The sequence below is a fragment of a genome, unplaced genomic scaffold (assembly GCF_019419815.1).
Source record: "Pyrus x bretschneideri cultivar Hongxiangsu unplaced genomic scaffold, Pyrus_bretschneideri_v1 Contig97, whole genome shotgun sequence".
NCBI classification, from domain to species: Eukaryota; Viridiplantae; Streptophyta; class Magnoliopsida; order Rosales; family Rosaceae; genus Pyrus; species Pyrus x bretschneideri.
In genome coordinates, this window is record NW_025999839.1 from 865,627 (window position 1) to 937,715 (window position 72,089).

At 36.3% G+C, this 72,089-nt stretch overlaps 2 protein-coding genes across 2 annotated transcripts; both read right to left on the minus strand.

The window, feature by feature from the left end:
* Positions 1–5,120: 5,120 nt before the first annotated feature.
* LOC103960594 (WD repeat-containing protein 75) lies at positions 5,121–13,435 on the minus strand. Its single transcript, XM_009373079.3, has 16 exons — positions 13,299–13,435; positions 13,027–13,200; positions 12,744–12,932; positions 11,651–12,059; positions 11,427–11,545; positions 11,242–11,319; positions 9,781–9,921; positions 9,536–9,580; positions 9,264–9,430; positions 8,930–9,008; positions 8,766–8,851; positions 7,976–8,105; positions 7,237–7,369; positions 6,719–6,840; positions 5,956–6,154; positions 5,121–5,325 (listed from the first exon to the last, which is right to left on the minus strand). Exons 1-16 carry the CDS (start codon positions 13,416–13,418, stop codon positions 5,123–5,125), a joined length of 2,394 nt encoding a protein of 797 aa, XP_009371354.2. The 5' UTR covers positions 13,419–13,435; the 3' UTR covers positions 5,121–5,122.
* A 16,673-nt stretch (positions 13,436–30,108) lies between these two features.
* On the minus strand, positions 30,109–41,903 carry LOC103960595 (U3 small nucleolar RNA-associated protein 25; the record flags this gene model as incomplete). The annotated part of the gene is made up of 19 exons (XM_048577089.1): positions 30,109–30,496; positions 30,840–30,911; positions 31,083–31,145; positions 31,308–31,413; positions 31,495–31,599; positions 31,720–31,739; positions 32,573–32,644; positions 34,154–34,213; positions 34,536–34,582; positions 34,732–34,796; positions 35,423–35,511; positions 35,596–35,634; positions 35,756–35,815; positions 36,314–36,386; positions 38,354–38,571; positions 39,844–39,924; positions 40,328–40,459; positions 40,553–40,653; positions 41,762–41,903. Coding segments are annotated over 19 exons (1,620 nt in total), but the record flags the coding sequence as incomplete, so codon positions are not given.
* Between the last annotated feature and the right edge of the window lie 30,186 nt (positions 41,904–72,089).

Genomic DNA, 72,089 nt, shown 5'->3' on the forward strand with positions numbered 1-72,089 from the left:
TATGATATCGGCGCCATTGCACTTAGTTAAGTTATTCCCACCATGCTTAGTTCATGAAGGGGTTCAAGAATAGCCTCACAATGATATGATATTGGCCATCCTCGTTGCCTACACTCACCTCATCATATGCGTATAGACTCCTCCTGAGTGTAAGCATGCACTTTGTACTCCCCCATGATAGAGTGAAGCCGGTGTACAAGTCACAAACGATTGGAGCCTACCACGGTGGAAGGCCACGAAGAGATATTCAAAGCATCTCTCGCTTATCAACTTAATAATGGTTTGGTTGAGGGTTTTAGGTCTCATCACATAAATATACATTTTAATCCAATTAAAACATTTTGGTCCTATTACAACTATTGGTCCATATGATTGATTTAGTAGTATATAATACTCCCACTATGCTTTTAAAACGGTTTTTAAAGCAAGACTATATGGTACTACTAACATAAGATTTGCATTCATTGATGGACTATATAGTTGCCTTAGGGCCTTAGGATGACTATGAACCTTTGATTCGATTCAACACGAGCCTAGTGTTAAATCTCGGTCTAGGGATGGTAATTGATTTTAGTTACGCGTTTAATCACATTAAGGCGTGTTGTCTTATTGGGCGTTGGACCCAACTACTCCAATTTCATGCATATCGAATAAAACAAGAAAGGAGTACTTCAAAGTAAATAAGAGCTTATGCTCTTTTACAACAATTGATCAAATCAAATTACTTTAAAGTAAAGAAGAGCTTATGCTCTTTTACAACAATTGATCATATCAAATTACAACCAAAATTTAATCTACACGTGTGTTTTTTTATACAGGACAATGTAATAGGAATGATATTGTACCAAGACAAAAGTAGAGGAAAGCTATACGAGATCTATGTGAATGTGTTTCCAGGAAGATTTGGTGTTGGTTCAAATAAAGTCGTTGCATTGCTCGAGAAGGCTGTGAAAGTTTCAACTTGGCACAAGAGACTAGGACACCCATCTGAAGAAGTACTTGCTGTTATGCTCAGAAATGCAGGACAGTTACCTAGTGAGGATTCATCACCTTCAGTTTGTTCTTCCTATTTCTCTGGGAAAATGTGTAGGCAACCCTTTTCTGTAAAAGACACTAGGATTAACTCTATTTTTGAAAAAGTACATTTTGATATATGGGGACCTGCTCCAACCAAGTCTTTAGAAGGATTTAGGTACTATGTGAGTTTTATTGATGAATTTTCAAGATTTGTAGGGATCTTCCCACTTATCAATAAATCAGATATTTTTCAAATATTCATCAATTTTTCAGCATTTGTTACAAATCAATTTAATACTACAATTAAGTGCCTACAAATAGATGGTTGTTCTGAGTATATGAGTAATAAGTTTCAGTCATTCTTCGCAACTAAAAGGATTGTACATTCCATATCATGTCCATATAGCCCTCAGCAAAATGGTCTTGCTGAGAGGAAACATAGACACCTAGTAGAAACTGCAATTACACTTCTTGGTGAAGCTAGGATTCCATTACAGTTTTGGAATTATGCTTGCCATCATGTTGCATTTCTGATAAACAGAATGCCATGTAAGATTTTGGGAATGAAGTCTCCATATTAGTTACTGTGTCATCAAGAACCAATGTTGAATACTTCGAAAATATTTGGTTCTGCAGTCTATCCATTCTTAGGGCCATACAATCAGAACAAACTGCAATCTAGATCTAAACAGTGTGTTTTTCTCGGTTTTACTGCTGGATACAAGGGGGTAGTGTGTTTTGATATATCTAGTAATAAACTAGTGTTGTCCAGACATGTCATTCATGATGAGAATACATTTCCATTCAAAAGTAAAATGCAATTGTCTTCAATAAGTTCAAACAAGCCATATGGTACACAAATGTCTCCAATTATTATTCAATTGTTTTCATCTCGTACAAGGATAGATCCTACAACTCCTCATATTCATGAAGATTCATATGCAAACCCTGAAATTGTTGAAGACAGGTCAAGAGACAGTTTGCAGGATCTTAGTTCATCTACTCAAGACTCACAGGATCTCAGTAATCATGATAATAGCTCTTCTCCCTTTACTCTAGCAGCTTCAAATCAAAGTACAATGTCACTGCTGCCTATCCATTGTCCTTCACAATTAGAGGTAATACTACCAATCTCTTCTCCTTTGGTTGAACCTAATGAACAACCAGTTCATTCTATGGTCACATGATTGAAGTCAAGTACAATTCCAAGGAAATCATACATTGGATTCATTGCTTCATTTCTAGTGTTACAAACGTTATAGATAGATGATGAGTATGACTTTGTTGGTGGATTTTCTTTTATTGTTGCAATTAAGGATATGGATGAACCCTCTACATTCAGGAAAGCCTCTACAATTCCTCAATGGAAAAATGCAATGCAAAAAGAGTTTAATGCACTAAAAGCTTAGGGGACATGGGAATTGGTTTCTCCTCCACAAAACAGAACAGTTATTGGAAGCAAGTGGGTTTACAAGATTAAGAAAAAACCTGATGAAAGTGTAGCTAGATATAAAGCACTTATGGCTCAGGGATTCTCACAAGAACAAGGTTTGGACTATTCAAAAACTTTTAGTCCAGTAGTAAGACACACTATTGCGAGGTTGATTTTGTCTTTAGCAGCAATACACAAATGGGAATTAAGGCAATTTGACATCAAAAATGCATTTGTACATGGTGAGTTATAAGAAGAGGTGTATATGAAACATCATCACGGGTTTGTTGATCAAACCAAACCCAATTATGTTTGTAAGTTGGTTAAATCATTGTATTGGTTGAAACAGACTCCTCGAGCATAGAACTCAAAGTTCACAAGCTATTTAACAACTTTGGGATTTGTTGCTTTTGCATCTGATACTAGTCTTTTGTGAAAAATGATGACAAGGATGTGGTGGTTTTCTTACTATATGTGGATGACATTATTTTAATAGGATCAAATGCTACTAAAGTCCAACAAGTTATTGAAGATTTGGCATGTGTGTTTGACTTGAAGGATATGGGCAAACTTACATATTTCTTGGGTCTCCAAATTCAGTACAAAAAGAATAGGGACATCTTTGTGAATCAATCGAAGTATGTTAAAGATTTGATTCACAAAGCTAGAATGGAGTCATGCAAACTAGCATATACTCCATGCAAACCACATAGTTAGATGCTACTAAATGAAGGTAAACCATTGCAGGTGTTAGATCCCACATCGTCCAGGGGAGATGATCCTCTATGCCTTATATGTACATGCCCACCTCTATATAGCACGAGGCCTTTTGGGAGCTTACTGGCTTCGGATTCCATAGGAACTCCGAAATTAAGCGAGATCACAAGAGAGCAAACCCAGGATGGGTGACCCACTAGAAAGTTCTCGTGTGAGTTCCCAGAAACAAAACTGTGAAGGCGTGGTCGAGGCCCAAAGCGGACAATATCGTGTTACAGCAGAGGCGAGGCCGGGATGTGACAATTTGGTATCAGAGCCAATCCCTGGCCGGAAGTGTGCCAACAAGAGTGTCGGGCCCCTAAGGGGGTGGATTGTTAGATCCCACATCATCCAGGGGAAAGGATCCTCTATGCCTTAGATGTACATGCCCACCTCCATATAGCACGAGGCCTTTTGAAAGCTCATTGGCTTCAGATTCCATAAGAACTCCAACGTTAAGCGAGATCATGCAAAAGCAATCCCAAGATGGGTGACCCACTGGGAAGTTCTCGTGTGAGTTCCCAGAAACAAAACAGTGAGGGCATGGTCGGGGCCCAAAGCGGACAATATTGTGCTACGGCTGAGGCGAGGCTGGGATGTGACAGTAGGATTCTACATTGTATCAAAGTTTGGTTGGCTCACTACAATATCTCACATTCACACGCCCAAACATAATTTATGCTATGAATTCAGTATGTCAATTCATGGCTGCTCCAATAGATATACATTTAATCTCTATAAAAAGGATCATTAGGTATCTTCAAGGTACTATAAAGTGTGGAATCACATATTCAGCTGACACTGCCATGCATTTAACAGCATTTTCAAATGCTAGTTGGGCTGCTGATTTGAATACAAGAAGGTCCGTGATGGGATACGTGGTTTATCTTGGAGGGAATCTGATCTCTTGGCAATCAAAGAAGCAAACATCAGTTTCTAGAAGCTTTACAAAAGCAGAATACAAGGCACTGGCTCATACTGCAGCCGATGTAGCATGGATTTGACTAATCTTGAAAGACTTGGGAGTGGTCTTATCTGTTCAACCTACCATCTATTGTGATAATATGTCAACAATCGCACTTAGTGCAAATCCTGTATATCATTGAAGGATAAAACATCTTGATACGGATTACCATTTTGTCAGAGAGAGGGTGCATCAAGGTGATCTGTTGGTCGAATATCTCTCCACTGATGAACAGACAACCGATATTCTTACTAAAGGTCTACATAGTCCAACATTCACTCGACATTGTTTCAAGCTTCTCAAGCATGTTTACATGAAAGCATTAAAGAGAGCACTACCTACATACATGCACTAGATTTTAAAAATTGGGTGTCTTTCTTTTTTTCAACGTTACATCTAGAAAATTGACGTACTCCACTAGTAATTCTTTGATCATCTAAGTCCCAATTACCCCCTCCAATTGCATATGTATAAAAATAACGAACATTGTAAAACAAGCTCCAAAAAGCAAGGAAGCTAAGCCATAATACAATCTAGACAAAGGCCAAAATCTCATTCCACTTAAAAGTAGCTAACAATAGAGTTTAAAATCCAATACAAACTCATGAAATGTACAAAATCTTCTTCAAAAAAATAAGAAAACAAAATTTTGCAGTAACCATGCACTCCGAATTACAAACTTTCCCATGCCACTGAACTTCCCTCAGTTGGCCGTTTTGGTTCCCCTACGGGCTAGAATTTTGTCCAGCGAGATTCAAGAGATAAAGATCATCATAACGCGAGCCACAACTACTATATTCGCAAATTTAAAGACATTGTTCATTTAATCTAACTTGGCGTTGACCTCATTTACATCGCATCCACAAAATGCGTGATGCTGAGCATATCAACGCATCTAGTTTTCTTCATACCTTCACTTGATCAAGAATGGCAGTGGAAGCCACCGAAACAAGTTATTCTACCATTGCAGTCCTCCTTTCTAGCAGTGATTCCATAAAATCTGAACACAGTTTGGTTAGGGGTGGAAGTTCATGAGATGACCCACTAAATATGGTCTCCCAAGGCCTCTGTGATGGAGCAGATGGGGCCACGGTCTGGTCTCTCTTTATATCAAACTTCGGTAGCTCCCCGTAGATAGATGAATATCCAAATTGCCCTGGTATATGAAAAATAAATTAATAACAAGATACAATACTGTAATACAGGTAATTCATACACACATCATGTAGAAACCCAAATATCATCATTCTTCGGCTCTCAACAAATTAAATAACGACATCAACGTGGTTTTGCTGGAAAGGATATATCTGTATATGGTTTAATTGATAAAAAGCTTACATACCAACATATAAATCAACTTTTCGTCATCAGTTCTCCTAAACAATTATCTAATGTACTTACATATATATGTATGCTTGCATGCATATATGCATGAGGATAAAATATGCTAATTCTAAACTGAGCTTGAAACCGATGGTGACTAAGGGCATCCATATGGGGGAGTCTCATTTTCCATTAGAAAGTCTGTCTGAATAAGAGGGCTTCTACTCAAAGTTCAAACAGAGCATTTGAATTTCCTAACCTTGCATATTTTCCTTTCCCAAATATTATACGACAAATTTACAATGAGTAGATTAAGGATTTATAAATATAATAGCATATTATGTCATGTGTATGCTATTTTAAAATTAACAATATAATATATGGGCCCCTTGTTCACACATCATGCTGATCTTTTGTTGCTACAGACAATAAGCAACACAACTAATGCAAAAGGAAACTCTACCTGTTTCATCAGGGGCAACACGACTCCCCGGCCTGGTTAGACTAAGTTCTTTTGCTTCAATGTTATATGGGTCAAAGATGACGTATTCATGGTCACCATTTACATAGACAAGCAAAGCTTGTGGACGGTTCCTATCTAAAATATTTTGTTGGTTAGAAAGTTGGTCGAGGTTGAGAAAAGCAAGCCCGCCTCCCTGAGCCTGCAATAAAAGCATAAAGGAATAAAATACAATTCATTCTTTTGTAATACTATGAAGCAACAGCAGTTGCAACACGAATTCGTGCTTCAACTGTATAAGCTTTAGAGTTATAATGTACATCACAAAATGGTTTAGATTTTTCCTTGTTTCTTTATCTTGTCATTTTTCTGTGGCTTGAGAAAGTTGGAACTTCTTAAACAAAGTGAGGTCTTCTTCATTTTCTTTGGGGAAAATGTGATTAATAAATAAATACATAAGGAACACAAATGTGAATGTAACCTGAAAGCAAGCTACTATTTATGGATTCATAGGTCTTAAAACACATCCAAATTCCAGCCCTCAGATTTTTACGGCAGTGCTGTCCCCACCAAATTATACAGTTTATATCTTTGTTCATAGAAAAATAAATCAATCAATTGAGTCCTAATGCGAATGAAAGTTAAAGGCGAAATTAACACTTACAAATTTCTTATATTTTATTAGAAGAGTAACAAGAAAATGGGGATGGATATACCAGAAAGACTTTCAACAAAAAGCACTAAAGCAGAGATTTTAAGTATATACCTTCCTTACAGACCACATAGCCAATGGAACAGGATCTGTTGCATTGAATAATAAGATTACCCCATCTTTTCCTAGTAAAGATAGAACTGCAAATGATGACGAATCTACCGCACAGGTAACAGCTGAAAATTTTAGAAATAGCAGATGTTAAATCGATGTACAACACTAGTGACATGACTGTCACAATTAGTAAATATACAGGAACGTTCAGCTTGATGTCACTAAACTATAAATGGGACAATGTTCAATGTTATCAGTGCCACTCTGAGCCCTTCGAAAGTTATAAACGTGAATGGCTGGTTTAAATTATTGAGGGGCTTCCTTAGCCCTTAGCGTATGCATTAAACTGAGTTGTACACCAGGATAAAGATAAAACCACAAGTCACTTCAATTGCATTTATTACACAAACAATATTGATGTGATTAGGAAAACCTTAAGCAGAGAAAAAGTACACAGAACACAATTTACAAAGTGTTTTGCACAGTGGGTGAGGAGAGGGAGAGACAAAGGTTCAAACCTTCTACGTGTAGCTTATATGACCAAGATTCAGATAGTTCTGACATGCTCCACACCGATAGTTGTGGTTTTGAACCTTTAGTGACAGACACGAGATACTCTGATTTCCCAGCAAAAGATAGGGTCGCAATTGGCTGAGGAAAAACAAAATTATATAAGCAGCGTTTGAGTTACATTTCAATATATGCCAGCAACTCTATTGAGTGTACCAGCCTCAAAATGATGCAGTAAGCATAATTAAAAAGGGTGTAAATTCTAAAGATGCTCCCAACTTCAGGCATTTGAAGATCACCCATACCATACCCCAACAAACTTACAACCGCCCATACCCAGAAAAACTTAAGACCACCACGCTCAACTGGAAGCAGCAGAGACGTCTGAAGTTCTTAATATATCTTTTATACTAGGTAATCTAGTATCCTTATGCATGAAGATAATCAATGAAAGATCAGAACCCAGTGTAAAGATTTTAGAAGTAGAAAGGCCCCGACTCGAATTTTTTCACACATTTGAAGACCACCCGTACCCTAAAAAATTTAAGACTACCCATAACCAGAAAAACTTAAGATCACCATGCTCAACCAGGCCGAGACATCCCTGATTTAGAACCCAGTGTAAAGACTAGACGTAGAAAGGGCATGACTCGCATTTTTCCAAGCACTGATATGATGATTCACATGAATAACATATGTTTCTAAAGAAAGATTAGTCCAAAGATGATTGGGATCTGAAAAAATCACCATCTGCATCTCTCCAATGACAGCTACAAGTGCATTGTTGTCGGGGTCCCATAGAGTGATTACGTTTTCAGCTGCAACCGCCAGAACAGAACCATCGCCAGAAAATGCAGCAGCTGTCATTGGCTTATTCCTGAGAAGGAAATGATTTTCCATAAGACAGTTATCAAAGCAGTTCATATGTGTTACGAAGACAGCCAAAAACCAAAAGTTTCAAACACCAGGTTATGTATATGTGCAAAAACATCTAATGTGTACACTCCCTTTTCCTTTTTACCCTGGTACTCTATCCCCCGCCCATTTTTTCATGAGCTATATCTGCAACTGAGGTGTCCACTTTTTGAAAGAAAACAAATTTTCATAAAAGGAAAATGAAGGACTGCAAAAGAGATGACAAGGTTTCTTCTTGCCTATAAGACCTGACACGCAATCTGTAAGAAATAATAAACAGATACCAAGAACAGTACTTTAAAACACTACAACATCAAAAGCTTTATGGAACGACACAAGAACAAGAAATTCACACAGCAGAGTTAGCTACTACAACTAACCAATATTCAGTTAGAAATATCATGATTAAGATCTGACTCGAATCCAAAATAAATTGGGTTCGTAATTCACTCCCCAAAAATTTTGGCTATTCATGACTTAACCATCTCTTTATACTTAGATTTAATCACTCTTTATAGTTAGTAAATTCTTTTTCAACAAATGTTGGGTATTCAACTCTCAGCAAGAACAGTGACAATATCTACATGAAAGTTTTTCCTTACTAAAAAGGGAAGGAACATACTTGTATGAACCTATTGCATGACACATCCACCCAGAATGTTGCAGCGCCTCATGCTTCTGCTGAATCTCATCACTGCAAACCCAAATCTGAGACAGTGCAACAAAACTGTAAACTACACAGGAAACAGAATCCTCAACAGTAATTATCAAAATCATTCAAATTACCTTGAAATCCCCACCATATGATGAGCTAGCAACCATTTGACGAGTAGGATGGAACGCAAGGGAAGAAATTCTAGCATCCCTATACAACACAAAAGATTAACAGTTACCACGAGTGTATATCATTTATACAAACGACAATGCAACCTAACTAATAAATATAATTATCATCACGACTTTGAAGCACATAAGAGACTGTAAATTAACAAGATACCAGTTTTTCCTTGTCTTTAACAAGTTCAATAGCAGTCACTACTTTATAACAGGACTACCAACAAGTATTATAACAACAGATAGACATCAGATTCCATCCACAATAGATCAGTCAGGCCCATACCTGTGAGGTTCATAAACAACAGTGGACAGGCTGAAATTTTTGTTCTGTGGCCCTGATGCCCAAAATTTAAGACAAACAAGACTACCTAACCCCTCCTCGGGAAGCTTAACTTCAACAGTGCTCATCATAGAGCCATCTTTAGATAAAGACACCAAAGTCACTGTTACCTGTGACCAAAATAACCCAAGACATGGTCAAATTAGTGATCATGTGTTTTAAAAGAATGAAAACCAAATATAATTTCAAGCTAGAAACTAAAACAAGCAACTTACTCTGACTTCATCCCCTGGTTGATGGTTTCTTTCACATATTTGAACCTGCAAATTACCGAGTGAGAAAAATTTCACTTACACATCATCACTTATATGACCCTAAAAAAAAAAGCCTCGCCCTAGAAAATCAACAATTAATTATCTAACCATAGATCACCGCAAATAAAATAAAAAAAAGGCTCGCCCTAGAAAATTCAACAATTAATTATCCATTGAAATATCAATTAAACAAGAAACATAATCACCTCAGACATTTCGCGGTCATCAAACAAGCTGTAGAATTGGATGCGATAATTCACGGTACGCAAGGCAACGAACCCATCAGTGTGATCAAAGGCAAACTTGCTGCATATTCCATCATATATCTCTGGACATGAATAAGGAAGCTGAAAAGTAAAGAAAGCTATTTAGAAGCTGAAACTATTTTACTCACCGAAAGCTGCTGAAACCAATTTCAAAGAATGTGTACAAAAAGGTGAAGGAATCCATCAATCAGGTATCCAGGCACATTCATGAAAGGAAAGGAAAAAATAGCTTAAGAACCAGCTCACTTTTATCTCACAGATGCACAAATTTTTTTTCTCTGCATCAGGGTGAAAGAAATTTAAGGCCAATCACAAGGCAATTATAGGCAGAAATTTCATCAGCATATTCACTCCCAGCCGGGGTTGCACAGGTCGTGGATTGCTTTGGTACATGAAACAGGAACGGGTACAGGGTGCACAGTTTCATGGGTGCCCAGGACATTAGGGGTATACTTAGTAAGTACGATATTCCTGGTCGCAGTTCATTGTGAATTTTGTTTGGACCTTTTTCAGTAATAACACATGAAAAAATATACAAAATGTATTTATTAACCTGGCCAAGTCAACCTTTATCTCAGGTTAACCTAAAACACTTAACGGTTTTATAACTTTAATAAGAAAATCTTAATAGATAATAGATATATATTATACTCTGTTTTTAATTAATAAAGCAAAACCAAAATGGTGTAATTTACTAAAGATATACACTTTTCCCATAAGCCGTCGCAGAGGCACGGAGAAGACATGGAACTGAACTGCTCAAGATCACAACTCGTGACTGAGACCTATCTATTTGGCTGCAATCAGCGACAGCAGTCAGTTCGTGAAGACCAGCGACCCAGATCGTGAATTGTCTGTTTGGGATCGTGCAATCTGGAATGCAGGTCGCAAGGTCAGTCAACGAACCATGAAACACTACTCCCAGAAAAGGTACAGGGACTTAATGATGTCCTTTTTGTATGCTTATGCAACAAACCACCGGGCCCAGACTCAATGTGACCAATTCTAAAGGTTCTTTGAGAGAAAATCATGAGTAGGATTTCATCACCTGGCTCACAACAAAAAGGTACAGTTGACCCTGAGTTTATTTTTATTTTTTAAATGAAACTTGACTCTGATTTATTTGCATGTTGTTTGCCTCCAAAATTGAGGCCTATACTCAATGTTTTGGTATTCTTAGTAGCATTCTATATGGCACGTACATCCAATGATGTGCACTGTGAATACTATAACCTACTAATAGTGGTTCTTATAAAAGAACATAACATTTCTTACTAATTACTATTAACTCAACCTATTAAATGTTTATGATGAGTCAATACCATGCAAAAGTATGGCCTTGAAAAGAAGCCTCTTATGTATCCCAGGAAAGAAAAATCCGAATTTTCAATTGAAACATACCTTGATCCCTGAAATAGACTTCACGATTTCCATGGAGGGCATCTTTAGTATATGAATTTGATTATCTGCACAAGATATCTAAAATCCATATATCAGTGAAAACAGTAGAATACATTAGTTCCTTATCACAAAGAATGCATGACTATGTTACAATACTCCCTCCCAGAAAATTGAAGTTTTCTTACAGAAGAAAGTGAAGGGTCGGGAGAATCAGTCAAATATAGAAGAGGAGAACCAATTCTGGGCAAGAACTTCTTTTTCCCTGTGTCTAGCTGCCAGACCACAAGAACTCCTTCCATTCCACCTGGATAAGACAGAATTCTCATAAATGTCACTTGACAATAAGAATCCATGCAAAGCAAGGCATAATCCAGGCGATTTTCACCTCAGTCGCTCAAAACCCACATACCTGAATATAAATAGGCACCGTCAGAAGAGAAAGAAAGTACACTTATTCCAGCCGCATGCCAATGCCAGGTGGAGGAAGCATCAGCATCGTCATCTCCCCTAACTCCATCTCTTTCTTCCTCATTATTCATTGATCTTCCTTTCATTAATTTATCACCATCGGAAAATGTACGTTTACCGAATCCTGTCCAGATTAGAATTCTCCCACTTGTATCACCTGCGGCAACAATTGCCTGAGTTGGATGAAATGCAAGAACGTTAAAGTTTCTTGTATGATGCAGAGTAATCTTCTTAGCAATCATGAGTTTCGAGTCTATAGCAGGGACTCTCCATATATGAAGCTTCCGTTTGTTCCGGATGCCAAAGAATTTTCCTGAGGGACTGATAGTTATAGCCTCTGGTTTTCGAGTCTGTCAAATTCAAACCCATTGTCAATTTGTCATGCCTCATAAATTGCAATAGGAGAAGAAATTTTGGAATTGAATAACAATAGGCGAAGAAATATTGGAATTGGAGTCCACTTTCAACAAATTTAACGTAGTTCAGAAAAAGCTATTCCTATATAATTTCTGGAAGGTGTTAAAGGGCTGAGGAGTGAATGGAATTATCCTCATGTATCTCTTAAAGGAAGTTTCATCTCAAAAAAGTTAATATGAATTCTTGAGAGGGAATGAAATAATTCTTTCGGTCTTGGATAGTGTAAAGGAAATTGGTCTGAACAAATATTAGCTCTTAATCAGTACATTATGGAAAAGTTCATACAGACACATGTTTGCATCAATGTTAAGGACTTCAACTGTTATATCCTTCAACTTCTGATCATGAGTAACATGCACCGGCATCAAATTGGGTATGAGAACATTACTACATTGGCAGGCAATACAAAACAACACATGATAACACATAGCTATCAACGTATACGAAAAAGCACTAAACACGTAAATGTAACTTTCATGCAATAAAGCATATCATAGCACTTGTTCCCTTCATATATTCATTTCCACACATGCCAGAAGTAAACCGCATGAATATCACATATAATGTGTAGGAACAATGTATAAAGTCAAAGAACTTCTAGTTCACTATTGCTGCACCTCAGAGAGAGCACCGCCAGCCAAACGAGATTCAGTCAAATTACACTTCCGAATCCGTCCACGCAACGGCTTTGGTGTGTTTGGTTGCACTTGGGTATTTTCAACAGACAAATAAGCAAAAACATGAGCTGCATTAGAATCATCCTCTCGTGTTCCTTTCCCGGGTTGGCCCATTATGGACGGAATAACCTGAAAATAAAAACCATATTGCTCACGCCGTCAAAAATTTCTGGGCTTCCAAACAGAAATTGAAAAACTAGAATAAAGCAGCAAAGCTACATACCATAGAGAAAATGGGCATTTTGATATCAATGGTCTTCATCAACTCAGGAACAGCAAAGTCCCAATAGCGAATGGTGCCGTCGACGGAGGCGGTCCAGCAGAAGCTCAGAGCCTTGTTGCCCGGAACTACTATGACGGAGGTGACCAAGCCATTGTGACCCTCCAAGGACGATATCTAATCAAAAGAAAGAAACAAAAAAATCGAATATTTTCAGGCAGGAGGGGGTATGAGAGTGTAAATTGAGGAGCAAGAGGAGGGTAAAGTTGGAAAACCTGCAAACCGGTGGAGGTGCTAAAGATGGAGACGGCGGTGCCTGTGCAGACGAGGAGGCGCTTGGCATCGGCGGAGAAGGCAGGATGTGCTGACACGAAGCTCTTGCCGCCCCTAATCATCTCTGTCTCTCTCAGCAACCGCTTTCGTGGCCGCTGGAAGGTTTTTGGGGTTTAAGCGCGGTGGCTGCTGAAAATCAAAAACCAAAAGGAAATACAAGAGCCCTCGACTTCGAGCATCCCTATAAATTCTTCTTTTTTATATTTTTAAATGTTAAACTTGTGGGCCCAACGGCTAACCTAGTGCATAATTTCTTTGTTAATGGGCGGGCCCAAGCCCAACAAAACATTGAAACTACAAAATAATGAATCTTGCCCTCACAACATGATTTTTTTTTTTTTTAATACAACAATTTTTTGTTCTAAATGCCGCATAGCACGAGTTTACTATTACATGGTGCCTCATGTCAATAATATAAGAACATAAGTTAGTTTTTTTCTACATGTCCTTATGTTATTGGCATGGGACGTCACCACGGCAGTGAATCTATATCATACAAGTTGTTCTCCTAAAAGAGGGAGAAAACTTATATGGTATGGGTTCACTACCATGTGGCGTCCCATGTAAATAATACAAAGACATATGTGACATTTTTCTACATATTCTTACATTATTAGCACAAGAAGTTACTGTAACAATTAACCTATGTCGTAGAACTTGTTCTCCTAAAGGAGACTAGGGGTGGGCACGGTGCGGCTTGATACAATTCTACCCCCAAACCGGAACTGAAATCGAAAAAATATCAACGGTTCTATTCAGTGTGGTTCCGCTTAAATTTATTATTAGAACCGTACGGTTCGGTCTACATCGGTTCCAATTTGGTTCTTGCCGGTTTACGGTTCCAAATACTAAATTATTTGAACACCAATCATCATGCATTCAAGTGAACAACAAGCAAAAAAAAAAATTCAAATCATCATGCATTCAAGTGAACACCATATCATTTTTAATGCAAATGTCTTTGGTCAGTGGCACCAAGTGAACAACAAGAGACAATTAAAAGAAATATGCATTGGTCAGTCAACAAACAAAAAAAATCAAGAACTCAAGCAACATTAGTCTTCTGATATTGGTAGTAGCAGCAAGCAAAAAGAAATATTCAAATAGCATTAAAGGAAATATGCATTGGTCTCTTGATATTGGCAGCAACAACTAGCAAAAACAAAAATCCAAATGTCCTTGGCAATGGCAGATTCTTTTTCAAACAGCAGCTCATGTACACAATCAAACAACATATAATCAAATTAAACAACTTATTTCAAAGAAGCAAAATCAGACTTCTTATTTCAGAGAGCAAGCAAACAATATACATCAAACAACAAGCTTACAATTCAAATTAGTAAGGAAGGTGCTAAAAAAACTAAAGTTATATACATACCATCAATAGTAAAAGGTGATAAGTTAGGACTGAATAGTTTCTGAAGCCCCAAAGCTAGATGTGCTACCATTCCTTTTTTCTGGAACATATAAAAATCAAGCACTCATTAAAAAATAAGAAAGTAAGCATACAACAAAACAAGAGAAAAAGCAAAAACAAAGTAATGAAAAATAAATAGTCATACATGTTTCAAGTGCTTCATAAAACTCTATATCTTCCAAGATTGTCTCGTAGTCTAAAATTGAGATGTTATCTGATATCAACCAATTTTGAGTACAAATTAACCTCTTTACCATTAGATGAGTCAATGAAGTACAATATGAGTTCACAATCCTTCATATTGTGCTAAAGGCAGATTCTGAAGCTATCGTTGAGATCAGAATTGCAAGAACTTCCTTTGCAATTAGTGCCAACACTGGGTTTTTAACACCATTCAATTTCCACCTATTTAAAATATCAAAATCTTGACCCACTTCCACTTTTTCATTGCGATATAACAAGTACCTATCAAACTCATGCTCCGAGAGGCCGTGAGTTAGTTGTCGGCTGAGTGAAAAAAAAAAAATGAAAGTCTAAAGGTGTGAAATGGGGGATGGGAGGCCGTGAGTGAGGTGAGGGTGAGGTGGGTGAGCCCTAATTGGGATGGGATCCATTACTTTGCAACTTGGTGAAACTAATTTTTCAACCTATTATACCATGACATGTATGTATATATAATTAATTTATTTATTATTAATAAAACGGTTCGGTTTGGTTCCTGCCAGTTCTTGTTCATTTGAAACCGGAACCGAAACAAGTTTGAACCGGTCCAATTCAGTTTTTTACTCAAAGTTCACTTTTCCGGTCAACATGGTTCTTTTTAGTTTTTTTTCATACGGTTCGATGCGGTTTGGTGGTTTTTATGCCCACCCAAGAGACACCAATCCTTTAATTAATTTGAACCATCATGCTGAAACTTTAGAAGCCTCTCTACACATATAAGGAGAGTTCATGGCTATAAAAGCACAACCTTGTCTTTAACCCTATTGAGGGATGATGATCCAAGTAGGCTTTTCCAAAGAACTAAAAAATTTAAACATCATTAAACAGTCCACGATTCATCCCACCTAATCTCTGCAACATCATTGGTATAAGAAACGACCATTCCACCATGTTGTAAGCCTTTGTCATATCAAGCTTAAAAGCCTCATTAACTTATGCTCAAGCTTCATTTTTTTTCGGTGTGTACATGGTCTTTGAGTACTTTTACAATAAGTTTTATGTCATAGCAAATTCAATCTCTTCCTCAATGATTTTGATAGATTCCATTTTTCTCAATTCTCTAATGTGTATTCCACCACCTATCCTAATGCAAGGGCTATCATTATCTCCATTTCCACCATCATGTCACCAACGTTACGTTTTCATGATCATCTCCTTCACACCCACCATCACCTCTGTCACCATCACTGCTACCTGTACACCATCATTTCCATGAGTATCATCACCACCCCTACTATTGTTGATTTGAGTCTTAAATTGTAAATGTTTTAGGAGTCCCTTTTAGGTAGGATTAGTATTTGTAATCCCTTGTATTTAGTTTCAGTATCCTTGTAATTACATTCCTTGTAGAATAAAGCTTATGTACCTATATATTGTAAACTTTGAAAGATGAATAAAGTAACAAAGTATTTTAATATATTTCTTCTTGGCATCAAGAGCTTGGTTTTAATCTGAATTCTAAATAGTAAATTGTGTACAACTAGTGTGTTTTTGCAACTATACCATAGGCGATCTTCTTGTTCTTTGGCTGCTACTTGGATTGTTGTATTGTGTCTGTAATTGTACCTATCTTGTGCTGCAGATCTGCACCAAGTTTGTAGTTGCACCTGTCTTGCGCTGCCACCTGTTGCCGTACCGTGTCTGGCTATTCTCCACGGAGTATCATTCTCTCCCTTCCTATTATCATCCCCCTCATTTCACACTCTTCTTTTTGTCTTATTATCTATATCAAAACTTCAAAATAAGATGTAGACGTAGCGTAATCGCAACTGTTTAAATAGGAGGAGATAGAAAAGGAGAGAGATTAGGAGGGGAAAGAATCTTACTCCATTCTCCACTTTTGTTTCCTCCAATTTTTTTACAGTTTGTGCAAGTGTTAGAATTTGCTACTGCGTGTGGGTATCTGGGACATATTCCTTGTGCCATATTCCTTAACCAAAGGAGTTCACATATTCCTTATCAAAATTGTCAAAAGTTTACGTAACTAAAGCAGTTCATGTATTCCTTATGCTATACCTCTATACTCAACTTTAGCAAAAGACCTTGACACCACTTAATTCCCAGAGTAGTACTAATAGGGGAAGGCCACCATGCATCAGAGTGTACTAGCACAAACAGAAAATACCTACTCACACTTAAAGAGAATGAAGCACGATGACATTTGGCTAAAGTACATACTTCACACTTCATTTCAGAGTCTTTAATCCCACTGAATAAACTAAGTAACATGTACTTCAAATAATCAAACAATGCATGTTCCAAACGATGATGCAATAACCATAACTGTTGTATATTACTATTATGCAAGACACGAACCACATTAGCTATTCCAAGAACCACGTCATCCACACCTATGAATGAGTAAACTTACAAGTTTATTAAGGGTGGAAGCTTCGCATACGTATGCAAGGGTGAAGCTTGGCACACCTTTGCCTACTACTAAAATCAACAAAGCCTCGAACACTCTTGCTCAAGAGTGTGTAAAGCAAAACCTATTTATGTGGTTTCTCCAAATGAAAACCTACAACTAAAAAGCCTTCACCTATTAAACTATTTTTCAAACCCAAATTACAATTTTCTCTACAACCCATGAAGACCAACCTGCAACCTCACTACCAAATTAGCTTCTGTGCATCTGTTCCCTCAAATTTTTCAATCCACAAATTCTAATCTCTCTCCCAGTCATTCAATCTGAGTCACTAAAACATTCACACGAGAAAATAAAAAGAAGGAAAAGAATGGAGTTTCATCTCCATCTCTACTTATGCCTTTCTCTTGGAAACTAGAATTGGGGTCTGCAATTCTTCACAAAGGCAATGGTCTCAGTCCCTTCTCCTCTAAAATGACATAGTTTTGCACCGAGACTCCATCTAGGCCAAAGACACAGACTTTATCAATCCAATTAATCACTTTAGGTGTCGTATGGCACCAGCCTCCTTCTTGTTCAATTCAAGCTCTGCAATCTACACTGCACTGCACAAATCAAATTTTAATACTTTTCCACTTTTGGGGAATCTCTGAATATGTAAGCCGGAAAGAGAATGGAGCATTCATAATCTAAAGACTACAAAAGCCATTTGGCTTAGGACACCTTATACTCAAAGCATGGCTATGGAGCTCACAGATTATAAAGACCATGGAAGAGAATGCCTTGTATAGGAAGCAAAATGTAGATTCCTTTACTTCTCCTAAAGGACCCTCCTCTTTAATTAACCAGAGTGACACCAAAACTCAAGGCTGTTGGCCTTCCTTTCCATAGTGGCTCTAATGATTTTGCTTTGCTCTGGCCAGTCTAGTGGCTTAAGATGAATCCCCGGTAGAGAGGGTTCTAATGCTTTGAGCTTCAAGCTCAAAAACTACATCGAAAAGTCAATGTTGCTGCCTTTGCTATTTCCGCTTTCTGGTATGTCAAAATGGAGAAATTTTTTTAAGTTTTTGACACCACAAAAAGGAAAAAAGACGATATGCACCAGGAAGGCTAGGTTCTTACACAATGGCAAGTGAGGACTTGCTCTTGCAAAAATGGCAGGTGATGACTTGCTTCTGTAAACGATACAGAAGAGAAAGGGTCGGACGGAGTTGGAGGTAAAGGTCGGTTAGGCTCGCATCGACACTGTCGGAAAGTCTAGAGGGGTGGTGTAGTGTGGTCGCATCCATTGGAGTGCTAGTGGGTTTGCGTGTGGTATGATGGAGTTGAAGGAAGAAGTGCTAGGACTCTAGTTTGGACTATCACTTATTATGATAAGGTAATCATAACCAATGTTTAAAATTTCTTTGATATGATGGATCCATAGAAATATCCAAAAAATCAAAGACAGATATGGAAATGGGTGGTGAAGTCTAAACTTCACCTTATATAGGAGAAACTCTTAAGTTTAGGCTAAAATCGACAATTATCATTGATATTTCTAACACATATGTTAACTGTAGTAGAAACTATTATTTCTCGTCCAAACCAATGTTTGAATTTCCATCATTTTCATCGAAAGAAACCGACATCGATATCGATATTCGATATATCCGTCGATATTTCCATAAATTTACATATCGATATTTTCAACGATACCGATATTTTAAACATTGATCATAACATTATAATTGGATTAATTAGAGTCAAGTTCAAGGTAACTAATATCCTATAAAGTAAGACATAAGGTTGCACATGATAGAGTAATGGATGGACTCAACTACTTCAGCTCAGGTTTTGTGGGTGTCAACGTGATCTTTTGATAGCTGGGATACAATTAAGACAATTGCCCATATAAGGAGATGTCTTTGCTTACCAAAGAATTTATTTCATGAGGCACAAGGTCTATCACTAGTTGGAGATACGGTTCTGAGTAAGTAGAAGGCTTTCCTTGTGAACTAGTGTTTCTGAAGAACCTTGCAGGCTCATCATCTTCACCAACTAGCATGTCTTCTTTAGGTAATCATGTGAACCATGATCTTCTCTATCATAGCCATGTTGGGTTCATATTGATGTATATGTATGTATTGATGACAGAGCCAATGTTTATTGGAACACACGTTTCATTCTTATACATTTCAATGCTTGTAATCCATGTATGAGCTAACCCTATTCTATTTAGTTATAACTATTGGTATTAGAGTAAGGTTAGTCTCACTTGGGTTTCGTGTTTAAATTACCTTATCATTTTTTTTTGTTCTCAATGGGTTATCAAGTGTTTGCAGATTCATGAGCAAAGGTTATCAAAAGTCATTCAATTCATAAACAATTGTTTGTAGAAATCCATCAAAATGGGTCACTGATGAATATCATTTTAGTGTTGCAACATTGTGACTCATTAATCATAATGTACATCTATTTCTTTAAAAAGGAAAAGGAATATCTTGAATGGTTCGACTAAAGAGTCAAATACATGGTGTTTGGTAGATCGTTTAATAGGCTTTAATTCTTGTCCAAAGGCCAAAACTAAGAAACTATTCAATATTACAAAGGATAACCATGTATTTGGAACTACATTATTTGCAGGTTTCTACAGTAAATGCTTCTTGCTCAAAAGTGTTGCATTAAACTGTGTTTTATATAAATCCTTGTTGTTGAAAACTTATTTGATTAAGTTATCTTCTTCAATGAATCCAATTGCCATGAACTTTTCCTCCATTGAACCTCTCAACGGAGAGAACTTCAAGAAATGGAGGCATGATGTGGAGATAATCCTGGGCCTCATGGACTATGATTTGGCTTTGAGAGAAGAGGAACTAGTGGCAATCATAGCTAATAGCACAGTGGACTATCGGCACAAACATGAAAGGTGGGAAAAGTCAAATAGAATGTGCATTTTGGTGATCAAAAGGACCATAAGTGAATTTGTGAGAAGAAGCATCCCAATTTGTGAAAAAACATAGGATTTCCTAGCAGTAGTCGATACAAAGTTCAAGGTCTCTAAAAGGACAGAAGTGGGAACCTGATGACAACCCTCAACACTTTGAAGTTTGATGAATGCTCCATTGTAAGGAAACATATATTGAGAATGGTTGAGGCTGCAGCACACTGAAGGATTTGGAGGTTGTGGTTGATAATAACTTTATGTTCATATGGCCCTAAACTCACTCCTTGAGAGTTATGAATGCCTAAAAACCTTCTACAACACCCAAAAGGAAACCTGGAGTCTGAATGAGTTGATTTCGATATGTGTTCAAGAGGAATGTAGAATGAAGAAAGGAAAAAATGGGGCAGTGAACCTAGTGAAGATTGACAATGTCAAGAAGGGAGCATTCAACTTTGGTAAGCCTTATAAACCCTCAAACTTCACTAACTATGCTGATCGTGATTCTCCATCCTCCTCTAAAGGATCTCAAGGTTATAAGGGAAACATAAAAAATGTCAAATGTTATTTTTGCGAAGGCTATGGTCATTTGAAACGAGATTGTGAAAAATGTAAAAGATGGCCAATTAAGAAAGGTAAATTTTTTGAAAGTGTTTTTGTTTGTGTTAATGTTAATCTTGTGGAAGTCTCTCTAAATTATTGGTGATTTGACATTGGTTGTTTAGTGCACATTACCAATTCCTTGCAAGGATTCACTAGAAAAATCACAACAAGAAATGAAATTTATCAAGTTCACGTAGGAAATGGGAGTAAAGTAGTTGTGGAAGAAATAGGCACCCTTAAGCTGAAGTTGTCGACTGGTTTTGTTTTAGAATTACTTGATGTTGTTTATGTACCTTCTTTAACAAGAAGTTTAATTTCTGCTTCTAAGCTTGTAAGGACTAGTTACACTTTTATCTATGATGATGAAAGTGTAAATATTTTCAAGAAAAATAATTTGAATCACATGGTTGGAGATTGTTTCTTGAATAATGATCTATAGTTATAATTGGAAGAATTGGAGTCAAATTCAAGGTAACAAATATCCCTATAAAGTAGGACATAAGGTTGCACGAAACTAATAATACTGATCAAACGAACGAAGTTGCTTTGATACGTTATTCCCAACAATCAGATTTTTTTCGAGACCCAATCAAAGGCTACATGACACACCCCGACTAGAGTCGAGGCATGCTGGGCGTCACCCGAAGGTGACATGACCAAAAGTGTAAGTGATGTAAAATGTGAATTAATTAAAACCGAAAATAGAACTTTTGTAAACTAATAAAGTGAGTGCGAAGTATTGGGTAGAAACCATAGAATACAAATATTTAGAGTATAGACGACAAAAGAGTGTGCAGTCAAACCTAGTTAAGTACTTAATACACAACAGGAACAGTTCCTGCATTTAAGTAAAGATATGTCAGAACCGTCAGAGATTTCTCGTATGCCACAGAGAGTTCAGCTATCTAAGACCTAGAGGGGCGAAAAAAAACAAAAGGGTGAGTGGGCAAAAACAAAGGTTTATAAAACACATTTATTTTCTGAACATACTAATCCCTCCCAGTAAAACATGTACAGTTTCCAGAAAATCATACTACGTATAAGTATGAAATCAAATGCAAATCAACAATAATTCCATAAATATGCCAATCACAATATCTCAATAGTAGCATAATAAAATCAGATGATCATCAATCCATGCTAGCACACAAGTCGAAGTCGCTTAATGCAACATGTACGACTGAATTGATGCTCATCAATCCATGATAGCACACAAGTCAGAGTTGCCTAATGCAACCTGTACGACAGGATTTGGTGTAATCATAATATACGCTATAAAGCTACAATCACGTGAAGACTGGCGTTATTCGCGATCACATACGAGTCGGCGTTGCCTATTGCAACATGTACGACAAGATGTTGGAGTTGCCTATTGCAACATGTATGACACGATTGGCACTTACTTGGATCTAAGGCAAGCGTGTGGTGCGGATGTGAACATACACCTGAAAGACTGGTTCTGGCCTTAGGCAAGCACTAACATTAGCTGCATCAATGATAAGCAAACTACATAAATATAAGCATGCCATAACGATTCAATAATTCTAGTCAACATAATAACCTTACTTACGCATCCCGTAGTATTATTTTAGCATTTCACAATTGCACAACATTTCTTATAACATTATTTAATCATGGCATAATAGGCATGAATCAATTCAAAAGCATTTGTGGAAACTATAAAACTTTATATATCATATTATAAAAACAAATGCCCACTCACTGGTACGTGGTTGGATCGTAGCTTCCTAGCCTCGCTTGTCCTCGTACCTCCTCAGGGTAATTTTCACCTAACGGCGTTAGAATATTCCGTTAACTTTAACAGAATATTCCCCTTCTTTTTTGGTCTTCCTTCGCCGTCCGTCGCCGTCATTTGGTTTCTCGAAAACTGGGGAAATCTCGTTGGTTTCTCTTAAATGTCCAAAAGATGGACGAAAGTGGATCAAAAATCCACTCAACACTCTCAGCCTTACTTTCGTTGTCTCAAACTCGAGGGTCTCCTCATCGACTCCATTTCAAGACTAGGCTACTGGCCTCAGGGAGTCACCTAGAAGCTTCCAAGACTTCTAAAACCATGCAGCATGATCGGAAACACATCGCAGTAAAACCCAACGAGTCGGAGCTTCCAAGTTGATGAGTCAAAACTCGATCATTTTCATATCAACTTGTACGACCGGATTTGTGGGTCCGAGTTGAGTGTGATGGTGGTGTTTTTGGGTTTGATCTACAAGTTTTGATGATGGTGTGTGTGCCTTACAGAAGGGAGAGAGTCACAAGCGAGGGAGAGAGAGAAGGAGAAGGTGAGAAAGAGAGGGAGACAGCTTTCTCATTAAGCAGGGAGGAGAGAAAGTGATATGATTAGTGGAAAAGAAAGAAAATCTGATTGGGTGAGGGAATTGAGGACATGAACTGATTGGTGAGGGAAATAAGTACACTGGTCAATTTTAAAGAAGAAAAACGATAAGGTTTTCAGATTTTGTACAGTAAGTCGTACACAAAAATCTGTCACCTTATCAAAAACAGTGTTTCCAACACTAATAAATTAACACACGCGTGTACAACTCTACCTGTTGTTAACGTACTTAACTGTGCATAACTTTTTCGTTACATATCCGATTTGGGTCTAATTCATGCTTACGCAATAATAACAATCAGTACTAATTAATTACAATAACAAGAAAAACAAATTAAAGCCAAATAACCACGTCCATATCACTTTGCCCGCAACGGCATAATTGTCAATTTACACACTCGGGGAGAAAATTGCATGGGGAAATTAGGGACGGGTCATCACAATTTACCCCCTTAAGAAAATTTCGTCCCCAAAATTTCAGCACTACTAAAGATCATAATTAAAGAACAAACGTGGATAAAGATCCTGCATACGCTCATTTGTTTCCCAGGTAGCTTTCTCAGCAGAGTGATTTCTCCATAAGACTTTCACCATGCGAACGGTCTTGTTCTTGAGAACTTTGTCTTTCCAGTCAAGAATCATCACTGGAACCTCATCATAAGTCAAATCTGGATTAATCTCTAAAGATCGAAGAGGAATCACATGTGACGGATTAGAGACATATCTCCGTCACATGGACACGTGGAACACATTATGCACTATTGACAACTCTGGAGGTAGATCCAGTCAGTAAGCAGTCAAGAATCATCACTGGAACCTCATCATAAGTCAAATCTGGATTAATCTCTAACGACTGAAGAGGAATCACATGTGACGGATTAGAGATATATCTCCGTCACATGGACACGTGGAACACATTATGCACTATCGACAACTCTGGAGGTAGATCCAGTCAGTAAGCAACTTCACCAATTTGCTTAATGATCTGGTATGACTCGATGTAACGATGGCTTAGCTTTCTTTTCTTCACGACTCGTACAACGCCTTTCCATGGCAATAGCTTTAAGAATACCTAATCTCCAACCTTATATACTATGTTGGTCGAATGTCTATCTGCTATAATCTTTTGCCGATCCTGAGTTGCTTTCAGGTTAACTTTTATCACCTGAATGTTCTGTGTCATCTCATCTACGATTTCATGACTAACTAAAATTCTTTCACTGACCTGGGACCAACATAAAGGTGTATGACATGGTTTCCCATAAAGCACCTCAAATGGCGACATACCAATGCTGGAGTGAAAGTTATTGTTGTGGGCGAATTCTATCAAAGGTAAGTGTTTGTGCCATGCATCTCCGAACTGCAAGACTGAAGATCTCAGCATGTCTTCCAACATCTGAATAGTTCTCTCTGATTGCCCATCGATTTAAGGATAATAGGCGGTGTTGTAGAGTAATTTTGATCCTTGTACTCTGGAGGTGTGAATCTAGCCTTAAATATACGCCTGAAAACATCCTAATTCATGGCATCTTGAGCAGACAACGGGTGTGACTCCTGAGCCCACCATGATCCAGCTCCCAGACGGAAGAACCAAGTCGCTGTCTCGACCCATCTTTCCTCTGAAAGATTCCCCTGTCGCTGCATAACTCGGAAAGTCTTCTCAACATGGTCGATCTAAACCTTGGATTTCTCAGGTCCCTCATTGCCAAAGAAATTATTTATCTAAAGATAGGATACGGTCTCTAGGGTAATCTTTTGGGGAGGATGAAGTGTGGACTAAATGACGCTGGTGGTCCTCATTAAGTTGCCCAAAATCGGGAAAGTTAGTCTTAGAAGGGACAGGTAGAGCTCCATGAGGGATGCAGGACTGCCAAAACCTATGCTCTGATACTAAACTGACACACCCCGACCGGAGTCGAGGTATACTGGCCGTCACCCGAAGGTGACATAACTAAAAATGTAAGTGATGTAAAAATATCGAAACTAGAACTTATGTAAACTAATAAAGTGAGTGCGCAATATTAGGTAGAACCCATAGAATACAAATATTCAGAGCACAGACGACAAAAGGGTGTGCAGCAGAAACTAGTTAAGTACTTCATACATAACAGGAATAGTTCCTACATTTCATTATAGATATGTCAGAACCGTCGGAGATTCCTCGTATGCCACAAAGAGTTCAGCTATCTAAGACCTAGAGGGGCGAAAAAAGCAGAAGGGTGAGTGGGCAAAAACAAGGGTTTATAAAACACATTTATTTTCTTAACATACTGACCCCTTGCTGTATAACATGTATAGTTTCTAGAAAATCATACTACATATAAGTATGAAATCAAATGCAAATCAACAATAATTCCATAAATATGCCAATCACAATATCTTAACAGTAGCATAACAGAGGTTGGAGTCGCCTAATGCAACTTGTACGACTGAACTGATGCTCATCAATCTATGCTAGCATACAAGTTGGAGTCGCCAAATGCAACCTGTACGATTGAACTGATGCTCATCAATCTATGCTAGCACACAAGTCGGAGTTACCTAATGCAACTTGTACTACAAGACTAGGTGTAATCATAATATACGCTTTAGTGCTACAATCATGTGAAGACTAGCGTTATTTGCGGTCATATACGAGTCGGAGTTGCCTATTGCAACTTGTACGACATGACAAACACCTACTTGGATCCAAGGCGAGCATGCGGTGCGGATGTGAACATGCACGTGAAAGACTGGCCCTAGCCCTGGGCGAGCACTAACACCTGGTGTAGCAATGATGAGCAGACTACATAAATATAAGCATGCCATAACAATTCAATAATTCTAGTCAACATAATAAACTTACATACGCATCCCGTAGTATTATTTTAGCATTTCACAATAGTACAACATTTCTTATAACATTATTTAATCATGGCATAATAGGCATGAATCAATTCAAAAGCATTTGTGGAAACTATAAAACTTTATATATCATATATATAAAAACAAATGCCCACTCACTGATACGTGGTCGGATCGTAATCTCCTAGCCTCGCTTGTCCTCGTACCTCCTCGGGGTAATTTGTACCTAACAGTGTTAGAATATTTCGTTAACTTTAACAGAATATTCCCCTTTTTCTCCGGTCTTCCTCTGCCGTCTGGTTCATCGAAAATTGGGGAAATCTCGCTGGTTTCTCTTAAAAGTCTAAAAGGTGGATGGAAGTGGATCAAAATCCACTCGACACTCTCGGCCTTACTTTCGTTGTCACAAACTCGAGGGTCTCCTCATTGGCTCCACTTCAAGACTAGGCTAATGGCCACGGGGAGTTAACTAGAAGCTTCCAACACTCCCAAAAATGTGCAACACGGCCTGAAACACATCGCAGTAAAACTTACTGAGTCGGAGCTTTCGAGTCGACGAGTCAAAACTCAATCATTTTCGAATCGGCTTGTACAACCGAGTTCGTGGGTTCTAGATGAGTGTGATGGTGGTGTTTTTGGGTTCGATCTGCAAGTTTTGATGATGGTGTGTGTGTGTGTTGCAGAGGGGAGAGAGTCACGAGCAATGGAGAGAGAGAAGGAGAAGGTGAGAGAAAGAGGGAGACAGCTTTCTAATTGGGCAGGGAGAAGAGGAAGTGATCTGATTGGTGGAAAAGAAAGAAAATCTGATTGGCTGAGGGAATTGAGGAAATGAACTGATTGGGGTACACGGGTCAATTTTAAAGAAGAAACACGGAAGGTTTTCAGATTTTGTATAGTAATTCGTATACAAAAATCCGTCACCTTATAAAAAATAGTGTTTCCAACACTGATAAATTAACACACGCGTGTACAACTCTACCCATTATTAACGTACTTTAACTGTGTGCAATTTTTTCGTTACAGATCCGATTCAGGTCTAATTCATACTCACACGATCGTAACAATGAGTAGTAATTAATTACGATAATAAGAAAAACAAATTAAAGCCGAATAACCATGTCCATGTCACTTTGCCCACAAGGGCATAAATGTCAATTTACACACTCGGGGAGAAAATTACATGGGAAAATTAGAAACAGGTTGTCACACTACATACGCGCTCAAAGACATTAAACAATTACTTGGAAACTCTTTGAAGCAAATGCGCATTCCCCTCTTTTTTTGGACCAAATAGACAAAACTTTTTTTTTTTTTTTTGATATTTCTGAACAGATGAAAATAATATTCATAAATTGGATGTGAAAAAACACAAAATTCACAATTTCGAATTATACAAAGAAAAAGAGAAAAGAAAGCGTGAAAAAAAAAAGATGAGGACGAAAAAGAAGAAGACAAAAGAAAGGAGAGAGTGTGTATACAAATAGCGGAAGCTTGGGATAGTATTTTACTTGCTCAAGTAATGAGAGGTTTTTTGTTAGCAACCCAATCAATTCTTAGAAAATATTATATTACCTTCAGTGATAATAGTTAAAAAATATTGTCGGTGTACTACTAATAATCTAATTCAACTCAAGTTTTGTGGGTGTCAACGTGATCTCCTGATAGCTGGGATACAGTTAGGATGATTGCCCATGTAAGGAGATGTCCCGCTTACTAGAGAATCCATTCCATAAAGCACTAGGGCTATCACTAGTTGGAGATATGGTTCTAAGTAAATAGAAGGCTTTCCTTGTGAACTAGGGTGTTATAAAGAACCTTGCAGGCACATCGTCTTCACCAACTAGCATGTCTTCTTCAGGTAATCTCATGAATTATGATCTTCTCTATCGTAGCAATGTTGGGTTCATATTGGTGTGTGTGTGTGTGTATATATATATTGTTGACAAACCCAATGTTTCTTGAAATACAAGTTCCATTTTTATACCATTTCAATGCATGTAATCCACGTACGAGCTAACCCTATTCTATCCAGTTATAACAAGAAGCACTACTGGGTTCTTTTTGTTCAGAAGGGGGAAAAGCCAAGGAAGGGGAGGCTGCGGAAAAGGTTAATCGTTGAGGGCTACTGAAGCTAATAATTTCTCTTTTGAAAGGTTAGGGTTATTGCTGCTAATGGCTGCGAAAAGAAAAAAAAAGAAATAATAAAAGAGAAGGCACTGAAACTTCTGGGGGAGGAGGATGAGTTTCAGTCAGCAGAAACTAAAAGCGGCTTGGGGTAGGTCACGGTCAGCACAAGGAAATATTTAAAAAAAAAAAACGACAAAAGGACTGGTTCAAAAAGGTGTGGGCCTTCGCCCCTCCTTTTAGGCTGGATCTTTTCTTTGTGCCCAATTCTTGATTTGACTTTGGGCCTAACAAAAAATGAGTGCCCAAGGCATGCGCTCTTTGTAATGGAGCTGTCCAAATTTTTGGGTTGATTACTTCCATCAAACAAAAAAGGCATGTGGGCCTAGCAGCCAAACAAAGAGAGTTTGGGCTGCCACTTAAAATAGAATAGGTGGAACTTCGGTCCTTCGGCACCTCGACAAAAATTAAGGCACCTCTTTCAACGACTTTCTTCACTCAGAGACTTGGAGGAACTCCCACTATAAACTACTACACTTCAGTACCCTGAAGTTTCGTGATTACTCAATGACGTAGGATTTTACAAATCCCCAACTGAGAAGCTTTTCTCACTCGAGAACTTATGGGAGCGCACTGTTTGTATCATACTTCACCAATCCTGAAACTACCGAGCATCGATCAACTTCATACCTTCAGGGACCCGCTGAAGGGTTCATGTTGTGGCACCCTTACTGAAGCACATGAGTTTCTTTCCAATCAAGAGACCAATCACCACATGGCACACGTCAACATTAGAATAAAGCTCCTAGAGTCCCATCTCGACTGCGGATAAAAGCATGCAACTCTTGTCGACTGTAAAAGAAGATTATTTTCCTACAGTTAATCCCTAATGTCATTATTGTACTAAAACTCATCATTAAAACTCACTAATGATGATTATGCTTGAACCTATGTATTGGTAAACTCCACTATTAATGAGAAGTCCTCTACCCTCGTGGTCGTAGCCCAACTTAGGGTGAATCATGTACATCATGAGTTTGCTTCCCTATCTTTATATTTCTACGTATTTACCTACACTTAGTGGCTAGAGCAACCATGCGAAGGTTACAAACTTGATACTTTAAATTGTTCTAAAGTCTCATCGATTTTGTGTATCAACAACATCCATCACCGAACTCATCTTCAGGGCGAGAATGCCCTTCAAGCCTTCGTCTCTCACAGTAGAAACACATTCAAAAGCTTTTCATAGCTAACCCATGATAGGGTTTCCATCATCTCCATTTACACCCCGCACCCTCTTCAGTGGGAACCTTAAATCAATCTCCAACAAGACCTTCACAAGCAACCTATTCAGACCATTCAAAGTAATCTCATCCACTTTCATAGAGACCCCCGATTGCTTGAGTGATACCCTTGATAATATCAACATCCTTGTATTGGATAGGAATTCGTGGGAGCCTAACCCAGAGATGGAATTCGCTGATGAGTTCTCATCCTCATCAGCGAAGTCCACCGCAAAACACCTATGCTCAAAGTGGTCAAAGGAGACAGTATTCTTCATACCATGTTTCCATATTAGGCCAAGCTTCCTCTTGATGACACGGGCATCGACTGGCCACTCAAACATATTCCCCGTTAGTACTCTACTTCTCATCTGATCAACGTTGATGGCTGAGAACAAGCCAGTTTGAACTCTAGTAATTCCCAAGTTTTTATTCGACTTCTGCAATCAAATCAACCTCCTCCGTGTCGTGTTTGATCTCTCCATTCGGATATCAAGAGAATGTTACAATGCTTTCGGGTGTAGAAAATCCATCATGCGTTTAGAGAAGCTAATTTGGTGGTGGATGTATTGAACAATCAAATCATTCTTCAATTATCGAAAGCTTAGCAGACAATTGAAAACAAAATCCGAAATTCCCAATTGCTCATTGTCAAAAATGATTCCTAGTACAACCTACACATATCAACCTGTCCTAAAGCTTCAAAAGCAGAGGCAAGAAGAAGAAAAAAAGTACGATGCACGATTTCTTTGAACACTATTGGGTGGAACAAAATGTTAACATGGGGTAAAAACAAAATCAAAATGACCTTGGCCGCGTGGTGATAGCTCCGGTCTTGAAAACCAGCATAGTTATCTTTCTTTGAGCAAGAGTTGCTAAACTGAAGTCACAGCTATGTCTCATCTCATGTTCCGCATTTCTAAAGTCTTCAAGAGAAAGAAAACATTTTCATTTTCGATGTCAACATTCTCTTCGCTGAAGCCAATCCTACAATTCTCTCGAGCTGAAATGCAATAAGAGAAAAACAAAAATATACTTAAATAATGGGTTTTTCCTTATTCACTGGCCCGAAACCAAACAAGCGAGCAAAATAGAGAATCTAATTCATGTTCACTACATCAGGGACGGTAGAAAAGGCAACAGGAGATTAACACAATTTCATCATATCGTTCAGACTCACATCATGATGTTAGGCAGTTTCTTTATTCAGTTGATGAACTGTGCCAGTTTCTAATATAACGGATCACTGAGAAGTTAAACATTCAAAACTCCTAGCAAGTTAAACAACTACCCTATCTCATCCTCACAATCAAAGAACGATCCAGCACACTTTTAAGAAATATTACCCGAAGGAGGTCAAATTGAGAAAAGAGCACCGTGCATGCCATGTCATTGGACCCATCAAGCATATTAACAACCTGCAATTAAATAAAAAGAGCGTTTTGGTTCAAGAAAAGAAGAATATGACTGTATCTCAAAATGAATTATATAAAGTATCAAAAGACAGACGCTTCATCATTATTATTTTTTAATTTGGTAGCTCTCCAGTTGAGCTTCTTAAAGAGGACGACTATTTGTATCGCGCTCACCTCAGGGTAAAATTCCTTTCTCTCAGGCAGAGAATATAGGATTAAATTCTGAATGCCACGAATCTACTCACAAGAGAATAATCGTATGTCAGCAAAGAGGCTCAAAATACTGATTTTAAACTTCAGCAAAATACTTTCCAAGTTAAACAACAATATCCAAAATGGAAGGACACAATATCATCAGCATTTGGACAAGAAAATTATGCTCAAAGCAGTCTAAAGAACCTTATATCTGTGGTAAAAATGTGATCTCTCAGTGTAAAGCATTATCTTCTGCTTTCCTTCAAAGAACCAAACCCGTGCACAAGAAATATCACTTTGCTCTGCATATCTAAGGAGCCATGGAAAATTTACTGCGTCACTGCATTTACGACCGCACAACCATCACAACATAAATAGGACAGGTTCTTACTCATGAAGTAAACAGAAGGACGCACTCTGTGACTTCAAAAAGTTCCGAACTCGAACATATTCAAAGTAAGAACTGATAAATATCATAATCCCACCCTGAACGAAAGTTTCAAAGGAAAGATATCATGAAATATTCCAAGGATCATTCAAGGACAATTTAAACAAAAATTTATTGAAATTTGCAATTTTAAAATTCTTAGGCCTCAAATAATTACCTCAACAGAATCTTTTTACCTTTGGGAAGACCTGAAAACAGAAAAACACCAAACATCTCAAAATCTGAATAAGAAGATGGAAAAAAAAATAAAGCTAAACTCAAACAGTCAAGCGCAGTGTTAATTTCAACTTATCAAGATGCAGCAAATTCAATGATGTGGGTAGGAAATGGGTTAAGATATGGGATTTTTTTTTTTCTTTCAAAAAAGACTAAATTTATATCAGCAACTTTTCATATTCTCTTCCAACTTCAAGTACAAGTTGTTATAGGTAATACAAACATTTGTCCCCGTCTTCCTAAAAGGCGAGGCACAAAATTATTTAGGGTAGTCCTTCCGCACACCCATCTTACTTCTCACACCCCTCTAATTTTCAGCCGTCGGATCAAATGAATTGAACAATATCAACGCCCAAAAATTAACAAGGGTGTGTGGGAGGTAAAAATGGGTGTGCGAATAGCACTATCCATTATTTATTTCCATAGATTTGAAAACACAAAAACTGCCGGAACTGTAACTTAAAAATTAAAACTTGATCTTTTCAAGAAATTAAGGGGTTGTTTGCTATCCTTCTTGAATTTTTTTGTTACTGAAACTAATGAGACCTTGAATTTAAGTAATTTAGCTACATTCATCATTTTTTGAAACAAAAATTGGATCCAAGGAGGATACCAAACAGGCCCTAACGAATTCTTCTACAAGATGGTTCTATCAAATTAATAACAAATTATCTAGCCACAAGTTATAGAGACCTTCTTTAATGAGTCTAACTATAGCAATTCAGAAATCAAATTATAATTGTTCAATAACAACAAACTATAAAGTCTCTTGCAATTAAGGAACCTCCTGGGGAACAGAAGAAACCTTCATAGTAAAATATTCAAAACGAGCATCATCAATATGTTGTATCGAATCTGCATCAAACCGCTGATAAATCTGTAAGGTCGAAAAGTAACAAAGTGAATTAGTTGATGAAGTTAATCCAGATCTGAAACAGAATTTAGGAATCAACCTAATTCCTTACACTTTAAGAAGAAACTAAGTACAGTGATACATATATTATATTTTTTTTCTCGGTAGCCCCATCCCCTAACATGATAAATATTCAAATCACACCAGGAAAAGAAAAGAACACTTCAGAGAGTCTCAATGTTGTGTGACCCATATTCCCAACAGGTTCTCAATGAATGAACCCAAAACATAAATCAATAAAGAACAAATCCACTGATTCCATGTTTTCATTTCAAATCCACCTTAACCACTTGGAAAGCCAATTATCAGTAACAAGAAAGAAAAAAGGAGCAGAACAGAAATTGACAATTTATTTAGACAGTACATTCAGCGTCCTATTTATGTGAAGAAAGGCAAATAAAGGATGACAAATGCCTCTAAGGAAATCAGAAGATAGATCGATAAGACCTCTAAATCAGAAAAGTTAATAGGTCCAAGAAACAAATAAACTCAACTTGAATGAGAACGGTCTTAAGTTTTGATGCTATTGTCATATGAGTCGAGAGAATAACTAGAATCTAGAAATTTCAAGTAATGAAATACAAACATGGAAACTAAATTAATCAGAACAAAACACCCCTTGGACATTAGTCACACGCAATGTTTTAAAAGACGCACCCCGAGGCGCGCCTAGACGGCTCTAGAGGTGGGGCGGGAGTGATAATGCCTCTGCCCAGTGGGAGTGGGCGAAAACTCACCGAGGCGTTGTTGAGGCGAGACTAGGCGGCTAAGGCGCTCCTAAAGGCGGTTGGCAAGCGTTCCCAGATCCATCCGCGACCCAAAATCGAAGTCAACTGCTCTGTTTTCAAGCTCTGCCATCTGGGTTTAGGGTTGCAGGCTGTGCGGCGTCTTCACGAGGAAGACGACCGCGAAGGAGAAAGATTTTTTGTTTTTTTTTAAAGACTTGGTCCAAAACGACGTCGTTTTGGCCAAGTCTTTAGTCGTTTTGGACCAAGTCTTTAATTTTTTTTAAATGACTTGGCCCAAAACGACGTTGTTTTGGCCAAGTCTGTTTTTCTTTTATTTTTAAAACCCCAAGAGTCTCTGTTTCCTCTGTTTTTCTCACCTGTTTCCTCTGTTTTTTTCAGCAATCCTCTATTATTTAAGGTCCCGTAAGGCTTCGCCTCATGCCTAGGCTGGGCTATCCCTCGGACGCCTCGCCCATGCCTCACGCTTTTAATACATTGGTCGCATGAGAGACAAAAGGTACACTATGAAATGCAATTGAAGGACGACATTCCAAATAAATGTGGGGGGATGCTCACAGAACCATATGCAGCTATTTTTCGTTTACCTTGTGTTATAATTCAAGTACAAACCACTTTGACCCATATATTTTCACTGGAAAAGAGTTGCATCAACACATCAGAGGGGGTAAAAGATACCACAAAACCATCCACAAATCAAGTGAAAAGAAAGTTTTATGAGGCATACCTGGCGGACTTGAAGTATCACTTTAGGAAGAATTCCTTCATGTTCATGTACCAGCTTCACCTATAGATATAACAAACTCAGTATTTTAGAATTTTTGCGTTCTGTGAACCATAAAATAAGCATTGCCAATCTGAATATTTTAAGGAAAACAGAAATTGAAGTTTTCCTTTTGCACTGTGTTGGCAAACAGCCATTTTATTTTAACTGATAGTTTTTTCATTAATTTCATGTTTTCTACTCATATCATTTAATCCATTGTACGACCAGTGGACAGCCCAGAATTATAGGAGGAGATATATAGCTATAATAGATTTCTTATAGTCCAAATCTATGCACTAACTAAATAGATAATTATGCTCTAAATATTTATTCTTAAACATACCTTCCCATGGTAATTATTACACTGCTTGCTGAACAAATTGTTAATATCTGCAGTAGAAAGCATAGGGTTAAAGGCTGATCAAGAACTGGAATATTGTCGATTATCTTATAAATTTGAATTTTTATCACGATTAACATCAATTTACAAGAAAGCAAAAGATTTCACAGTTACCATCAAAGAAAAGGAGAAATCTTACCCGGATTTGAATAATAACTCAAGAGTATTGTTTGCCTATAGAAATGTGCATATCCATCCAGGTACCTGACCATGAAAAACATTGTTGAGTTGGTCTTCATGACATGTGATATGGACCAGTATCTTCACAATCAAATTTCCAATCGGAATACAACGTTTGCATTGTGTATTCCACATCTTGAGATGTTCATATCAGTTTAGGTTGTATAGGAAGCACTTTGTTGTTGAATTATAAGCAGCGAGCTGATTAGTATTAGTGAATAAGCCATGTGTTTTTAATTGTGTATTCACTCGAGTGTAAGAATGCCAAGTGTAAGGCCATAAGATGTAAGGCTACGAATGCCATGTGTAATGATCCTAGTTATTAGCTAGATGAGTGGCTGAGATCACTTTGCAGAGAGAGAATGCAGCTGAAATTTTGTAACCATTATGTAGTGCTCATTTCGAGCATGGTTGGTACAAATACAATCAATGAGAGCATATTCCTCTGTGATTTGCAGAATGAAAGAAGGAACGACTTTCTGTTTTGTTATTTCTTTGATATTTTTTCTTCTTTGATTTCCATTCACTAAGCATAATTCGAATTACACTAACATTTGTTACTAATAGTGTGAGGGAGGAAACTAAGGATAAATTGCCACGCCTGGCACAAAACAGTGTTAATACTTGAAAAGATGGACAACAAAACATACCACGGTCTTATCCGCATGACATCAGTCCCATGCTGTTTAGATGGTATGCGGTTCAACTGTTCAACAGCAGACTTCAAAAAGTCCCAGTTCTGGATTTTTTTTAATCAGAAAATAGAAGATATAAATTTTGCAAGCACCACATATTTCAAGTAGATAATTGATCACACTATTACCTGCATCGTTACAACATCTGCATGATCAATAACTAGAACCTGCCACATCAAAGACATATACCTCCATCAATGGAAGGGAACCATTAAAGCATAGGAAAAAACCCCATGATAAGCATACAAGCATACTTCCAAACACTGACAGGTTGGTAAGATATATTACCTCTATGGAAGAAAGATAATCGACATCCTTTTCTTTGTTTAATTTAGCCTCATCAATTTTCTGCAAAAAATAGAGGTCTAGACTCATTATAATAGTTATAAAGGAAGTGTAAGCCAATCACAAACGTAAACAAATGACCAACCTCCAACCTTAGAATATATAGAGAAAGTCCACACGCCTTTATTTAGAAAAAAGTAATTCATTTTAAGATTCTTGCAAAGGAGTTGGTACCTTCAGTATGAAAGTTGGTTATACAAACTAGAGACAATTATATAATTATCAATTCTTTTTAGTTTCTTTCTTGGGAACCTTCTGTTTTCTAGTTGTTATTTAGAGGTGAGAAGGCTAAATGTGTCTTTTAACATATCTTAACTACTTTGATCTAAAAGAAAGTAATTTTCAGAAGACAAGCGTGTCTGCATATATTCAAATAATTATGGGAAATTAGGTAATCAACTGAAATATAAACGTGCAAGTAATACGTCTATTTCATAACAAGCCACCAGGGGAAAAATCAGACTAGGAACTTTGAAAGTGAAAACAAAGCTGATCACTTACTTTCAACAAACCAACTGAAGAAGCAACTATGATATCTGAGGTATAGAAATCACTGTACAACTTTATGCTCCTCCTACAAAGCAAAGATTAAAAATGAGTTGAAATTCCTATCTATGTCATCTCTTTTAAATGTCTGTCAATAAATTTTTTGAAAGAAAACAAAAATAGCATGAAATTGTAATACAAAAGTGAATATAACTTTTAGCCCTCTTTGATAACTCACTCTACATTCAACATAAGAACATCATAAAAGGATGCCTTCATAAGATTCTGGTATGATTCTTCGTTACTTTAACTAGTGATTCACAATTAAAAACTGATTAAAAAGACCTTTTCAGCCGTGAAGGGTTCATATGTAGCTAATGTTGCACTAGGGCCAAAAGATCCAAAACCTCAAAATTCCAATTACAGTTTTGCAAGATACAATGAAGCCATCCAAACCATTAATAGACAAATTGGTGCTCACAATATCACAATAGTTCGACATACACAGAAGAATGCTTCTAAAATGATTCAGTAAAATATTCAAGTGACGGGGGATAGACACTTGCATTGCTGGCCACTAATGTTGCACTAACTTAATAAGTACCCAAACCAGATTAAACAGATGACTTTTTGAACGGTTCATGTTGCGTAACCACTGTTCTAAAAGTCGGCCTAGGTGGCGCCTAGGCGGTGAGCGGTGGAGGGCCAATGTGATTTAGGCCAAAACGTTGATGGAAATCGTGGAGGGTTTAGGCAGCCACCTAGGTGCTCTAGGTGGTGGTAGGTGGTCACTGGCCAGACTAGGCGGTCCATGATTTTGAAAGAGTCAATTCTGCACTCTGTCGATTTTTACAGAATTGCAGACATAGCTTATCTTCATCTGCTCGCATTTGCATCTCTCGCCGTCACTGCATCGCCAGACTCATACCCCATCGCACCTGCACTACATCTTTGTGCCGTCTTGTGTTGCATCTCTCACAATCTCACCACACCAGGTTTGCATTTTTTTTTTTCTAATTATTTTTCGATCGTTATTTTTCTTTAGTTCTGATTTTGAAGGAATTTCATAGGAAGCACAAGAAGGCAGTGGGTTCACTTTTCTTTTTTCTTTTCGGGAAAAAAGGTGTTCACTTCGAGGCATCACCAGAGTTACCAATGTCAAAACATTTTCCCTATAAAATTGTTTCTCTACAACTCATTTATCCCATACAACTTTTTAAGAAAAAACAAAAAATATTAGTTGTATTGTTTCTGTTTTGCATTTTATCTATTCCAAATTTTCTAGACAAGTATAGTTTTTATTTATTTTATTTATTTTTTATTTTTTATTTTTAAGTTTAAATAGTCACTTATTTATACAATATATAATATATTTACTCAAATCTACCTAGGCGCTGAGCCCGAACCTGCAGCCCGACTAGCGCCTAGCATCTTTTAGAACCTTGAGGATAACCAATGTTCAGTATTAAGTCCCCCAATTTAAAATAGTTAGATTTTTTACATTGAATAAGTTCATTTCTTTCTTTCTTTCATTGAAGCCTAGTGTTAAATTGAATTTTGATTAGGTACATTATTTTGAATATATACATATGTGATAAACTGTAGGTCCTATAATAAAATACATCAGCATGCATATATGCGTTATGTACAATATACCTACAACCATTAATTACATATAGCTTTGCGCTTCTGTATATTTTACGAACAATGTATCAAATCACAAAACACTATAACTCTTCTAAACCCATTTCCAGAACCAAAACATCAACTGTTTGATGCTCACATTGTCTAAATTACGTTGAGGCTCAAAACTTACATGTTCAACCAAAGATATACTATAGATACTTAAATGGCCACAAGATAAATGCAAGTCAAATCTCACATGTAATATGTTTTCTTTAACTTTTCACATTGCATAGAAGATTACACAACACCCTTAGTAAAGCGACAATAAGAGAAACTATTCACTAGATCGTCTTTACTATATAAAATAAAAAATAAAAAAAATAAAAATTCTCAAATAGTTTATCACCGTTATAAGTTAAAGTAACTTACTTAGTGAACTTGATGCCAACCATGAAGTCATCCTTGCTATTTCCTCCAAAAAGTACTTGAAAATCACTAGGCTTTGATGACTTACGAGGTCTTACAATTTCCAGGTCCTGGCCAGCTGGTGTTATCTCTTTTTCGTCCTCTGGTGTTATCTCTTTTTCGTCCTCGTTGTCATCAGTTCCAAACTCTCTAGAAAATCGATCCATGTGCTCCACATTGACCTGAGAAAGCAAACATATGGTATTAAGAACAGGGTAAATATACCCAATATATATACCCAATATTGACGTCATTTTCTTTAATTAAAAGATAGAAATTTTATATTTTTATAGTTTTTACCCAACAATTTCCCAAACTCACTCACAGAATTGAATCTGAAACTGGGTTCTCTGCCCACAATCTTTGGGAGGTTCATATAGCGAATAGTAAATAGCTACCTTGAGGAATTGAACCCCAGACCATGTGGGAGCAAACCACGGAGATTCAACTAAACCCTCATTAATTGATAGATAAAGATGATAATGAGAATGCAAGTAAAACTCAGAAATATTAATGTAGATGTATTCATACAATGATTCTGGCAGAAATTTAGCATAAAGGTTGGAATGTTCTTTAGCAACTAAAGTAGTACTCCTACTTGAGAGGTCATAGCTAGTTTGGTAGATTTCTTATCCACTTGTTGTATTTCCTTCTTTTGTTTTAATAAATTTCTATCGTTTCTTCTGGAAAAAAAAGTTTACCAAGATGAATACTTGATAATTGAGCTTTCAAGGAACAAAATGTAACAATGTAGCTTCACTAAAAGCAATCTCAACAATCCTAAACATATCAACATCCAAAGAATAAAAGAGTATGCCCTTGGAAGTCATGTGTCATCATATAAAAACAAACTAACAATTGTATCCTTTGCATTCTTCTACATAATAAAGGATCTGTTTAAATGTGTGTGCGGGTAGAGGAGCTGCATATGAGATATGTCGGACAATACACATCCATGTAGAATGAACACTGGCTCTGTATATACTCAAGGGGACAACCACCCTCATAACATGGTGAAAGCCACCCAAAAGACTCAAACCTAAACTAGTGGGACTCATAAAGTACTAAATTCTTAGGTTCTATGTCCATAGGGTAACTGATCTACGTATTTTCTAGTGATTGCATGTTTGTGGGTATAACTCCTAAATCAAAGGTAACAGAGATGCCAGAAATTAAATAAATAAATGAATAAAATTGAAAGTTTCTAAAAAAAAAAAAAAAAATTGAACAAGGGTAGAAAGAGAAGCAATGTGCAGGGAGCTAGGTAAAAATAGTCCATGAAAGCGGGGTGGGATGGGCACAACCCTCGTCAAAACATAATAAAGGATTCAATCTGACCTACCTCACATAGTACCCTCGAGAAATCCTCAGATATTACTTTTACATACAACATTTGTTGAGATCGACCAGTGCATAAATTGTAGAAGAAAAGAAGAAAAAATGAAAAGATATACCTTGTGAGCTGAAGGAGTAAGTTGTATTAGCCTCTTAACAACATGGAGTGCAATGCTTGCCATTGGCAATAGGATCAAAACCTGATAAAGAAATAAAGCAAAACCTCTTCACTACGCATGCAAATTACAATATCTCAATTTGAAGATATATATTATTTTCTCCATACTAGAGATATGCATTTTGTTTCAAGAGATAACTTTACAAGCAGCATAATGATGATAAGATCCAAAAGTATAGCCATACAACGTCACAAAATCAAATTGCAACAACTACAATAAATAGAAAGTAGTTCATAGTCACCAAACCAAGTGTGCCTAAATTTAAAACACAAAGCTCATATAGGACCGCAAACAAGATATACACTAAATGGCTTGTACAAAAAAAGAATATATACTATTATATGAATGACGTTATAAAAAGGATAGACACTGTTATAAGGAATCCAAGTCCAGTATTTATCACAAGAACATCACACTTGTATACCTTAGGACGAGTAAATCCATGATCAAGGAAACTATCATCAGTAAGAATTTCATTACAAGCAGTTTCTCGAAGCTTGGACACTTTTGCATCATTCTTCGTTACAAGATCTCTAGTTTTGAAGATATGATTCAGCTGCATAATAATTAATTATTATAAGATGAGAAAATTTCTAAAATAGAACATAAAGATATTGACATTTTTCAAGGGCTAGGGACAAGCACGTACACACTGCATAATGTATGCATCCATGACATTTGAGTCTTCTTCAGAGCCTCTGTGATAAAAGGGTTTTTTGTTGCAATGCAATATATCCCGATAGTTGTTGACTGAGGGACATGTAGATATCGACATAACCACAAAATGCCCAAAATGAGTCAACCCATACTACAATTGTAATTTGTAAACTTAAGAAACTTCATGACCACAAAAATTTAGGATAAAGAGAAATAAATAAATAAAAGTAGAATACAAAATCTGGATAAACTATAAATAAATAAAAAAAGAAGATAAAATCTGGATAAACTACAAACCAGCAAACCTAACAGATGACACTTTGTTAAAATCTATACGTTTTTCCCATTCATTTGATATCAGGATAAAGATAAAAGATAAAAGATAAACCATAGGTAAGGTTACCAAAAATGACAAACCAATAGAAATTGTAAAGCTTTCTCCTCATACCACCCAAGACATGAAATGAATGTCTATATATAGAATTATTTTTCCGTATTAGTCTATCATACCCACTTCTTCCCGTATATTCGTTTCTGTACATAGGACATCTTTTACGATCAAGATCAATAAAGCCTCATGGAAGCTGAAATTCCATCAATGATGAAATAGGAACGAAATTCCACTACTTGCTAAAATCTATATGTTTTTCCCATTCCCTTTGATATCGGGATAAAGAAAAAAGATAAAAGATAAACCATAGGTAAGGTTACCAAAAATGACAAAGATATATTGAATGCTAGTACATCATCCCCACTTCTTCCTGTATATCCCTTACTGTACATATGATGTTTTTATGGTCAAGATCAATAAAGCCTCATGGAAGCTGAAATTCCACTAATGATGAAAAAGGAATGAACCACTACTTGCACTTTCAACTCAAAAGACAAGCCTAACCCTATAAGGTAAGAACAGTCTATTTCGATTTAGCCTAGAAGAGATTAATTTTCTTGTTCAGAAGCTCCATAAGAAAATGTCAGATAAAATAGGACAATTTAGCATTAAAATTCCAGTCGCATAATTATCAAGGTGTTTTTTTGGAATAAAGTTGGAAGATTGAACCCCACCAGCTCCCAAAAAATATATAATCATATCAACTATTTATGGTAGTAGGAATTGAGTAGGAACATTTCAAACTTAATGATATAGATAAAGCCATTACACTAACAAATAGCCAGTGCAAGTCAAATTGGGCACACTCACACAGGGAGAAGAATAATCTTTGTCTAGATGAATGAAAATCATTCCCTCCAGATCTGTTATAGACATCTAACCAGTGCTTATACAACTTTTGCTTCAGACCATAACAAGAATTGGGGTCGTCATCCTGAACATAATACCCAAAGCAAAAAAATTAAGGGGCATATTATGATTATAATTGTAGAAACTGCAGAACAAGAACAAATTCAATCAAAACAGCTCAAGGACTGTAATGCATAGCAATACAAACAAAATTGAGTCCATAATGAATTTGAAAGGACAGCGCAATCTTTTGTTTTCTTTTCTATGGAAAGAAGTCCACAACATATGGAGAAATTACAAATGTGAAACCCAAGTGCACCCTAGAAAGGAGTACTTGACTCCTAGAGGCGCCTCAGAACCTTAAAAACCGCATTTTATATGCAACTCTTAAACGTCGCAGAACAGAGCACAACAAAACTAATAAGTGGAGGTCACGTAAGAACCAAAACAAGCTTAAAAAAACCCAAAAATACTGCCTTAATATCCTTTAGAGTTTAGCCATATGCAGCAAGTAGACGCTAAAAAAACTGAAAATAAACCCAGGACTTTAGGAAGACCGTTACCTAATCTTATATGCGGCAGAAACAGATTTACTAGATGATCCCAGCGTCATTAACAATTTATCATACATGGATGGCTCCTTATAAACCATTTCTTCTTCAGAAACCACACTGTTAGATTCTTCGTTTGGTAGTTCCCCTGTATTAGAATGATCGTGAATGTGAATATGAAAACATTGGCAATTAAATCATTATCTCCAATGCATTAACCAAATATTGATCCCCTAAGATAACGATTAGGTGGAAACTCTCTAAACAGGTACAAAGGGCAAGAAAAAAAAAAGCTAACTCTTTTACTAGATTAAAGTTCAACTTAACACACATTCGGACTTCCGATACACTATAAAAAGGTAAAATATAAGGTATGCCTGAGGAAGTAGTCGTGGGGCTGTGTGCAACATTTTCTTCTTCAAGACGACGACTTTTCTTGCTCGTGTTGAACTTGTTGGGTATTTTGCGTTTTCCAAATCCTGCTATGGGAACATAAAAATGTCTTACCAGTAAGTATTGCAATGGAAACAAAGAAGAAGCTACAGATTCAACGAAAATTACGAAGAATTCTGCATATTCAGTTCATGGGTAGGGCAGCCAAACAAAAACTTACCTGGGTTCTTGCCTGATTGTTTTCCCATGTTCAGAAGAAAAAGAAAACTGGAAACTTCGCGCCAGAAAAATCCCTCAATTCGAGTGCAGACTTGGTTTCGGTTAAACGACCGGAGCAGGATGAGAGTTTGTTAGAGTTGAATCCTGAGGTCGTTGAATTTAGATTCAAACAGAAAAACAAAGCAAACAAATTTTATTTCTATAGAAACGAAAAAAGAAATTAATTTTCTTCATCATTTTTCCTAAGTAATATTTCAGCTAGAAGTTTGCACCATAAGATTAATTTTTGACAAATTATGTATAGAATTCCACTTTCCCCATGGTTCGGAACACTCAAAACAGCAAAATCAAATCAGAAAAGGGAAAAAAAAAACTCAGAGTTGGAAGTTTACCGGTGTGCCTCACGGTGGCTGAAACTATGCTCGCGGTGGTGAAGGCGGGCTCTTGCAATCGTGTTGGGAGGAGACCTGCGGGTTAACGTGAAAGTGAAAGTAGGAAGTTTAAGTTTTTGGGGTTTAAGGATTTTTATTTTATTTTATTTTAGTTACTGTTACGGTTTCGGTTTCGGGTGTAGGGTTTATGTTTAAAAGCAACTCCACCGTGGTGGATTGCTCGGGGGACAGGCCAGAGAAAAGGGCCCGAGGCTCTGTGGATTCGCTCTAGCGTGAAGGAGCCCGAGTGGAGGTGGAGGCCCGAGCTCCGAGCCTATGAAGAATTGTCAACCTGAGAGCCCGAGTGGATGTGACGTCAGGGCTGACATCAGCCCAGTGTCAGGCCCTTTTTTTTATTTTTTTCTCTCAGGCGTGTGCACCCCACTCGCGCTTGGGGGTGCGTCGCCCGACATATTTTTAGAAAAATCAACCCACTTTTCAGACTGAAATGTTACCGTTGGGAAGCCACGTGGCTTCCCACGGTACGTTCGATCTCAACAACTCTTTAAAATGGGGCGTCCGATATGCAACGGTAATAAAAAAAAATTCTAATTTAATATCAACCGTTTGATCTGAGATCGAAAGTTGATATTAATCTGCTTTATAAATAAAAAAATAAAAGAAAAAATAGTTTTAAAATTAAGAAAAGTTACCGTTGTGACACGTGACACAATCTAAATTGTTGGAATTCAAATATTTTTTATATCCAAAGGTAGAGATTAATTAGTTGAATAAAAATTTTCAAAAATTGTAAAAAATTCGAAAAAAAATCTGAATTTTTTTTTAAAAAAAATTGTTTTTACTTTTCTATAAATACCTTCTCATTATCATTTACCTTACACCAAAATTTCATATTTTCTCAACTACTTTCAATCACATTCCTTTCTTTCTCTCAAAGTTTCAATCCATTTTTTTTCAACAAAATGACTATTGATGCAGGTACGAATTGGTCGCTTCTTGAAGATGTTGCGTTGTGTACTAGCTGGGTTGAAGTTACTCATAGTTCGCTTACGGGTAATGAGATGCAGTTGCGAGAAATGTGGAGTGTTATTCATACCAATTATCTTGAGAAAATTGATGGGAAAAGAACCAAGGAATCGATGTCCAATCGTTGGAAATTACTTAGCCAATCGTTTAGTACGTGGAGAGACGCTTTGGCCAAAGATTGTAAACAGATTATGATACGTGGCGCGACGTGATTGGTTAATAATCTTATTAGAAATCCGTCACCAATAATTGTATTTTCAGATAATGACACGTGACATGTCGTCAATCGTTAAAAATATGATGGAACTCTATCCTCAAAGATTGTAAACATATTATGACACGTGGCGCAACGTGATTGGTTAATAATCTTATCAGAAATCCATCACCAATAATTGTATTTTCGGATAATGACATATGACGCAACGAGTACGATTAAAAATCTTATCGGAAATCCATCCCCAATAATTGTCTTTTCGGATTTTATGTCAAGTGGCACAACGAGAACAATTAAAAATCTTATTCAAAATTACAAATAAAATTATTTTGTATTATTTAATAATACTTCGGATAATGACATGTGGTGCAACGAGAACGATTAAAAATCTTATCCAAAATTACAATTAAAATTATTTTGTATTATTTTATAAATAAATAAAATACTAATATTTTATTGACTATTGTCAGGGCTATTGAAGTGCAACGGTGGAGATGCAAAAGGCGATTACTGTTCATTAAGGGCAGTTACTGGTCACTAGGCGGATAGCATAGTGTATTGCCTGGGGGGAGGTTTCACATGCTGGAGTTGCTCACAGTGGTGGTAGTAGGGCTGGGCACCGGCCGGGTCATGCTCAAATTTGAAGGAATTGGATCGGATATGTTTTAAATTGCAATGGGACGAGATGAGCCGGGTAATGGAATTTCTAAATTTGGAACTGAGCCTAACCTGGCCCGTTTCGGGCCAGGTCCATGGGTCCAATTACCTTTTCTTTCTTTTTTTTAAGATCAGATTTGGCCCCTTTGGGTCCAAGTACAATTTTTTTTTTTTTTTTTTTACAAATTTTTTTCTTATGGTCTTTTTCCTATCATGTTTTATTAGCGCACTTTCCAGGCACAAGGAAACTAAATGCAGATGGGTAACATAATTTACTAGAATTATAGAATTTTCCAGTAAATTTTCTCACCAACCGAACATAATCTAATTACATAACTTGGATTTACAGAAACGTTGCACAAATCAACATAATCTAATTAAAAATACCCGTCTGAAATAGAAGATTCAAATGTATACAAGTCTGAAACTATCACAAGACATCCATATATTCAAATTCAATTTAATTCAACAGAAGTTTCAAATTCAATTCAATAAAAATTTGAAATTGGAACAGAACAGAGGTCAAGGTTCAAGAACCCAACAAAATCCCTAAATCTAGAAAACCCTAATTTAATTTTCAATCCTAAATCCCTACAACGTAATACCTTAAAAACTAAAGATGACTATTAGCAAAGCTCGTGGGTTGCAAATATGGGTTAGAGTCAGACGGAGGAGATGACTAATTGTCGTTTCGAGTGTTCAACTTCGTCGTTCGTCCCTTCGAGTTTGATAGAGAAAGACACTGATTTCGAGAGAGTGAGTAAGGAGGAGAGACTGAGGTTTGATGATGATGGTGGCGGATGGAGCGAGGAGGGCAGGAGCGAATGAGGAAGAAAGATTGAAGTCTGAGTGAAAGGGGAGAAGTTGGGAAGAGAGATCGAGGTCTTAGATGGATGGCTACTCAACTCGAGCTTGAGTCGTGAATGAATGGGAGAAAGGGAAACATAATTATTCAGTTTATGTCTGAGTGTTTATCTAAGAAGACTGGGATAAGGAAGAAAATTCAATAATAGCCTATATTCCATGCTAGAATCGAGCCGGGCCAGGGGCCCATTCCCACCTATTTTAAGATATGCCCCGCCCCACCCTGTCCCATTTTGTGTCTAGAAATTTTGCACCTGCCCTGTACTCACCCCAAAACGCCAGTACCAGCACCAACCCGCGAGTCCAAGACCCTGTTTGCCAAGCCCTAGGTGGTAAAGCTTACACAACTCGTTAAGCTAATAATTTTTTACCCAACTCGTTAATACCACACGAAAATAATGAGTTTCAGGTCAATACGATAACTAATCAAGTCGTTATCGAGAAAGCCGTTAAGAACCCGTTAATAACGGGTCCTTAATGGGTTTACACATAGGTAACCTATTAAGAAAAAAATATTTTTATTATTGTTGGAGGACTTTTAGGTCGAGGCAAACTTGGGCTTTGCAAACATCTTCTTGCCTCCTTTGGTTTGCTTTCGTACCAAGTCTTGGAATATCTCAAAAGAATTAGCACATCTTAGGAAATATTCTCGTTAGATCAATGACTCAAAGATAACATGATTAAGCAAATAATAGCTTGCTCAAGTGAGACATGGTATGGAAGCTAGAAACTTATCAGTTTAGAAGAGAAAGAGAGTTTGCATGGTTGTAAGGTGTTCTAGGCTTGAATGGTCTGGGTTTCTTAGGGTTCTAAGAGCATATCTAATGGGAGTCCCTATTTAGGGACTCCTACCACCACTTTTGAGTACTCATTTAAGGACTTAGAGGGAATTTTTATGTCCCTAAAGGAATATTGTCTCCAATGGGAGAGTCCTTATAGTAAAATCCTTAAGGTTTTTACAATTTTATGTCATAATTTGATTAGGTGCACATTTTTTGAATTTATTTAACATTACATTCTCGTAAAATATTTTTGTGAACATTTTAACCTAAAAAAAATCTAAATTTTGACACCAATTTTTTTCTTCATGAAAACGTAACTAGAATGAATGAATTGAGTATGAGTGAATTGAGTGTAGGAGATGAAGTTGTGGTAAGTTTTGGTTAGATAATTTGGTAGTTATAGGAATGATGAGAGAACAACATTAGAGAGTAACCCAAATTAAAGCTGTTAATCTTTCAACGGAGGCAATATGAAAAGAGAAAAAAAAATTGAAAACAAACATGGCAGAGTAACCTAAATTGAAATGGTTATTTAATTAGAATTGTTGATCTTTCAATGGTAAAAACATTTGAAAAGTAAGAATCAATATGGACCCTTCATTTTAAACAGTTGAAAAGAAAAAAAAAAAAAAAAAAAAAAAAAAGACAAGCCCATGTTACTAGGACCCATACCTACTTTTCCCCTTAAATTGTCCTATTAGGTCTACCATTTTAGTCCTTATAGAGTCCATATATTTGGATACATACACCAAGTATCTGGTGAGTCCCTATACTTTAGAGACTCACTTTCCGATCCATTGGAGATTCATTTTGTCCCTATATTTGTATTATACTCATTTTATATGGTGGTTGTCCCTCTATAAGGACTCCACTAGAGATGTTCTAAGGAGGCCTCTGATGGCTGAGAGGATTGAAGGAAGGTTAGGAAAAACTCTAAGGTTGCAGGAATATGTTGCTCCCCAAGATCCAAGACTATTTGCACTTAGTAAATGATTTCCCCAGCTTGGTGCAATACAACCTTGAATCCCCTCTCATGTTCTCTCTATTCTATTGTGCTTCATCCCTTGTGATGATGATCTCTCTATGTAATCAGTTTTCCCCTATTGTAGGTGAATAATGCCTTTCCATGCTTTCTAAGGAATCTCTAATTTTGGCTAGGTTTTCTTTCCTCTTTCTCCTGATATAACTATGGCCTTCCTTATTGATATAATGCAAATTAGCACTGTTGCACTTGTGAAGATTGCACTGCACCTCCTTCCCAATGCACTGCTTTCCCAGGTCAACTTCGACATAGAAAGAGAAAGTTAGCATCTCTTTTCATTAAATGCATGATTTGCTGGGCTTTCACGTGAACTTAAGACTTAGGGTTTAGCTCCTTCCTAACTAGATTGGTTGGCTTGCTAGGGAAATAAGGAGCAAGATTGGTTGACTTCAAAGATTATGGGCTTGGATCTTTGGGCTCTCAAGTAGCTGAAAGTCTTCCATAATCTTGACTTCAAGTAGACCTGATAAAGTTCTATAACCATCTACACCACAATTCACTTGGCAAGCCCCGAGCATATCACTTGGGCTTATTTTAGCATGAATAGTAGTTAGCATGATAAGGCATGGCGTGATTTATGCAAATATCCGGTTTAATTACTATAATGTGGCAATGACTGTGAATATCTTACCTTCTTGGTTCCGCACATGTGGATGCGTTTAGGCTTAGCTTGGCTTGGGGCTTGTATGACAATTGGGCTTTGATACTTGATTGGGCTTGCATATGGCCCTAAAATTAGCCCCCTTGAATATTGGGGTTGTGAAAGGTCTTTGAACGGGCTAGATAACCAATCCAGGCCCAAAGAAATTTTGAATGTGAGTTCCTTGATAAGACTTTTCCCCCTTCTTGCATGGCTGCTGACGACATCGTGAGGATGTGCGCCCTTGTTTCTCATGCACGTCTCATCACCCAAAGAAAATGCTAGGTATTCTTTCATCTGTGTATGACAACTACTTTAATTGTCTCTATTCCCTAGGATAAGAATTTAATCTATCTTTCCCTGTTCTTCTCCTTCTTAACTTCATTTTCTTCTGAAATTCTTCCCTCTACTCCTTTACTTTGCATCGCACTCCCAGTTTATGTACTCCCATGCTCTGCACCAAAACTTTCCTCAGGTAAGGTAAAACCCTTAATTTTTCTCTTGAATTTTTCTTCATTTCCTCGTCTTCTCTGTCGGCTTTGGTGGTGAAGTTGAGCATGCTTCCATCTTTTCTCTTTTGTTTGCACGTTTTAAGAAATTATAGGGCTTTGGTCTTTAAGAACAAGGTTGTAACTCCTTTATTTGGAAAATTAAACTCATGATCCTTAGTAATCTTCGATTTTGGACCTTTGTGTGTTTGCCCTTTGTGGTTTTCTTCTTGCTTTTTCGTGCGTGTTGCGTGTTTGTTTCATAGCCCGACTTGATTGCTTGTTGGTGCATATTCGTGTAAGACTAAGTTAGATGCGTTGTTTAGCTTAGCGTGGTTGCTTGGGTATATACAATTTATTCTTGCACGAACATTTGCAAAGCATGTTGTCCCTAGATAAAATTTCTTCTTTTATGTCTTGTTGACATGGTATCTAGAAGTGCTTCAAGTTTGGAACTTTTCTTCTACAAGTCTCTTTCAAGTTTGATCTTGCTGCCCAACTCGCTCTTGTTGGCCAGTTCGAGTTTGGAGATCTTGTCCATCTAGGTACAAACCAAAACCTCGGTTTAAGCATTAGCCTAAAGGAAGTATGGTTATAAAAAGAAGAAAAATGAGAAGCGATGCTAGAAATTGAAGAAGGAAAAAAAACAGCAAAATGGCTAACCGCATATCATCTATTTGAAATCATCAGGATATCTTCCTTATCCATCACCTTTCTGAAATCACCAGGAAATACCATTGAGCGGACTAAGCTTGAGCATGTCTGGCATCACGGAGACCACTTGCATTTATGCAAAGTGGCATTGAATCATGGATAGGTTTGATTACTAAGCACAATGGTTCATTAGAGGTCCCTTCCCGGAGGGGGGGCAACCGGTTGAGTAAGTAGCACTTCAAAGAAACCACTAGTTATTTCCTCAGCTAAAAGTGCAACATGGGTAAACTCAGGAGTGGAGTTGCGGGTGAACAAAATAGAAGTCTGAATCTGAGAACTTTGATGCTGCAGTTATTGTTGTTGATTGGACGACATCTGTTTTTGTGATTCCACAGAAGAAGTTTGCTCCAAAGAACCTCTAACAAGGCTTCCAACTCTATCGAGGATAGGATCTCTCCCTTCTCCGCCACTAATTGTCGATGGCTGCTGAAAGCCTTCCTCAGCAGAAGAAGTGAGGTCAATAGTTTCCAGCATCGTACCTTGGCAATCGCTGGAACTGCTCATTGGTTTAGCCCTCTTCTTGGAAGCTTTAGTTTGAACCTCTTTTGTAATAATCTCTTCCGGTTTTTTCCTTTTCTTCTTCTTAAACTTAGACACATCTTTAACTGTTTTTAGGTCCGGGGGAAACTTGGCAATCTTAACCTCAACCCACTTTGGGTCTTGAATAGGGTAGTTGTTGCAAAGATCACAATGGCATCCTTCACATGTACTATTTCCCTCTCAGGGGTAATGAGCCATTTCCAGCTTCGATATTCAAATGGGATAACATGGAAAGCTCTATCGATGAGCTCAGGTTGACGTGGGCCAAAGTCCTTAATATCTATTTTCTAGTCAAGATTACTGATAGGTTTACTGGGGACTCTCAACCCTGATATATATTCATCTTAATACCCGTCGACGAGGAGAATATCTCTATACCAATATTAGTCTTGTCTGGGTAGATCAATAATGTAAACAGACCACCGAAGGTTAGATCAAGACTAAAAATAGTATTGGCCTTGGTACTTTTCGCATTGTGTAAATGTGAGAAATTCTAGGAGACCCAATTTAGCCATGTACAAGTCATTTAAATGCTCAAAGAAGGTTAAAATGCATATGGAAGACGAAGTGAGATTGCGGAGGCCAATTTGGTAGAAGATCAAAATTTCCTTCAGCATAGGTGAGAGAGGGAAACTCCAAATCTAAATAATATAGATGAATTCTAGTACGGGGATAATTGGGGCTTGAAGGCTTGGGAGATCACTGGTCACATCATGGTTGTCTTCCCACCAGACTTTACATCCATTTAATGAATGACAGCGACCTGCGAGAATTGCCATCTCTTCTTCTTTATTACGAACTCTGATCATAACGGGTTCAGAGAAAGTATTGAAGTTGATATAAGGAGTGGGATGAACAAATGAAGCGGCGACTGTGTCTTCACAAAGAAAACGAATTTTGGGAAAGTACGGTAAAGGCAAGTATGAATTAAAAAAAAAAATTAGTCAGAGTGTTTCTGGATAGACGAAGAAATTAGTAATTTGATGAACAAATGAGGACAAGGATGCAATAAGTATTTAAAGAGATATTTCAAATCATCTAATCCGTTGAATATGGACCAGTTTTCTTTGGTATCAGCAAATCCAACAGTTAAACATCAAGGAAGAACGATAGGAATTTTACCACACGCGCAAACGGGCTAAAACTCCTATATTACTTGCAAGAATGACAAGGTATTTGTAGTATGAATGGTTCTCCACAGGGATTATTAAATAATTTGAAACAAACCAAATTCGAACTAATTATTGTAAAATAGAAATTTGAGATAATTGTTTTTTATGGCCTAATTTAATAAAACGAATTTAATTAATAAAAATAAAACAATCTGCAATACTAAAGCTGAAAGAAAAGGAAAAATTTTGGAGAAATCAAATTAAGAAAACACTAGGGATCCACCATCACCTAGCAATCCTATGTATTTTTACCAATTACTTATGATCTACACATGCCACTTTGAAGGTTAGGTTTTCCTAATTTATGCCTACTTGGACCCCCAACATAGAGCGTATATCAAACATGCAACCCGTCTGTGGTATTCAGATCAAATCTAAACATGCATGACTCATTAAGCTTTGTGAAACCTTTTGAAAAACCATACAACCCTTAAGACGTGGTATTCATCATAAGTGAACTTGCACATATTAATCACAAGAAGCCTTCGTCAATTTTAAGGACCGACTTCCGACCAAAATTGCATCAAATTACTTTTATAAAGATCCTAATGATGATCATGCATTAAGACAATTAGATAATTATTAATCATGGTGATTAATAATTCAAAGCAAACGTGCAATCAATCATAAGCAACTAAATAAAAATTACATATTCATGCTAAGGCTCAAGGCTTCGCCCTAGCAAAAGGAATTACTTACTCATATTCATAATTAAAATCATAGAAAATATTATTAAGAAAATGATTGAAAACACCTTAAAGTAGAAAATCTCCAAGAACCCTAGCAATTCTCTCTATCTCCAAAGTTGCATAAAAGAAAGCGTAGTTAAAAACTAAGAACAGCAAAACAATATGTTTGCTAAGCCATCGCACAAACCCTAAAGCATAGGTCTCTTATTCCAACTAGGAAACTAAAAAATAATAAAATATATTAAAACATAAAGTCCTACTTAAATTAGGACGTTTTGAACACATCTCCAGAAGGCCACGAACCCATCCGAGACCATCTTGGATTCCAAAAACGCAATTCAATCCCAAAACGTTACTATTCTAGCACTGCACACTGCTCCTTTATTTATTACCAGGAAATAACCGCTTGGTGGAAAAATCTGATATTTTGATACAATCAAGCCAAGTGACTCACGAATGTCCTCCAACTGGAATTACTCCAAAATTCGACCATTTGTCCATGTTTTGTTCTAGATGAAGTCGAAGGTCCTATTTTGAAAATACAATTTAATGTATCAAAATTCTTCCAAAATATTAACCAAAATATACTAAGAATAGGGTTAAATATATAATATAAAATCGACTCATTACAGAATATCGGAGGTAATTTCTCATTTTTTGTGCACATGCAACAAATGCAACTCCTCATCATTAGAAACTTTATGGCACAATATTCAAGAGCATATGTCAAGATCTGAAACATCTCCACTTCGTCAAAAAAGGTCGAATCAAAGCTTGCAGATAGAATACCAAATGGTACATATTTCAACTTACTTCAAAAGACGTGGTCTTTAGATAACTATCTATCCTCATAGAGTGCAAGTTGCCTTCTCTGATGAATAGTTACAGGCAATTGTGGGACCATGATTTTTCAGGGCCAGAATAAGGCTGATCCGAATATTGTTACATCTAAAGTTCAGTCATGAACTCGACAGCTTCGAGCGAAGCTGGATCAGATGGAGCAGTGGTGCCATCACCACTTTATTTTGGAGTAATAGGCGAAGTCTGAGCAACTCCGATGGATGACCATGATTTTTCGCAAGACACGCGATTTGATCCAGATATGGATGTAAACACGAAAAGTTCCTGAAACAAGAAACAAGAATACGTGTACAAAATAATATTTTTGTGTTTAATGATTTTGGGGTTACAATCTCTTTGTAATTTGATCCTCTGATTCTATCTTCGTAGGGTGTAGGTTTGTGGATGAGCTGTTGATCCAAAAGGCCGTCGGGGCTTGATCTAAGGATGAACAGTTGATGAATGGATCTTCAAGGGGCGTTGGGCTTGATCTTGAAAAATGGGTGTATAAGTTTGTTGAGGTTGTTGATCCAAAGGGCCGTTGGGGCTTGATCTTAGGATGAACGGATGATGAACGATGAACACTTTCTTCAAGGGCCGTCGGGGCTTGATCTTGAATAATGGTTGTGTGGATTTCTTCAAGGGCTTTTGGGCTTGATCTTGAATGAACGGATGATGAACGATGAACACTTTCTTCAAGGGCCGTCGAGGCTTGATCTTGAATAATGGTTGTGTGGATTTCTTCAAGGGCTTTTGGGCTTGATCTTGAAGGTTGATGGATGAACGGATCTTCAAGGCTTTTGGGCTTAATCTTGAAGAACGATTGGATGTGTGAATTTGTTGAGGTTGTTGATCTAAAGGGCCGTTGGGGCTTGATCTTAGGACGAACGGATGATGAACGCTTTCTTCAAGGGGCCGTTGGGGCTTGATCTTGAGTCGGCGGAAGTTCTTCAAGGGCCGTTGGGGCTTGACCTTGAAGGAGGGTTTGACGAAGAACGAAGAGTGTTTTCTTGATCCTTCGGGATTTGCTTGAGAGCTTTAGAGTTTCAAGGCTTCAAGGTTTTGGTGTGATGTGAATTCCCTTCTTTCTTTCTCTTCTTCCTCCTCCAATGAATGCCTTGGCTTCCTATTTATAGAATTCCAAAACTTGATTTTTGGATTTAAATAATCAGATGAAATAAATCATTTCTGCCAGGTATTGACACGTGTCCTATTTGATGACTTTTCCAATTTATTTCGATTTTTCGTTGAGTCACACGCTACATGTAAAATTTATGTGACACGTGAGTGTTGAAATTTTAATTATTGGTCAACATTCATTTCACCGAAATTTTGATGTCTACAATGGACTCAATCAGATCCTTATAAGTCTTGAAGTTCTTACAATCAAGTGATCACAACTACTAAGAGGGTGCCATATCTCCTTCTTAAAAGCTCTATCTCCAACGATATAAATACATTCATCTAAGGTTTGTCTCTGGTAACGCAATCCCCATACTTGAATTCTCTTGCCCATTATTTGAGATTAAAACTGCTTACTAACTTCCCCGTCGGAGAGGCTTTGGCTGACACACACTTCCTCCCCCCCATGCCGTCGCATGATTGCTTATGATTGTTTTCTGTTTTACAAATTGCTCAAGTTCGTGTCCCCACCATTTGAGATGGGGCACATACTTTGGTTCCAATGGCTAGTAAATAATGATCTTTGATGGATAATAGAGGGTGGTAATGTGGTTATGAGCCACAGTTTGCCTTTTACTTTTTTAACTTCAATCACAAGTTTCATAACCACACCCTTTCTATCCTAAGAACTTCCAAATTTTCTCCCTTCTCATCGAAGAGTGAGATCAATGTGTACATTTTCGATGCAAATTTCCGCCTGCCTTTGATTGATGAAACTGCACTTGCAAAACAATCAACACATTTGGTCAAAGACCAAAAGCCTCACAAGCCCACGATGAGGGGAAATTTTGGTCAAAGGACTTCCGATGCTTAATGGGTGGCCGACCTTTTAGGGTTGTGTTTAAGTGAGAATATTCCAAGATACTTGTGTAAATAATATCTTGGAATAATTAGAAAAATATCCTAGATAAGTGGAATTAGGATTACTTACTTGAAAGATGTATTCTCTGATTAGGAATGCATTTATGATAGGAATGAGGAATTATTCTATCATAAATACCTTTTACTTTTCCTACGGGCAGGGCTACCTTAAGTAGTCATAGTTCTCTACTTGCTCTACCTCAGCTACGCGTGGTGAATGAGAATGCTCCCTGCTCATTTAGTAGGGGTAGTCTTGTCCTTCTTGGGAAATATTCTACGTGTTAGCTCCATGATTTTTGGGATTATTTTTTGTTCCACGTACATTTTCATCCCTATAATTCATGCTAAGTAGGTCATTCAGATGGGCAAGCAAAAGTAGACACTCCGTATCCATGGATTATGAGAGAGAACCCCTTATGCTTGAGTCTTGCAACAATCTATTGCTACCTAGGTTGCACGGACACTCCAAAACGTTGAAGTGTTGGAGTGTCGGATACTCCGACATGCCGATACATCTAGGACACGCCCCCAACATGGGTTGGACACGGTCAAGACATCCTTTGCACACTCCTCGGATACGGCCGACGGAATTTCTAGGTTGTTTTAGGCGGGGGAGGCAGATTCAAATCTACTACGCTCTTTCAAATGTCATAGATCTTCCAACGATGAGGTAGATTCAGATCCGCTAGGCTGTTTTAAGTGAGCCACCGAGAAAAATTAAGTTCTAATCAAATATGCATTTTCAGATAGAGTTTAATCGAAAATGGAATACTAAAGGAGATAGATAATTTCTTTTTTGGTTCTTTGGAGAAGAAGACAGGAGAGAGAGAGAGAAAGAGAGAGAGAGAGTAATTTTTTAATTTCTAACTTTCATACTCTTTTTCTATTAAATTTATTAGTAGGACCCATGTCAGCAATTATTCTAAGGTCAAAACAACTATACAATTGGATAAGGATCCTCTAGGGATCCTCACATCCTAACCATTCATTATATATTATGCAGTCAATTTTTGTTAGTTACTATTTGTGAGGATCCTTAAGATCCCCACAATTTCGTTCCGGATGGGACCCAAGTCCTTTACAAGTTCATCAAAACAACTATACTTTTTTTCATGTCTTTGTTTATTCTCCTTAGAGGGTACGTTTATTTTTAAACCCTTAATTAAGATAACAACTTAAATGATTATGTTTGTGTTATAATTATAAATATATAGTGAATGGATTTGATGAACATAAGTACTTTGTTATATTATTAGTTTAAAGTATTATTTTTAATATATGTAATATTTATTATACACTTATTATATTTTAATCACCGTATCCTAGTCGTGTCCATGTCCTTGTTTTTTGAGATTTGTCGTATCGCTGTGTCGCAATGTCTCATGTCGCCGTACACGTGTCTGTGCAACCTAGATTGCTACCAAGAGCTGGCCTTTCTCATTTATTCTTATAGGGTATGTTTGTTTGGCCTCACTAACTCTCACTGGATTAGATTGGATTACTTATTAGTGTAGTCCAGTGTTTGTTCCATACTGGGACTAAGGTAAATGAGGCTAAAGGGGATTCGCCAGGACTAACAGCCTCACTAAAAGTTCTTGGCGAGAGCCCCCTGAAAAGGAAGAGACTGCTAAGACCGCCTCCTTCTCTGTTGTCTTCTCCTCGTCTAAGTCCTAGAGCCCCCTCTTCCATCTTCCTTCTCTGCCAATCTTCCACCTATTCCTTCTCTGACAAGACCCATAACCTCTACCATCTCCAACCGTCGTGGGCACATATCACCGCAGATGGTTTCATTGAAACCCAAATCACAAGATCTTTGTGAACCCAGTAGTGGGTGAGGAACATGACCGCGATGGAGGAATTTGGAAAGCCAAGAATGCCGGTGTCAAAAACAGTGATGAAGACGGCGAAGCGGCTTGGGGTCCCCATCTGAGATGCTAGGACGCTGCGACCAGCGAAGAAGATGGAGGTAGGAGCTTGAGACGCTCTGATTTGCGGAATTGGAGTTGGTTTTGAGACACTATTTCGACGACGGGACACTCTGCATTGTGGAATTGGACTTGTTTTGATCTGATCTCAAATTGTGGTCTCAAATAGTGGAATTGGTTTTCAAAGAGGAAAGTTTTCAGAAAAAGAAAGAGATAATTGATAATAAAAAGGGATTAAATAATGTAATATTAGAATTTATTAATTATCCTGTTTTTAGTTCGATAGTGCCGCAAACGCTTCACTAAGTTAGTCCATGTTAGTCTATTCTAAGCCAATCCAGCTTAGTCCTTAAAGCTAGTCCAGTCCGAGATAATCTGGTGCAACAAACGCACCCATATTGTCTGGAAAACCTCAACAAGTTTTTTTTATTTTTTCTCGAACTCAACAAGAAGTTACACTATCCCAGTTTTTGGACCCTCTAGCCAATATTTCATTAGCATGCAATAATGCAGTGAACAAATAGAAATAGTAGGTTCAATTGTACGTACCCTTTACTATATAATATTGGGAGTATAGGAATCATACTTGTATGTGTTCAAGTTGATATTGAAAAAGTGAAAAAAAAAATATTATATTCTTTTTATTCAACAATAGTCGTCCACGATATTTGAGCTCAACTGATGAATTAAACAGCTACTCACATTATCTAAATTCTTATTTTTGTCAATTATAGAGAACCGAAGGCTCAGAAGTGTATTACCTGCAGTTGGTGGTCTCAATAAAGAGAATTGAAGGTTTGGTCCTGGGAAAGTTGAATTCCATTTGGAAAAGCCAAACCATCCAAGACAATATGAGTTGTTTTAGTAGGAGGATCATATCTCCGAAGCCTACCAGTGGATTCTCCTTCCAATAGCATAAAAAAATGATTCCTGCAATTTGATTAGTTTCCATTAATGCCTCATTTGGTTACCAATTGGTATCGTTACCATGCATTAACATGTGAAGGGATATAAACTATATGATTACTAATGCAATAATCTTAGAAGGAAGGCATATAAACTATTTGATTACTAATGCAATCGTCTTAGAAGGGTTGAAAGCATTCTTATAAATCCCAAAGCACCTTTAGAAGCGTTGTGCACATAAAAGTTAAAAAGTGCATTTGTGTTTTAAAAAGAAATATATTTTTTGGGGTACTTTCTAGAGAAATTCCTAACAATATTTTAAGTGATTTTAAGTGTTTTCTAGGATGCGCTTTTCTTATAATATTTTCACATAAAAATGCTTATGAACATAAATACTTATTACAAAAGCAATTCCAAACATACAAGCACTTTTATACGTACATTCGGTTGTATCTCTTGTCTGTGAAGAAAATAGAGCCATTCTTCTGGATGTCAAGGTCATTTGCTAAAAGCATAGGCTTCCCTTCCACATGAGTTGACAAAGAAGTGGCAAGTTCCTCAGGAGCCAACAACAAGAAGGCCATAATATGCATCAGCAACGTACAAATCTCCAATCTCTGTCAAATCTCAAGCCAAGTGGATGCAATGAGGATAATATCTGGATCCTCTTTGTGAGAAGATCTTCCAATCACGTTCGTTTATCGTACATCGTACGGTCAGTTTTCGTCAGGTACTATTTATATTCAATTTTAAATAAAAAAATTTACGATAATTTCTGACCGCACGATATATTATGAACGGACGTGATTGGAGAATTCCCGGGATCCTCACAAAGATGATCCTCATTCAAGTGGATGACTATACTTTTTCTCATGCTTCCATTGCTTATTCGTGGTTGAGTCAATGCCTTTAGCACAAACCTTCTCAGACCTTTTGAGGGCCACATCCACTATATATAATTACAATGGAAAACTAACCAAAAACCCCGAAAAACTTTCTTTTTAATCATTAGGACAAAATTTTCCAAAAATACCGATCCTACCCTTCACACATATGTACAAGATTGCTCAGTATTCAGCAATGTTCATAGCAAAGTTCACATCAATCCCCCAAGGAATACATCCAAAAGAAGAGAAAAGAAGACTAACACTTTCAGATTACATTGGAATGCTAAAATCAAGGTGGCAAACATTGCAGTAGCCAAGATAACCTAGATTCACATGACCTTCATCAAAACAAAGACAAGTCAGTCAGCTTTCAGAAAGTGCTGACAGTTTTCAGAAATAGTGTGTTGTCCAAAAGTTGTAAATATTGAAAAATTATTTTGTTGTTTCGGAACTAGCTTTTGTATATAAGGGAGCTTTTCTTCCCATGTAGAGCACATGGAACAACACAACATACTCATAACATCCTTCAATCCTCATACACTCAAGCATCCAAAAACCATCCTAGCATCCCTTGTAAACATTTCTTTGTAAACACTTCTCTTTGTAAACATTCTATATATCAATAAAAGTCCAAGTGTACATATTCAAGCAATCTCCAAGTCTTAAGTAAGTTTTCTTTTCTTTCTTTAGTGTGTTTGTTTAATTAGACTTCTAGTCCAAAACAAGGAAACACTATTGTAGTTATATTATTAACCTGCTAAACTGATGATCATACTTTGTTCGAGCACTCTGTTATAGTTGAATGCTTGCCATACAAATAACTGGACATTAACCAGAGTACCTCTGAGTTCACCTGTTAAGGCCTTATACTTGTACTATGAGTGGCCGTCATGCTGAAACATGTCAAGTTCCATGTGCAAGGTTTTATGTCTAGTTGTTATAATGGTCATCCGACTATTTAACCGAGCCCTGCTTTGCGAATCTGGTATTAGAGCCAAGTTTAGCATTTTAATAATATAATGATGATAATAAAGTACCTTGAGGACGGAAGTCATTGATACAACTGATATCACACTTATTTATTTTGTATGAACAGCAGATATTATTGTCCTTGTAGACCTTGTCAACCACAAACACCAGGTATTTATTGTCCTAGACACCCCACTATAACTAGCATAAAGAGAAGATTAGCATACATAACCAAAAGAATTAGTAGGACTTTAAAGAAGCAAAAGTTTTATCTTGGTTATCTTGAGCATCCTTCATTTATTAGTAATATAATAATACAAAAGTGCAACATAAGGTTTTAGAAGCAAAAAGAGCAATAGATTAAGTTTTAGAAACCTTGAGAGAAGAAAGAGAGTTTCTAAGAAGCCAGTTAGCCGTAACTTTAGAAAAATGTAGATTGTAGTTTATGATAGATTACCTTAATTTAGAAATTAGTGAACCTTAAAAAAGAAAAATAACCTTAGACAAAAATAGTTTAGTTTGTTATTTTCCATTGAGAAAGCATAATCATATTTTGCATAGTGAAGAAAATCCACTAGCCAATAGTATAGTAGATCTTATTATTAGTCAAGCAAAAAATATAAAATTAGAAAATAATAAGCATAATCATTTGTTAAATCAGTTGTTAGAGTATTTTCAAAAAAATTCCATAAAAACAATTAGACAAAATTTAGACTATATTACAGCTCAGTTAACAAAATTTAGACTATATTACAGCTCAGTTAGAAGATAATAATAAAAATATTCAAAAGTTTCCTAGCAAAAGAGAGATAAAAGAGCTTGTTGGCCTCATAGATAGTAAGCCAAAGCAAGTAGAACTTAGATCATTAAAAGTAGTTGAGCAATTAAAATTAGAAGTCCAAAAAATTCAATTAGTGTAAAAAGAGTTAAGTGAACAAATAGATAAGTTGCATCATAAAATAGATAAATTATTAGTTTAATGACTGATTCTAGAACTAGCAGAAAATATATTCAAGCTTTGAAAGAAATTAGTAAGCTAGACAAAGAACCAATAGGTTTAATAGATTTTTCAACACAAGTAGCCAGTAGTAATATTCCCATTAGGCAAAATAATTTAATTATTCAATTAGTTTTAAGTTTGGCTGAAAAATTAGATTAAGTTGAAGAACAAATAGCAGAAATAAACCAAGTTTTACATAACGCATCTTCATCACTTCCACCATCATTGCTAGATAAATTAGAAAATTTAACTTTAAGTACAAATAATCATTCTAGAAGATCTAAGATAAATCCTTTTGATAACTGAAAATGGAACTTTTTAGGAGAAAAGGAGAAGAAGTAGTTAGAGCTGAAGATATTTATCCAAATTGTAACATCCCACATCGCCTAGGAGAGTGATCCTTAAGTGTATATTCACATATCTACCTAGCATGAGGCCTTTTGGGAGCTCACTGGCTTCGGGTTCAGTAGGAACTCCGAAGTTAAGCGAGTAGCGCGCGAGAGCAATCCCATGATGGGTGACCCACTGGGAAGTTGCTCGTGAGTTCCCAAAAACAAAACCGTGAGGGAATGGTAAGCCCAAAGCGGACAATATCGTGCTACGGTGGTGGAACGGACCTGGGATGTGGTGGGCGCCCAGGCCGGGATGTGACACAAATGAAGAAGAAGCACAAAAATTTATTAGAAGAGGTTTTGATAGAACACAGAAAAATAAATATAATTTGTATCAATCAGGTTTATTTGAAAATAGAAGCAGAATTGTAAGTAGCATCAATCAACATGAAGTTAGCTGTATTGATAAAGAAGTTACACTTAATTTAATTAGTAAGGAAGCAGTTACTCATTTGAGAAAATCACAATTTAGGCAAATTCATATAGGAACAATATTAATTGGAATAGTAGGATTAACTAGAGCATAAGTAGGTACAAAAGCTTTAGTATACATATATGATGATAGATGAGATAATCACCAACAAGCAGCAATAGCAACAGCTGAAGTAGACTTAAGTGCAAACTTAGTAGTCATAGGTTGTATTTAGTAAATATATTAAAGTGAGCATAAGAACAAAAAATTATAATATTAAAGATGAATATAAAAATTTGTGTATTAACTTAATGTATATTGGTAATGTGTCTGATAAATATAATCATAAGTTTAATTTAGAATTTCAAAATTTAGTTCAAACATTTGGTAGTAAACATGTAAATATGATAGAAGCAAAACCCGTAGATAATAGCTTTTTAGAAGGAACTCATTCGACATTACCTAATTCACAAGTAGCAAAAAATAGACAATCAAATAAAGTACAAATATATGAAACTAGTACAGGTCAAGCAACAATTAAGTTTAGTAATTACAAGCAACTAGAAAAAATAGAAGAGGATGAAAGCGAGATCGAAAATGAGAGTATTCATATAGCTTTTGCTAATTTAGATACTAATTTAGTTGAGAAATTTTTTGATCATATTGTAGATAAGCTCATAGAAGATATTGATCATTTAGATGAAGAACAATACTTAGAAAAATATAAGACACATGATTTAGGATGACATAGAATTTCAGATGAAGAGATGAAAATTTTAATTTTACAAATAGGAGTATAACATATTTTAGGATCAAAAGAATATAATAATTTATTAGAATTAAGAGCAGAATTTAAAGTAAAATGTAATTCAGCAGAAGAAAGTAGTACATCAGGAGTAGAAAATTCAAATCCAGGGCACGCAAGTAGAGCTGATCAACAATTTTTGAGACCGACAAATAAACACTATAATGAAAAAGTAGATTATATAGAAGAAAGTATGATAAAACCTAGGAAAAATAGCATTCCATATTTGAGAGGTTTAGAACAAATTAATATAGCAAGTAATATATTAAACTTAGATAGTGTAGATCCACAAGATTGGCAAAGAATGATTGAGAGATGGGGAAAATGTTGCGTACATGCAACATTAATGTTAGATTTTAGTAATTCACAAAATATGTTAGATTATTTTGAGCATACTTTAGATGGTTTAGTTTTTTACTATTTCCAGTCATGAAAAGTCCAAAATCCAGAACAGCATGAGGCAGCTAGAACACATTTTAATATTGATCGTTTTGTTACTTTGATTAAACAAGAATTTTTAGATTATAATAGGTTAGATGGCAGAGGCGAATAAGAACATAAAAGAGCAATTAGAAATTTAGAACAATTACAAATTTGTGATTTACAGTATATAGCTGAATATACCACAAATTTCTTTAAATATTTAGGAAGAACAGGTAGAATTAGCGATATTAATTTATTAGATACTTATATGACAAAAACAAAAGGACCAATAGGTGAAAAATTTGGAATGAATGGCAAAAGCATCCAAAGAAAAATGATATTGCAATAGGACTTAGAATTCAACATGTATATGATATACTTAGACAAGAGTGTAGTCAAATAAAAGTTAAAAGACAAATTACGAAACAATTTTACATGAGTTGTAAAAATATAGATTTACCACAACAATATGGTTGTCATAAAAAGAATAAGCATAAGAAAACATACAAAAAGAAACATAGATCATACAAACCATACAAACAGTATAAGAATTTCAGCATAAGACATTCAAGAACATATAGGAAGAGCAAATATATTCCAAAACAATTTAGGAAAAGAAGTGGATTAGAAAATATAAAGCACCAAAAGATAAGAATAGCTGTAAATGTTATTCATGTGGAGAAGCTGGACACATTAGACCTAAATGTCCAAAATTAGGTAAACAACCGAGAGAAAAAGTACATTTAATGAAGTTGTTTAAGTTAGAAGAAGATGAAGACATACAATCAATATATAGTTTAGATGATTTGAGTGTTAATCAGATTTTGAAGGTATAAAGTATAAATATGATAGATTCAGATTTTGAAGGTTCAAGTAGCACAAATAGTGATTTAGAAGAGTATATGTGTGCATTTATAGAAGAACAACATGAAGAAGAGTATAAATACATTAATTTAGGTTGGCCAGAAAAATGTCATAAGTGTAGTAAATTAGTTGCAAATAAATACTATAATACATATTCCATATTATGTGAAAAGTGTGATAGTAATAGGTTATTAGAAGTTAATTTTGTAGAATCACAAGAAACTACTGAAATATTAGGAAATATTGTTTATAGTATAGAAAAGCCAAAAAATAGTTCCTTAATTACCATAAATTGTGAAATAAAATTAGCACAAGAACATAAAATACAAACAATAGCTATGATAGATATATGAAGTACAAACAGGGTCATAAGAGAAGAATTAGTACTAGAAAAATATAGACAAAAATTAGCAAAACCAGTGAGAATAACACAATTTGATGAGAGATCAGTTTACTTAACACATTGCATTAATAATGAGTCTATTAAAGCAGAAAAACAACAATTTAATTTACCATTAACATTTGTTTCACCAGTAGGATCATACCCATTCAATTTAGGTTTGAATTTTTTAAAAAGTTTACAAGGTTTTTTATTTATGAATCCTAGCATAACATTTTTCAAAAGAGGTATTACAATAACTGACCAAAGTAATATTGTAGAAGCATATACAAGCATCAGTATAGAAGAATCAAGTAGTCAAGATGGTTATTATTTAGAAAACTCAAAAGAAGATGATAAGCATAATAATATAAAAGAGTTTGATGAAGAAATATTTGAACAAGAAAATCCGATTTTAGAAGAAAAACCCCGTATGGAAATATTACAGTTAGATAGGCCAAAGAGTTTAGAAGAATTATTACAATTAGCATAACAAACTAGAATTATAGGAGAAGACCCTCAGTTGCATTGGAATAAAAATAAAATACTAGCAAAATTAGATATAATTAATCCAGATTTAACCATAAAGACAGCTGATATGCCTTGTAGCTTATTAGATAAACAAGAGTTTGAGCAGCAAATAAAAGAGTTGTTAAATTTAAAAGTAATTAGACCTTCCAAGTCTAGACATAGATCCACAACATTTATTGTGAGAAAGCATTTAGAATTAAAGAGACGTAAGGTTAGAATAGTTTATAATTACAAGAGATTAAATGATAATACATATGAAGATAATTATAAGTTACCAAACAAGGATGAGCTCATAAATAAAATTCAAGAGAGTAAATATTTTAATAAATTTGATTGTAAATTAGGGTTTTGGCAAATACGATTAGTAGAAGAATCAATTTAATGGACAACTTTTACTTGTCTAGAAGGACATTTTGAGTGACTTGTTATGCCATTTGGACTTAAAAATGCTCCATCAATCTTTCAAAGAAAAATGGATCAAATTTTCAAGAAATATTATAAATTTTGTAGTGTTTATGTAGATGATATTTTAGTACATAGTAAAAATAGAAATGAACATAGGAAGCATTTAGAAATAGTTTTACAAGAATTTATCAAAAATGGAATTGTAATTAGCAAAAATAAAATAGCATTAGAAAAGCAAGATATAGAATTTTTAGGAATGTATATCAAGTCAGATAAATTAGAAGACAAAAAACAGTTACAAGCATTTTTAAGATTGTTAAATTATGCAAGAAATTTTATCCCTGATTTAGGAAGAAAAATAGCAGTATTACACAGTAAAACTAGCAAAACTGGACAAAGTATTTTAATAGTGAAGATATTAGATTAGTTCAAAATATAAAGGAATAATTTACTCAACTTAAGCCATTAACATTACCATTAGATGATAGTTACAAAATAGTTGAAACAGGTGCTTCATCATTAGGATGGGCATGTATACTATACCAGAAAAAGTATAAGGATTCACCAAAGTCTAACGAACAAGTTAGTAGATATTCATCAAGAAATTTAGTGATGTACAGTCTAGATTACCATCAACAGACATAGAAATTTTAGGAATAATTAACTCACTTGAAGCATTCTCTTTATTTTTATATAATGAAGTATTTACGATTAGAACAGATTGTCAAAATATAGTTTATCATTATAACAAAATGCATGCAGGCAGCCCGAAGATGGGTTAATTTTGTTGATTTAATTACAAGAAATGGTTTTAAACCAATTTTTGAACATATAAAAGGTAATGACAATACATTAGCTGATATCTTATCAAAATTAATTTGTTGAACAGGAATGGAATATTATGGACCATCATCCTCAAATAGCACAAGACCACAAGGTAAAAGAGCACTTTTCAATAGCATAATGATGCACCATGGACCTCCACCATTCAACGGATTCCAAAATAGCATAAGCAGACCAACATTACCACCAGTACCCACTTTCAGTTTTAATGGCAATATTGTTGAAGGAATCATAAATCCAACTCTGAGATATAGGACAAAGGTACCAAAACTCTCTGATAAGCAACAGGTTCTCTTAGATAATTTTTGGAACATCCAAATCAAACAGATAAGCATGAGATTAGGTCATGAAAAACTAATTACCACCAATACCCACTTTCAATTTTAATGGCAATATTGTTGAAGGAATCAGAAATCCAACTCTGAGATATAGGACAAAGGTACCAAAACTCTCTGATAAGCAACAAGTTCTCTTAGATAATTTTTGGAACATCCAAATCAAACATATAAGCATAAGGTTAGGTCATGAAAAACTAATTAGAGCCTTAGAACAGGAGTTTGATAGTTTTAATTTCAATTTCCATCAAAGCAAGCATCATATTCATTCCCTTGAGCACAACCTTCAAGTCATTTCTAGGGACTATGAGTCATTACTTAGTAAGTTTACCAAAATGAACCAAGAACTCCAATCTCTTATAATACAGCAAAAGGCAAGTGACACCCTGAAAAGAGAATTGGAAATAGGTTTGGAAACAACTAATCATCATAAGAATAAAGAAAAAGAGGTTATTGAACCCATAAGACAAAAGGCTAATGAGCCCATGGAAGAGATTAAGATTGAGCTCTTAGAATAAGACATTGAAATGGAGCAGCATCAAAATAATGAGCAGCATCAGCATCTGAGTGACAAAGAAAAACAAGAAAAATATGAAAGTTTTCTTAGGAATTTACCTTTAGACTTAATATTAGATGATATTTTATTAGAAAAAATTTCAAAAGAAAAATTAAGAATAATGCCACCAAACATGCAAAATGAAATCCTGAGCAGAACATCACAGTCCATGAAAGAATTACAATTACAAGTACAATGTGCTTTGTATCAGTCAATCTTTGATTCAAAACCAGGAATGAATATTATTACAAAGATGTATCCACCATGCCTTTGTGATAGTACAGAGAATTGTATTTGTAAACCAGAGGTTAGCATAGCTGTGGTCAGGATTAACATGAGAGATTTTAGACTATGGCATTTTAGTTATGAGCATCAGAAAAAGTATAATGTGGTAGAAGTTACCCCAGCCTTACTATTAGAATTTGGCTATCTTGATAAAATATTCATTAACCATATTTCCTAACTAGAATTATTTCCTGAAAAACTTATAAAAGTGGTAGAAGATTATCTACAAAACTGGAAGAAAATTTGCATAAGTTTTATTAGTAGTCTTCCAGATTGGTATGTACATATGCATAAAGAGAAAGCTAGGCATATAGCCATGATTAATGAAGAGTCCTTTAGACTATCCCCTATCTCTCCACACAGGTGGACTCCTTCATACAAAAATATCCAAAAATTTCGAGAGATCCAAATGTTTGCCTTAGATGAGTTTGAAGATTTTAGGTATGATATGATATTAGTAGCAGAAAAAGAAGAAGAAATGCATATTTACAGCAAGTCGAAAGCTCGTCATCAGCCATACTGGAAGCCTCAAAATTTCAAAGGAGAAACAAAAGATATGCATTACAAGGTGAATGAAGATAGAGAAAGAGATGCAGAGCTAGTAGAAGGCGATGAACAGTATTGGAATAATTTGATAGAAGAAGAGCTACATAACATCAACAACATAATGGAAGCATGAAGAGTTGGCAACAAATTAGCATAAGTTGAATAACATCATGTAAAATAATGTATTTCCAAACAGAAATGTCACCATCATTGTGGACCTCACTACAATAATAAAATAATGGCATAAGAGTAAATAAAGAAAAGAGCTTGATCCATTATGGACTTTTCATACACAAAATGTCCTTTTGGTTAAGAATGAATACTGCTAGGCCCTTTTCATTAAAACTTCCTAATTACAACGCATGTAAAGGCTTCTTTTTTTTTTTTTTTTTTTTAGAAAGCATATAACTAATTTTTAGTAATATTTACTATGTAACAACCCATTCCGATATTTTCTTTCAGATTTATAACGGAGATTCTACGTTTCGAAACGTTGAACGTTTTTCGAATATTTTCACATTTCGTCTTTAGTGACCTTAATTTGTGAGCCACTGGGACCCACCTCTACACCCTTGTTCCCTTTTTCCCCTACTCGTGGAGAGATTTTTCAATGTGACAGTCACACAGGATGGTACATCACGTCTCGCTATATAAATGGTGGGATATGTGTGTTAAAAAGTTAATAACTTAAAAAATAAAATTTCTCACCACTTACATAAAAACACGTGATGTACCACCCGCATTCCAATCACATTCCTAACTACATTTTGACTTTTGAATAACTCAATTTGGTTAAGAAACGAAGAAGTTACGAAACTTTGAAAATTGCCCAAACTTTTGGCCAAAAATCCAGTTTTCCAGCGAGCACCACCCATTTTGAGGCTTTTTCTGGCCAAACCACGGCAAGTTGGCCTGCATGTAGGTATGAATCTCTTCATCTTGTTAAGTACTATAACTTTCATTTTTGTTTCGCTTGATTTTGTTGAGTATCGAAGAAGTTATGAACGTTTGAAGTGTGCCCCAAAAACTGGCCAAACCTTAATCGTTGACCGTTGACCCGTCAACATTGACTTTTTGTTGATTTTTTTTGGGTTTTGTTCGACATTTTGAATCCTTTTTGACGTTAGTTTCCCCAAATTCAATTGTTATAATACAATTTTTTTTTTTAATTGGATCCTTTATGTGGTTAGGGGCATTTATTGTGGCGTTTCCGTTTTCACTAGTTTGCGTGGCTCTTCGGCGGCAGAGTATCAGTGAGTGGACCCATTCTAAAATGCATGTTTTAATAGTAGAAATGCATACATGAAAAGCATGATTTAATGATTCCTTTGTATGAGATATTATACTTACGAAGAATATTTTGACCTACCATATTTTATCGAACTCATGTTCTTTATCGTATAGATGATGGATGACTTTATACTGCTTATGAACATGCTTTTGCACACTTCTTTATAGTATAGATGATGGATGACTTTATACTATGAAGATGTTATTGAGATACACACACACACACACACACTTTTATGTTTGGAAAGTCTATGTTCAATGGTTTTGTGTTTATTTAGTGGTTACTATACCGCCATGGGCAAGGATTATGGTTTTTGGTTGCAGGCCGGGAGAAATAATCTCTGGCTTTGGGTCGAGACAGATGGAGCTGACATTGGGCCGGGAGAAATAATCTCTGGCTACGAGCGTAGAGACATAGAAGATGGCATTGGGCCAGGATATATTATTATTGGATACCACTATTTATCACACTATTTATGAGATATGTTTCAAGAAAGGTTTTATAGCATGCTAGGGTTTTTAGAAACCCTACTACCTATTATGTTATTGATGTTTTCATAAAACTTTGGAGGTTAGTATGTTGAATAATTGTTTCAGTATTATATATATATATATATATATATATATATGTCAACTTGGTTCACTCATATTTGTTTTGTGCTCCTTCAAGACTTAGAATCGAGGCGTACAATCCCGACGTCAAGACAGTTCCACATCGACATCTTCGAGTCGTCTCGGTGTAGGACCCATTCTTTAATTCATTCAATTTTATATTCTTCCCTTTAGTGTTCTTGTTAGATTGTATGTTCTGAACACGTTCCTCATTTGCATATTAATTATATTTAAATTTATAAGTCTTATTTATTTCTTGTTCTCATGCATTCTAGTATGGCTTCATCACCTTCGGGTGTCGGCCAACAAGTGGGTACCTTGGTGTTCAGGAAATATCAGGATCAGGCAGGTCATACTGTGCATGCATTCCATGGCACCACTAAATTGATATACTCTTAATAATATATAGATTTTTTATGATATACATTCAAATGCGTATGATTGTGTAAATCCTAAGTAGAGATAAATTAGAAATCTTTCAGGATCTAAAAGATATTTCCTATTAAAATTTGTATTACTTGCAAGACAAGAAATCCTCCTCATTTTACTATAAATAAATGCACAAAGGCTAGAGAATAACGCATAGAATTCCTGAAGTCTATTCTCTCTCTCTTCCACTACATGTCGTGCCTCTTACCTTTCTCTTAGTTAAATATAGGCCACAACAATATTTTCTTTTTGCAAAAGTAAAATAATATAGAATTTTCTTCTAATCACATAAATTAATTTTTTTTATTTCACACATCTTGTTTCTTTAACTTTACCATTTCTTTTCCTTCATTAGCTTGGATCCTTTCCCTGAAAATGGTGTTTCAACCCATGCAAACGCTAGGTATGTAATTGGAAACTCGGAAGTAAGATTAATTAGTAGTTATTTTGCAATGGTTGTGCGTATTAGCAAAATAATTATTGTAGTTATTTATAATATTATTGTGATTATGATAATATTTTCCTGATTAAGTCAAACATTAGGAAACTATGATAGTATTATCATAGTTGTTATAATATTATAATCATTACAATTTACCTTTTCTAGCATATGTCAAATGCCAGAAATTGTGGATCACAGCTTGCATGCCGTATTAGTGGCTGTGTATTTGATTGTAATATTTGTATATAATACATTGTACAGAAAGAATTATTCAATTGAAGAAATTCATTCAAAACATTTCTTTACAGTGCAATATAACAAGCCAAGAAATAACAAAAAGTCGCAGTTGTCTGTATATTAGACGCAAATCAATGCGGTAAATTGAGGCGTGGATATAATAAGTAGCTTATTGGAACAAGTATGTCAACTAGGGTTAGGTTGTATATCCACTGTACAAAGTTGTTAACCTAGTTTTAGGGTGTTGGTTTGATGTACCGTGTAGAGTGGCTGTTTTCTGCCATTTTGTGCATTGGTATCACCAATAGTCCCTTGTTGTCAATCCCTTTAATTCAAGGGATGTGTATCTTGTTGATGTTTACTTTGTTTGTTAGCTTTAGGCATAAATCAAGGAGGGGTAAGAGGTCTTGTTCCTACTCTCTAGCATATATATATTGGTTAGCTTTCTTGGACTTCTTTTTCTACGATGAATATACAACTTACAAAACATAATATGGTATCAGAGCAGTGACCCTAACCGGCTTGTCTTTGTATATTTTCTTGAGAGATTTATGAGCTTCTTCTTGTTCTTCAAACATGGTTAAAGAGAGCTCAATGAATTTAGAAGGAGACAGCTCCCATTCTGCTCCATCATCACCTCATTCAGATGTTGATATTAACCCAAATCAACTCCTTAGTTCTGTCTTACTAAATGAGTTTAACTACCTTCCCTGGGAGAGAGCAGTTACTCTTGCTTTGGGAGGACGATCAAAGCTTGGTTATGTCAATGGTGTTATCCCAATGCCTGAGATTACCTTACAAGATTATGATGCTTAGCTATGCAAAGACCAGCTGGTCATGTTGTGGTTACTCAATTCCATGGATCGTAAGATTGCAAAAATTTTCAGCTATTCTGAGTCCTCCATGACTTTTTGGAAAAATCTCTAGGAAATGTATGGAAATCAAAATAATGTGGCTCGTGTGTTTCAGTTGAAGAAGGATATTGCTGGCTTGCAATAGGAAGGAAAGCCATTTGTGCAACACCTTGCAAGTTGACCACCATGTGGAACGCGTTGAATGTATATCCCACACACCATCGACGCCGCTATGCTAACTAAGAGAGTTAAGGAAGACAAAATATTCTAACTTCTAGCAAGCCTAAGTCCTAAATTCGAAGATCTTTGAAGCTATATCCTCATGAATCTAGACCTGCCTTCTTTCTCAAGTGTGTGTGCCACGATTCAAAGAGAAGAAGTTTGCAAGAAGCTCATGACCTTGGAAGTAAAGGCAAATATACCAGAAACTAGGGCCTACTTTTCTAACCACAAACTTGGTGAGGATAAGGGCTACAAAGGAAGAAAATTTGGCTTAAAATACAACCATTGTGATGCTGGTAAGCACTCAAGAGACCGATGCTGAATTCTTTATCCAGAGCTAAAACCAAAGTTTGCCACAACTTCTTACATGGTAAATCATGTTGCCACAACTTATTCAGAGGGAGCACTGAAGTTCACCACTAATTTAGCCACTAATCAACGAATTTGCTGCGTTTTTACACAAGAAACAAGGTC

Coding starts and splice junctions, on each gene's coding strand:
- LOC103960594 (XM_009373079.3), bottom strand. CDS start 13,418: ATGATTAGGGGCGGCAAGAGCTTCGTGTCAGCACATCCTGCCTTCTCC. Junction 11,546..11,650: donor CGGTGCCTATTTATATTCAG/GTATGTGGGTTT, acceptor TGTCTTATCCAG/GTGGAATGGAAGGAGTTCTT. Junction 9,581..9,780: donor ATGACCGCGAAATGTCTGAG/GTGATTATGTTT, acceptor GGTAATTTGCAG/GTTCAAATATGTGAAAGAAA.